This window comes from Oryctolagus cuniculus, chromosome 6, assembly GCF_964237555.1.
Source record: "Oryctolagus cuniculus chromosome 6, mOryCun1.1, whole genome shotgun sequence".
In the NCBI taxonomy this organism is placed as follows: domain Eukaryota; kingdom Metazoa; phylum Chordata; class Mammalia; order Lagomorpha; family Leporidae; genus Oryctolagus; species Oryctolagus cuniculus.
In genome coordinates this window covers 21,549,260-21,620,438 of record NC_091437.1, presented here as the reverse complement: position 1 = coordinate 21,620,438, position 71,179 = coordinate 21,549,260, and the positions used below count along the sequence as shown (strand labels likewise).

Below are 71,179 nucleotides of genomic sequence, written 5' to 3'. Positions count from 1 at the left end.
GCTCCCTGCTACCACGCCTGGGAAAGCAGCAGCAGATGACCCAAGTGCTCGGGCCCCTGCCATGTGGGAGACTCAGAGGAAGCTCCTGGCTCCTGAATTCAGCCTGGCCACACCCTGGCAACTGCAGGAATTTGGGCAGTGAATCAGGAGGTGGAAGATCTCATTCTGTGGCTCTCCTTTCCCCCAGTAACTCTTCCTTTCAAATGAACAAACATAGATTTCAAAAGGAAGAAGAAAAAGGCGTGAACACCAGCTTGGATTTGGGCAGCACGTGTGCATGGCTTAATGCACAAGTCACCTGGAGAAACTCTATCCACCTCCACTGACGCAAGCCAAACTCCAGAAAGGAGGTAGGAGAGGGAGCCACATGACATTCCGGAATGAACGTTACCAGCTGCAGGAGGGCTAACCAGAAAGGCCTGTGGCAGAAGCACGCCAGGCGACTTCAGAGAGCAGCTAAGAGGCCGCAAGATGCAGCGAGAGCCAGAGCCGTGGACCAGAGCGCTCAAGGCGCAGTCGGGCGGGGCCTTCAGAGCCCTGGGAGCCTGTGACAGGGCAGTCACAGAGGGTTTTTGAGCAGACAAGCGACCCGGCCCAACTCACAGTGTGACAGGGCCACGGACCTGCTGCACTCAGAACGGGACAGAGGAGAGGGCCAGGGCGGGGCAGGGCAGAGCAGAGCAGCTGGGGTTCCTGGCAGGAGGCTCTGACGACCACACAAACAGGACAGGGACAGCACGGGAAGAAGTGCTGAAGTGCACTCTGTAGGTGGAACCAACGAGAAAGATGGCAACTACAGGAGCAGTAACAGTGACAGAATGAGGTGCACGCATGTGCTCGGAAGGACATCTGTGTTTAGGGCTGAGCACACACACACACACACACACACCACTTACACCAAAGCAAGACACTGGCAGTGAGGCTCATTGGCTTGAACAATAAGCTGCTCACTGCCATGCTCAACGTGACCAGTCCCTGGGAGGCAGTGTCCCTCTGTAACAGACGGCGCAGCCCCGGGCAGCTGCTCTCTTCATGGCCAAGTCACACAGTGAGGCTGCAGGTGGCAGATGCCTTGTTGGACCTAAGATTCTCTCCAGCCTGTGGCTGCCTTCCTGGGCTTTAGGACAGCCCTCCTATGCCTGAGCGTCTGCCTCCTCACTGGCCACTCAGGATGACCACCCCTTCTCCCTTCTGCCCCAGAGGGCTGTAGACAGGTGCACAGTGTCCAGCACCCAGCAGAGCCTTCCTCCTCCTCCCTCCCCAACTAGGACTCCAGGGACTCCCTGGGAAGGGTACCTGCCCCCCCCGCCACCCCGAGACCCCAGGTTCCCCAGTGTCCCAGGCTCCAAGAGGCAGGAAGGGCACCAGGCTAAAACAGACCCCAGCCTGGCTGCCTGCACCAAGAAGGGGCAAGAAGCCACGCACGAGCCCGGCCCCCCACACCCAAGTCCAGGTCAGCCATCCCAGCAATGGCTGACTTTGCTCTCCTGACTCAAGCAGGCCACGGAGGAAAGGAAACACGAGCTGAACACTATTCATCTAAAATCACGGGTTTCGGAGAAGCTATAAAACGTGCATGCTCTTGCCAAACGGCTGTCGAAAGCGCTTTGCTCTCCACTTGGGCCGGAAATGATCCGTTCCCTGCCTAATGCAGACATATGGGTTCTGTGCCCCAAATCTGCGCAGTCAGACGCACCACACACTGTGAGCTACTTTGAGATGATTAAGAGTGGAGCCATGAATCTCTGCTTTGACGTGACATGGCGCTCTGACCCCCAGACATATCGTAATGGGTTCTTAACAGTGCTTTCCAAACCGATGGAAATTTTTTCTCCAAAGCCATTCGCTAATTAATAGCTGTTCACACAATGATCATTTTCGAGTACTTACGGAACTATGCCACATTATTTTGTGACGGGCACATCATTACACCCATTAAAATTATTTGTGTAGTTTTTAACCTTCTGCCAGGAACCAATGAAGCAGCTCTGAGAGCATGCAAGCTCCGTGACCACACCTGGAGGCCATCTCCTCCCCGACACTGCCTCCTTCCCCAGCCGGGAACTTGTCCAGCACAGAGGACCGCCCCAGCTCCATGCCCCTGCCCTGCAGCCTCAGGCCACTGCCCTTGGCCTGTGGTCACCTCCTGCGCTACCCAAGTGGCCACCTCACCCTGCTGTCGGTACTGCTGGCTCAGCACTCTGCCCAGCTCACACAGCCCAGCAGCCGGCCTGGCCTTCTGTGTCCCCCAAGTGACAATGACCTGATGGACAGCAAGTGCCCCTCTCACTTATCTCTGGGAAGCCAGCCAGGAGGTATGGGCAGTCAGGGGTGGGGGCACCAGCACCCTCGGTTCCCACTTCAGAGGCTGGGAGTGGGGTACAGGGAGCCACCTCTGCCTTCCCTATGAGAGGCCCATCCAGGTCCTGGGAGGCCCCTACCCCAAAGCCCACATGTTTGGCTGAGATTCTAATTCAATTGGGCATCCCGCACTTGGTCTGGGAGCTCCAGGGGAGGAGGAGGTGCAGGCAGGCACCCACCAACCCGGGGCACCAGCTGTCACAGGCCAGGGACCCTGAGCTCAAGCTCACAGCTGTGCAAGACCCGAGGGCAACCTTGCCCAGACATCCCCTTCCTCAACACCAAGGTCTGCCTGCCAGACCCCTCCCCGGCCCACGCCCCGCATCCCACAGCCTCCTCGCGTTCTGCCAGCCCCGCATTCTGCCGGCGAGAGAGGAGGGAGCTCAGAAGAGCTTGCTGCCTACGCTGCGCGCTACAAACTCCAGAGACGAATCTGCTGTGTGCTGCGGGAGGCCGCAGTGCGAGGTGGTGGCACAAGCTGAAAGCTGCAGGTGGCCGTGACCTTGACCTGTCCCTTCCTTCCCCTGCACCTCCCCCCTCCCAGTTCTGCACCAAAATAAACTTATCTTTTAATTCTATTTCCCCACTGACTTTGTAAAATATTCGCATAGCATTGCACTCCTACTATGTGCCAGGAGCTATGTCCCAGTTGCTTAGGAAACACTGGAGAGGCAAAGAACAAAAACTCGTGCCTCTCAGCATTTATTCACTGAACAACCCAGAAACACCAACACTCAGTCACAGATCACGCTGGAAGCCAAACTTTCACCACCTGGGGGGAAAAAAGAGGAGAAAACAGACCGACTTGCACTGAAAACATGAGATTATCCCAAGAAAAACAGAGGGAAGCTAAGTAAATAAATTCAAAGATAATAAACCAACATTAATACCCATGAGGTTGTTCTTTGGGGGAAACCAGATTTAATATACTCCAGTCTCTGGCAAACATCAATTTAAAAAACCTGAAGCTTTAATGATTGTGTGTGTGTGTGTAACAGGGGTTGGTATTTGGCAAAATGTTTAAAATGCCACTTGGGACCCACACACTCCGCATCAGAGGGTCTGGGTTCAAGTCTCAGGTCTGCTCCCTGCTCCAGCTTCCTGCTGGGAGACAGCAAGTCATTGGTGACTGAGCTCCCAGTGGCATCCTGGCCCCAGGCATTTTGGGAGTGAGCTAGTAGATGGAAGATCTGTGTGTGTGTGTGGGTGTGGGTGTGTTTCCCCCAAATAATAACCTTTGTTGAAGCGAGAAACAATTACAGGGGAGATCTGCAACAGTAACACACTTAGCTGTTCTTTTAAGGTCTCCCTGATGTGGATGGCCCACGGAGATGCAAATTATCAAAACTGCGCTGTCAGAGTGTGTTAAGACCAAAACCAAGAAAAGTCTCCAACATTCGCCTCCACAGAAAGTTCAGGTCCCAGCATTGGGTGCAGCTTTCCTGAGACCACTGCTGTGCATCACGCGAGCTGCTCCACTGCGAGACAAGGTGAGCCTCAGCCTAACACGCAATCGGCCGCTGCGCCCTGTGACGCCCACATCCCACAGAAGCACAAGGCTGAGGATCCTCCTCGCTCGGAAGACAGAGATCATCCCAGCAAATGCCAGGAACGGAATTCCACTCACTAGTAAAGCAACTGCACGGAATGACAAGCAGGGCTTATCCCAGGATCATACAAATGGCTAAGCACTAGGAAGTTATTCATATAAAGAACCGACCTTCTGGGGCTGGCGCCGTGGCTCACTTGGCTAATCCTTCGCCTGCGGCACCAGCACCCAGGGTTCTAGTCCCGGTTGGGGCGCTGGTTCTGTCCCAGTTGCTCCTCTTCCAGTCCATCTCTCTGCTATGTCCCTGGAAGGCAGTGGAGGATGGCCCAAGTGCTTGGGTTCTGCACCCGCATGGGAGACCAGGAGGAAGCACCTGGCTCCTGGCTTCGGATCGGTGCAGCGCTGGCCTTAGCGGCCATTTGGGGAGTAACCAACAGAAGGAAGACCTCTCTCTCTCTCTCTCTCTCTCTCTCTCTAACTCTGCCTGTCAAATATATATATAAAAAAATCAACCTTCTGTGAGGTTAGTAATTACATCTTATAATTACACGACATTAACATGAGGAGGAAAAATACATATAAACACACATAAATATATACAATTTTCTAAGGTGCTTTTCTTTTACATCCAACATCAGTGAAGGAACAGGCATGTGGTGCAGTGGTTAACTCACTGCTTGGCAAACCTACATCCCATGTAGGCCGACCTGGTTTGAGTCCTCCATTAGGTTGGTGCAACTTAAAAGCTACAGCTTAATCTGAAGAAACAAAATTTCTCAAATAAACATCTCACATCACACCTACCAGCATTAACATTCAAATTCTCACATCAAAATCAGGAACAAGACAAGCGTATGTGCTGTACCACTATTATCTAACCCTATTCGGAAAGACCTGATCAGCACAGTAACCTAAGAAGCAGTACTTAAAACCTAACTTTTAAACAGGAGCCTTTGCTTTTCAGTTCCGTGATCCTGACCCTTGCGGGAGGATAACCACTGCCCTGACGTGAGCAGGCACGCCCTTCCAGAACATTCTTTCTGCTCGCCTAAATGCCGTTCTCAGCAGCCCTTGGAGGCTCCTGTGGGGAAAAGAAGTCTCAGAGGGAGAGGAGGACAGCCTGGGGCCTCTGGGTTGGAGCTGTCTCGAGGTGGCAGGGCTGTGGAGGCGGAGGCCCTGAGGGTGTGGGGGAGCAGAGCTCTGTCGCAGCCGGGGGCCTGCGTCGCAGTGGCCTGCTGGGTTTGCCCTCTCGAGGCTCTGGGTTTTCCGCCTTAACAAGGCCTTAATCATTGTGATCAGCAGTCAGCTCATCACCCTTAATTGGATTATGTTGTAAGCAGGGTTCCTGGAGAGGGTCCACAGCAGATGGGGCGCAAGGCAGGCCGGCTGGGGCCCTCTGTGCGCCAGAGCACGCTGGGCGGCCTCAGCAAATGCATGCAGCCTCCCGGGCACCCTTCGCTCTGATTGTTAGGATGCTAGATGCCGGTCTCGTCCTCCGTACTGCTCTCCTCTCTTACTCTGTCCTCTGCCTTCTGGCCGAATATTCCTGCTGCTCTGCCACGGGAGGAAGATGGCCACGGCAGCCCCTGAGCCCCCTGGTGCTCGGTTCCCGCCACCCTAGTCGATGAATAGGTTCATTCCAGCCCCAGTTACATGGGGAGAGTCTCACTGACCCCACTGGGTCAGCTGGACTTCCCAGGAAGCAGGTGGCCAACTCTGGCCAAGGAGGGGGTCCCTGGGTACAAACATGGCTGCCAGCAGCTTACCTGCGGCTGTGAGAAGGCAGGTCTCAGGGCACAGAGGACGACTCCCAAGGTGTTCAGCATAGGAGGTGGTTACGGGACAATGACTAGGTTGTCCTCACCCAAGCGGGGAAATGCTGTGGGACCCCCGTCACTATCAACAGGGCTCTGGTCAGACTACACACGACGTCTGAGCAGTGTTCCATGTCAGGCCCAGGCTTTGACAGGAGATCATTTCAGTGGCTTCATTGCGAGTGGCTGAAGACGTCCGTCATTGCGGGACATGCTGTAAATTCTCTCACCATTACAGGTAGTGCAGGGCTGTAACACTAAGGCTGTCTCATGAGTAATTCTTTTGTTTTGTAGTACAGGGAGGTAGGATACATGGCAAACTCTCCGGCTATTAAGGGGTTGCTAAAGATGCCGGACATCCGTGAGTGACAGGTGTCAGATCTAAGTGTAGCAGAATCAGCTACTAGGTGACACAGAAAACACAGGTGCTTTTCTGTCTAATTGATAACGTATCCCTTCCCGCCCCAAAAGGGTTGCCCGGGCCAGGCTCTCGTTTGATAGAATCCCAAGGAGGAGGAAAGGAAAGGAGGTAGCAGCCTGAGGGCTTGGTTCTTTCCTGTCTGGGGATTAAATCTAGCACACTCAGCTGCACTGGCCTGGGTCAAATGCCCACTCATAGATCAGTCACTGGCGCAAGGTAACAGGCCCACCCCAGTTATCTTAGGTGGGGGCTGAGGACATTGGTCCCAGAGTTCTTGGGAGAGGCAGAGTAGCTGCCACAAAGGGTGTTCACTGCTGCTGTGGGACGAGTGTTTGAAGAATCCTGACACGCTGCCCAGTTGCCAGAACCATCCCCCAGCTTGGCTCCTGATGCGTGGCCTTTGTGCACCCCTGTCTCTGCGCTCTCGGTCAGCTTGTGTGCTTCACATATTTATTTGTAAGCATGATACTGACTTTACTGTTACTAAGATAAATTTTTTAGATAAATTTATGCTAAACTTTGTAGGAATATAATGTTATCATGAATGAATAAGTGACAACAAAGCCTCATTTTTTATTAAAGAAGTTTTTATTGGGGCCGGCATTGTGGCACAGTGGGCAAAGCCACTGCCTGCGGTGTCAACATCCCATGTGGGTACTGGCTCAAGGCCCAGCTGTTCTTTTTTTTTTTTCAAGATTTATTTATTTATTTGAAAGGCAGAGCTGCAGAGAATGGGGGGGGGGGGGGGGCAGGAGGGAGAGAGGGGTTTTCCATCCACTGGTTCACTTCCCAGATGGCTGCAATAGCAGAATCTGCACTGATCCAAAGCCAGGAGCCAGGAGCTTCTTCTGGGTCTTCCATGCAGGTGCAGAGGCCCAAGGACTTGGACCGTCTTCTACTGCTTTCCCAAGCCATGGCAGAGAGCTGGATCAGAAGTAGAGCAGCCAGCATCCATATGGGATGCCAGCACTGCAGGCAGTGGCTTTACCCGCTATGCCACAGCACTGGCTCCACAACCCAGTCATTCTATTTCCTATCCAGCTCCCTGATGCTGTGCTGGAAAAGCAGCAGAAGATGGCCCAGGTGCGTGGGCCCCTGCCATTCACATGGGAGACCTGGAAGAAGCTCCTGGCTCCTGGCTCCAGCCTGACCCAGCCCCAGCCACTAGGCTATTGAGGAAGTGCACCCATGGAGCCACTCCTCCTCCCTCTTCCTCTGTCACATTCCTAATGCCCTGATTTGGTGGGAAGTCCCATGATGTTTGTCTAAGAAGATAACCAGGGTCACTGCTGTGGTGCCGGCAGCCCCTATGGGCACCGGTTCAAGTCCAAGCTGAGCCCCTGAACCCACATGGGAGACCCAGAGGAACCTCCTGGCTCTTTTTTTTTTTTTTTTTAAGATTTATTTAGTTATTTGAAAGTCAGAGTTACAGAGAGAGAAAGAAGGAGAGGCAGAGAGAGAGAGAGAGGGATCGATCTTCCATCTGCTGATTCACTCCCTCAACTGGCCACAACAGCTAGAGCTGCACGGATGAGAAGCCAGGAGCACTTCCAGGTCTCCCATGTGGGTGCGGGGCCCAAGGACTTGGGCCGTACTCCACTGCTTTCCCAGGCCTTAGCAGAGAGCTGAATTGGAAGTGGAACAGCTGGGACTCGAACCAGCGCCCATATAGGATGCCAGTACTGCAGGTGGCAGCTTTACCCGCTATGCAATAGCATCAGCCCCCCGGCTCCTGGCTTTGGATTGACCCAGCTCCAGCCAACGAGGACAGTGAATCAGCAGAAGGAAGACTTCTGTCAGTCAGTCTCTCTCTCTCTCTCTCTCTCTCTCTCTGCCTCTCTTTAGTTCTCTGCCTTTCAAATAAATAAATCTCAAAAAAAAAAATAAATAAATAAGATAACCAACGTGCGAAGGAATTAACCCACAGTCTAGCCGTACACCATCTGTACCCCAAATGTCCCAGCCTGCCCCTGCCAGGTGACAGGGGTGGCCCACAAGGGAGCCGGCAGTTCTAAGTAGGAACATGGACTTGACTATCATAGCACAGCCATGGCGAGCTCTGGAGAAGCCGGACTAAGCCTGCAGATGCTCCAGACATGTCTGGGCCAAACACAAAGCGTTAGGGAAGAGAACCGTGCTGGCTGCTGGCCAGGAGAGGGGACGTCCTCGGCAGGCCTCGGCCAGCGCTTGCGTTGGGATGAGCCCTTCTCACTCCCCTTTGTCCACCAAGCCCCCACCCGATGCTCCACCTTTTCTCCACTCCATGCTCATGTTCATCCATCCATCCCCCCTTCTTGGATCCAACCAAGGACTCATCACCCATCTCCATCCACCTGTCATTCAACCATCTTTGCACCCAACCAAAATGTGCGCACTCTCTGAGTGCCACCAGACACCATTCATCCTGCGGCACCACCTGTGGTTCTCTGTGACCCATCCATGCACTCAAAAAACCCAGCCAGCCTGCCAACCAGCTGCTCTATGGAGGATCTACACCAGGCTACATATGGCTACAGACACATGTGGCTACACACATGAACACGAGCTGTCGCCCATGCAGAAGGATCTCTCATTCTAGTGAAGAGGGGGGCTTTATGAATTTAAGCCCCTGCAGGAACCTCCTCGGTAGCCCTCTATATGTTCTTTCTAGAACACAGAAGTAGCACTTTCTGCCTCCGGGCTGGGTTCCTCGTGCTCAGCTCAGCCTGCTTCCACTTCTCCAGAATACTACGTGCTGTGGAACCCAGCCAGCCTCCACTCCCAGCCTGGGTGCCACCTGGGCCCTCACACAGCTCAGCACACAGGGCCCCAGAAGCGGGACCCACGTCCTGTCTTTACCTCTGTTGCCCCCCAACACGCTCCTCAGCCATATCACTGGGGATGGATGGGGACTATCAAATGTTACAGGTAATTTAGCTTTCTCCAGGGCACACTGGGAGATGATCTGCGTTCGAGAAAATGAAGTCTGCAGTAGATCTCACTGATTGCATTACCCCACAGAGAGGCAGAAACAATCCCGAAGGTGGCAACTTAAATCACTACTTGGTAATTTACTAAAACAAAGCTAATACCCTAAGAAATGTTTTCTCTGCCATTTTACAGCAATTTCACCATTAAGCTATCTTTGATTGCAATTTATAACAATGAATAAAGCAAAGGAAAAAGGTTATCTTCAGCTCAGCCAAACAGTTCACTCTAAATATTAATGATTTTTTGGGGGCAGCACTGTGGCGTAGCAGGTAAAGCCACTGCCTGCAGTGCCACCATCCCATACGGGCACCAGTTCAAGTCCCAGCTACTCCACTTCTGATCCAGCTCTCTGCTGTGGCCTGGGAAAGTAGAAGATGGCCCAAGTCCTTGGGCCCCTGCACCCACATAGGAGACCCAAAAGAAGCTCCTGGCTTCAGATTGGCGCAGCTCTGGTCATTGTGGCCAACTGGGGAGTGAACCAACAGATCGAAGAACTCTCTCTGCCTCTCCTTTTCTATGTAACTCTGAGTTTCAAATAAATAAATGAATCTTGTAAAAAATTAATAAATAAATATTAACAATTTTCATCATAAGCAAAACCCTGGGCATCATGTCCAGAGTAGCCACAGCTCCCCAACACGGCGAGGTGGGGGTGGGTAGGCGGAGATGGGGCCATGAGCACAGTCATCTTCCCCCGCTTTCCCAGGCACATTAGCAGGAAGCTGGATCGGAAGTTGAGCAGCCAGAACTCGAACTGGCACCCGTACGAGACACGGGCGTCACAGGCAGCGGCTCAACCTGCTACACGACAGTGCCAGCCCCAGGCTTCAGGGTTGGGACTGATCCGTGCTGCTGGCCTTCCTAGTTCTCCAGCCTCCAGACGCTGCCATGAGACTTCTCAAGATAAAGACCCTCTCACCCCCACCCACCCACCCACCCATCCAGGAAAGGGCAGAGGCCCCTTCCTCCTACTCCGCACCTTGAGTTCAGGTTCCCGTGGGTGAACCTGAAGCACCCTAACAGCTGCTCCTGGGAGAGATGACAGGGCCCAGCCCAGCCAGAAGGGTGCCTCCCTGGACAGCAGGGCCCCAGGCACCCCCCAAGGCCTGGCAGACCCAGAGCAAGGAGACAGGACATGGCCACAGACCTCGGCACAAGGAAATCATGGAACAACCTGGATGACATGCTGGGACCTGACTGGGGACACGTGTGGCTGTGAGCTGGGCAGCGGGGAGCTCAGGGCCCTGGTCACTTTAAAAAATGTGTAAAATCCAAATGGTCCCCTGAGACGCAGACCTTCCAAATCTAGATCCGGGGAGACAGGTTTATGGATCATTATTAAATTGCTGAGAAAAGGAATAAACCTGGAGAATATTCAACATCAATCAGACAAACGAGGCTGCGGCCCCATTACTCACGGGGAGACTTGGGTGCGGGCCAGCAGCACGGTGGCCTCCGGGCAGCGCAGTGTGGGGGCCGAGCTCCAGGGCTCCGGGCCACCTCACAGCCTCTGTCCTTGGATGTGGAACTCAGGCAGACACCAAGAGAGACCCGTTCGTGGCGGGATCTGAGTAACGCTTTGTGAAGTCAGCGATAGGAAGCCCGGTCAGCCTGGGAGACAGAGACAGACAGACATCATCTCTCCACGCATTTCACACACACGACACTGAGGCTCTCAGACGTTCTGTGCAAGCTAAGGGGGCCAAGGTGGGCTCAGCCACCTGTCTCACCTCCTGCTTGGGAGGCAGGTACCAATACCTGCTAGTGCCCTCCCATGGGGACCAGGCACTACCGGTCACCTTCTTCTCTCTTTGCCCCTCAGGAAAGTGACACCTGGGACCACTCCCCAAAGACCCTCCCCGACTCCTACCCTCCCAACTCATCTGCCCGCCAGGCCAGGCTGCGGTGGACACCGGGACAAAGCCCAGGCCCCCAGGGGAATCTAGGCACCAGAGGGGACGGGGAGGGCACAGTGACCTGAAGGTGCCCAGTCAGCATCGCTGTGAGGACCAGGATATGAAGGCCAAGGCCACCAGCCAGCCCCGCCCCGTCACCTCCACCACTGCCCAACAGCCCCCAGCTCCGACACTTCCGGCTCCATGCACTCAGGCTGATGGGGCCTGAGGGGCGCAGGACAAAAGGGAGCCAGTTACCCAGCCCTGCCTGCTGTGACCTCACAGAGATCCGTGCCTAGGCTGGCGACCTGCACACGCCATCCGGCCTTTCCCTGTCACAGCCACTCACACACGCAACAAGATCGACATCTGAATTCGGCTGTTGCCACTCCGACCTGCCTCTTGAAGCCAAGGCCACATTTCAGTCCTGTCACCTGCACCTCCAGGGAGCAGCGTGCAGACAAGGACCAAATCCATTGTCCCCGGCACAAGAGGTAGCAGAGGACAGGCCCCGAGGGCCCCCCAGGGACCCTGTCCTGGAGGTAGGGGGGAGTCAAGGTTAGCACTCTCCCATGGCCCCCCAGGGCAGTTTGCCTGGCCCTGCTCCGCACACCACCTGCACCTCCCCGCCAGCCTCTCCCCTCCAGCAGGCTCTTCTCCTACAAACCCGGGCCAGGTGCCGCAGCAGGCGAGGCTGGGAAGGCATTTCCCAAACTGAGATCCGCGGTGGCTCATGGGAACCCCCTCAGAACCCGCCCCTGCCTTTTCCAGCGTGGAGACTGTGTCCTGGGGAGCAGGTCCCCCCAGCTTGCACTCACAGCACGTGGGCACCCCCACTGAGCCCCCTCCTCCACCACGGAGCTCCCTGGCCCCAGGCTCAGCCCCAGCCTCAAGCAGACACCCCTCTCGACAGGGTGGAGCCGACCGCACTGCTGAGTGCCAGCTCTCACACTTGCCATGGCTGCCCCAGACCCTCAGGAGGAGAGCAAGACCCCTGGTGTCCCTAACACCAACTCCCTGCCCAGGCCAATGCTTGCATGGACGGCTCACCTCTGTCCTGCAAGGGGTGAGGCCAGGCCTTGTACCGCAGGCGCTCCCAAGACGGGCCTGGCCTACCGAGCCACCCGGCCTTTCTCCCACCCAATCAAGCAAGCCACATGAGCCCCGGCAGCCCTGCAAAGGTGCCTGGGGCCGACTGTGCCCAGGGACACACACAGGTGCCAGACTAGGGGAGCCTCCTCCACTCACAGACCCCCCGGGGCCTGTGCTATCCCCGACCCCAGCCCCCCATGCCCCACCTGTCTCTGCTGAGGGCGCTCACCTCCGCACTTTGCCCACAGGAACGTCCTCTCCTCCCCCACAGCAGCAAAACACAGCAGCACATCTACCAGGCGACTCCACAGCCAGCAGCATCCACGCCCCAGGCCACGCTTCCCTGCCCTGAGCTTGGCACCTGGCACCCTCTGTCACCCCCTGCCGGCCTGTGGTCAAGCTGTTGCCTGGCTCCCCAGCTCCTGCTCCAACCCCCTCTTTGCCGGCCGACACCACCCACACCGGCAGCCCCGGGCTCACCTGTGCGCTCTCGAACGCTGCTTCCTGCACGGCCCGTGGCCCTGATGACTGATTACCTGCCAATGTGGAGGCCCCAGCGCATGAGCCAAGGTGCCATGAAGACGGCGGTGGGCACTTTCACTGCCTGCACTCCGGGCTGGGCCAGGGCCGTGGCTGCAGCTGCCTGGGTACTTGTGGCCGCTAAGCTCCGTCTCCTGGGTGAGGGCCTCCCTGCGGCAGATTCTTCCGCGCCAGCTCCCACTTGGGGCTGATTTTGAAAGCATCCATGGCCGGCGCCGCGGCTCACTAGGCTAATCCTCCACCTTACGGCGCCGGCACACGGGGTTCTAGTCCCGGTCGGGGCGCCGGATTCTGTCCCGGTTGCCCCTCTTTCAGGCCAGCTCTCTGCTGTGGCCCGGGAGTGCAGTGGAGGATGGCCCAAGTGCTTGATGAGCCGGCCGTGGCGGCCATTGGAGGGTGAACCAACGGCAAAAGGAACACGTTTCTTTCTGTCTCTCTCTCACTGTCCACTCTGCCTGTTAAAAAAAAAAAAAAAAAAAAAGGCATCCATGGAGCAGGCGAAAGAGCTTACTCTGCCTCACCAGAAGTGCCTGGAGCAGACGTCTCCCCCTGACCAGGAGGGCCCAGCCGGCCCCATGGCCACTGCCCTCCAGCTGTGCGTGGGCAGGCACTGGGGGCTGCTGGCTCAGTGTGAGAAGGGAACTGGGCCAGTGCTTCTCCACGGGGGGCAGCTCACAGCCGGCCAGGAGACAGGCTGCAGGCCGAAGCCACGGACTCACCTGCTGCACGAGGCTAGGGCCAGGGCAGAGAAGCTCCCATGGTGACACGGGGCAGGGGCTTCACAGAGCCCACATCCCCTCGGCCAGCAGGGCCTGCGGCTGAGCAGCCACAAAGAAATCCCTGGCTTTCCTTGGCGCTGCTTAAGGCACATCACAGCCTCCTCACCCCTGTTACCCAGGCTCCCTGTCCCCGAACACAGGTGGCGCCCAGAGCTGGTCAGACACACGGTCTGCCCCCCACAGAGCTGAGCCGAGGCCCTCAGAACTTGCGGAGAGTGCCAAGGCGGCGTCCTTGAAGAGGTCAGCAGGGGAACACCTGGGCACCCGCGCAGTCGGGTCTCTGTCGTGCCCCTCCCAGGGTGGCTCTGCTGCAGCTGCCCCTCGCTCCCGCACAGCGCTGTCCCCGCACAGAGTCCGTGTCTCGTCCCTGCCCCCTTTCCGAGGCTGCTCACGGGGTCATGCGTGACTCAAGAGGAAGGGAGGGGGGATTGCTGCCCCCCTCCAGGGGTTGGGGCCTCACACACAGGGCCAGTGCCTCTCCGCTCCTGGGGCTGCGGTCAACACCATCCTCCAGAGCCCGGCTGCTGGAGGGCTCAGGACAAGAAAGCAGGCTCCTCTGCACCCGCAGGCCGTGGCAGCTGCTCCTGGGACTTGAGCACAGTTCACTGTTGGTGTTCACCAGGCCTCTGGCCTTGCTGGTGGAAGATAGCTCGCTTGCTCGCCCTCAGTACTTATTTTTCTATATATTTATTTAAAAGCCCAGAGATTTTCCATGAGCTCGTTCACTCCCCAAATGGCCACAACACACCCAGGGCTAGGCCACACTGAATCCAACAGCCTGGAGTCCCAACCGGGTCTCCCCCGTGGATGGCAGGGATCCAAGCACTCGGGCCATCTTCTGCGGCCGTCTCAGGGACATTAGTTGACTCGGAAGCAGAGCAGCCAGGACGGAACTGGCACTCAGAGCGGGGATGCAGCTGCCTAACGTGCTACACCACCACACCAGCCCCTGACCTTGATCGTCTTCAAGCTGTCATCACAGGCATGATGGACAGGTGAGGGACAGGCCCGGCGCAATCCCAGGTTCACAGGGGAAGCAGCTGCGGCCCCTAAAGGCTGCTTCCACGGTCCCTGAGAAGCACCACCGGGGAGCTTGCTAGAACTCAGTGCCGGGAGGCTGCTGTCCTGCTGAGCAAAAATGGCATGTTTCAAATTTTTTGTATTTTATTTGAAAGAGTTAGAACTTCCAGCTGCTGGTTCACTCCCTAAATGGCCACAATGGCTGCGGCTGAGCCAGGCCAAAGCTAGGAGCCAGGAGCTTCTCCCATGTGTGGTGCGGGGGCCCAAGCACTTGGACTATCCTCTGCTGCTTTCCCAGGAGCATGTGTGTGGAGCTGGATCAGAAGTGGAGCAGCCAGGGCTGGAGCCAGCGCCCCTAAGGAACCCGCTAGGCCACAACGCCGGCCCCCCAGAATTTGCATTTTAACAAGATCCCCACACACACTTCTGGCTCGCTGGCTCATCAGGCTCCTGACGCTGTTTACTAACAAACCGCTAAGAGTTTACACTCAAGCTGTTGGGGCCTGATGGGCCCGGGACAAAAGGGAGCCAGCTATCCAGTCCTGCCTGGCGTGATCTCAAGCCCTCTGTTAAACTACACCCAGTGCGCGCTTAGCTCCCCCAAAGGACAGAGAACTGTGTTCGCAAACTTCTGGGGTTCCTTGTGAAGCCTGAAACGTGCGCTGACGCTGACCTGCAGACCAGCGACCAGAGTAAAGGGTGATGGCGCCCCCTCGTGGCAGCATCGACACTGCAGCCCACACGAGGCTAAATCTGAACGGGCTGTAGTCAGGGTGTGCCAGGCGGCTAGGGAGGGAAAATACTCCAAATACAGTAGATGCCTTTATCCACTGTTTTGTGATTTCAGTTACCTGTGGTCAACCACAGTCCAAAAATATCAAACAGGAAATTCCAGAAACAAACAGCTGCTTAAAATTCCATGCCCAGGATGTAACAGCCCTTTGTCCACCTTGTCTGTGCTGGCAGTTCTGAGCAACTGTTGCAGGAATCCCTTACTGCACCTACTTTATAAAGCAAGCTTTATCTTAGGTGCATACCGATATATAAAAAAATACTATATGTAGGGGGTGGTGCCATCTACGGCTCCAGGCATCCACTGGGCGTCTCCGAATCTATCTCCCACAGGCAGGGAGCGACTGCTGCACGAACCCTTCCTCATCCAGCAGGGGGAGGGGAGGCCTCCAGGAAGAGTTCCAGGCTCGGTTCTCCCTGCACTGTAACCACTGCCTCTCAGCGCTCACTGGGCACCTGCCCCACGCATCACGTGGGCTGCAATCAAGGCACAGTCCGTTCTTCAGTTGTGGGGTGTAGAGCAGGCAGGGAGAGGCCCAGGGGCTGCCCTTGCCACTGCACGGGCTCCCCATTTCCCAGTCTGACCCCTGTCCAGCCCACCTGGTCCTCATGGCAGTGCGGGAAGGGACCGATCCCTGCCGCTGGTCTCTGCTTTACCTGCTGATCCGGCTCCTCCTCGGAAATGCCTTCCAGGGACTGAATCCTGGAAGCTGAGCCACGCACAAACTCTGCCCAGAATTTGCAGCGCTGTGTTCCCCAAACCCAGCAGGCCAGTTTAGATGCACATAAAGCTAAGCCACTGGTGTGAAGCCGCCAGCACGTGCTGGGCAGGCAGCCACGTGCTCTCTCCCTCCACTTGCCCAGGACTGCTAGTCTGACCGTCCACTTGGCCCTCGGAGGGTGGGAGCCGCTAGTGGTGAAAAAGGCCCAAATACAGGTACAAGTGTTCTCTGTGTGTTGCATTTGAACCTGGCAAATCCCACCTGGGAACTGGCACTCAACACTCCGCCACACACCAAAACCAGGGTGCCGGGGCCAGCGTTAGCCTGGTACTTGCATATTGGGCAAATCTGGAAAGCACTCTGTGTGTGCCAAACAGCCTCTGGGGTCTTAGCTTCCCCGATACCCCAGCAGCCTCTGCCCCAGTTACCTTCCCAGATGTGTTGCTCGTAGCTTGGCCAGTTTTTCGCCTCCCAGACTGATGCTTATTGTGGTCACTTCATTTCTACACTTTGTGCGGCCTTTGCTCCCCACAGTAGCGTTCAGCTCAAGGATAGCAACACGCCAGGCTTGGGAGTCAGCTCCCAGGGCCGCCCTGGCCTGGACCTCTGCAGGAGGCACCAGCAAGTCCCGAACCCCTGTGGGCTCCAGATGGACGAGGGGACACATGAGGCCAGGTGCAGGCCACCACCCAACCTGCCTCCCGACTGACCCCTCATTGCTACCAGGCCGAGCTTCTTGACCGGTGCTGGGCCCAATGTGGCCTCACCTCAAGGCCCTCAAACCACAGCCTCTGACCCTGCTGGCCACCGCCACTCCCCAGGCCGGCCGCCAGCTCCGCTCCTCCCCAGGTCCCCTGCATCCACGTTCCGGAAGCGCCTTTCCAGCACTCCACGCCCTCTTCCTGACACAGCTGAACCAAGCAGCCCCCTGGGGCCCCTCTCGGAGTCTCCAGCCCACCCCGTCTTCCCACCACTGCGGCCAGCACCGCCATGACTCCTACACACCACAGGCTCCAACCGCATCTTCCACTCCCGTGCTGAGACCTTGGAGCCAGGCTTTTAACGAGTACTTCTATTTTTTAACATCAGAAAACCCCGAAAGGCTTATTACTGAAGTCTTAGAAAAACAAAGAAATCCCCACGACCCTACCCTGAAGAGGAAGGCACCTCCCCTGGAGGCATCACTCAGCTTTCTAGGCCCACACACCATCTTCCCAAACACGGAGACTGTGCACTTTGCAACTTGCTTTTCTCATGTAGAACTTTAAGGCAGTGTTGTGTGAAAACCATTTAGCTGGCCGGCGCCGCGGCTCAATAGGCTAATCCTCCGCCTTGCAGCGCCGGCACACCGGGTTCTAGTCCCGGTCGGGGTGCCGGATTCTGTCCCGGTTGCTCCTCTTCCAGGCCAGCTCTCTGCTGTGGCCCGCGAGTGCAGTGGAGGATGGCCCAAGTGCTTGGGCCCTGCACCCCATGGGAGACCAGAAGCTGATCCTGGCTTCGGATCAGCGCGGTACGCCGGCCACAGTGGCCATTGGATGGTGAACCAATGGAAAAGGAAGACCTTTCTCTCTCTCTCTCTCTCACTGTCTAACTCTGCCTGTCAAAAAAAAAGTACAGTTGAGTGCACTGACAAAAGCCGGGCCAGTAGAAAAGCCAAGGTAGCTGAGGCCTGCCTTCCGCTGCCTTCTCATCACCCTGCAAAGGATCACCACAGCCCAACATGGCGGGCGGGAGCCACGCCCCTCCTTCCCTCTTGCTCCAACCACCACAGCCACACCCCTCCTTCCCTCTTGCTCCAACCACCACAGCCCATGGGCCCCTTCCTTGGGCTCCTGCTTCACCATGGAGTCTTGTATGTCCCACGGCCTCCAACAATTCCAGGCTCAATGCCTCGGGCACCATCAAGGAGCCTTCCCAAAATATCCTTTCAGGTTGAGATTTATTAAGGGAGCAGGCCTTCAGTCTAAAGGTTAAGACACCACATCCCCATATTGGAGTGCAAAGGCTTTTTTAAATTGTTTATTTGAAAAAGTTACAGAGAGAAGGAAAGGCAGAGAGAGAGAGAGAGAGAGAGAGAGAGAGAGGTCTTCCACCCACTGGTTCACTCCCTAAATGGCTGCAATGGCTGGAGCTGTGCCAATCCAAAGCCAGGAGCTTCCTCTGGATCTCCCACACGGGTGCAAGGGACCAAGGACCTGGGCCTTCTTCTACTGCTTTCCCAGGCAGCAGAGCTGGATCGGAAGTGGAGCAGCTGGGACTCGAAACGGTGCCCATATGGGACGTCTGCACTGCAGGCGGTGGCTTTACCCGCTACCAAGGTTTTTTTTTTTTTTTTTTTTTTTTTGGACAGGCAGAGTGGACAGTGAGAGACAAAGAGAAAGGTCTTCCCTCGCCGTTGGTTCACCCTCCAATGGCCGCCACGCTGATCCGATGGCAGGAGCCAGGTACTTATCCTGGTCCCCCATGGGGTGCAGGGCCCAAGCACTTGGGCCATCCTCCACTGCACTCCCTGGCCACAGCAGAGAGCTGGCCTGGAAGAGGGGCAACCGGGACAGAATCCGGCGCCCCAACCGGGACTAGAACCCGGTGTGCCGGCGCCGCAAGGTGGAGGATTAGCCTAGTGAGCCACGGCGCCGGCCGTGAGTTTCACTTCCAACTCCAGCTTCCCTGACGAGATTAAGTTCCAGACTCAGATGTGGCCAGGCCCAGACTCCGCTGCTGAAGGCATTTGAGGAGTGAACGAACCAATGGAAGCACTTGTAAACCGACAAAAAAAAAAAAAAAAAAAAAAAAAACTAAAATTTTTAAACTGCCAGTGCCCCACAGAACTTAGCCACTACTGCGAGACCCTCTACAGAAACATCTGCGCTTGAAAAGCAGCCCAGTGCCACCAACCCAAGCGCCTCTGCTGACTGCTCATCCACGGCTCACGCACTGTGAACTCTGAGCTGCATCCGTGCCCCTGGAGAGCCCGTACACTCTCCTAGGCAGCATCATGCAGGGACGCTGGCACCCCTACCGGTAACCCAGGGGACCCCAATATTCCCATCAAAGGATGCTCGGCTCCTCACTTCACCTTATCAAACGCCCACTTCTCTCCCTCCAACAGAGGCTGACGGACTAAACTCACTGCAGATTTGGGGCTGGAGCAGGCCTGCTGGGTAGGCTGTGGCAGGTAAGCTGCTCCCACCAGAACAGACTCCCACCCTCCCCACCCAGGCCCCACATGTTGTGCAGCTAAGTCTCTCCCAGTGGCTTCCTGCTTCCACACCCATCACCTCCCCACATAACACCAGCAAACAGCCTATGCACACTCACACCACACATCACTCTAGGTCATGCCCCAGCACTGAACTTCAAGATTCCACAGGATCTACCCACCCGAGGGCAGGGCTTCACACTGTTCCTAGTAGAGATGGTGTTTTGTTTTTTTTTTTTTTTTTTGGGGGGGGGGTAAAATATTTATTTAAAAGGCAGAGTGGCGGGGTGAGGGGTGGGGATGGTATTCCACGCGCTGGTTCACTCCCTAAGTGGCTGCAACAGCTGGAGCTGTGCCAAGCTGAACCCAGGAGCTTCCCACATGGGTTCAAGGGGTCTCCCACATGGGTGCAAGGCCCAAGGACTTGGGCCATCTTCTACTGCTTTCCCAGGCCATAGCAGAGAGCTGGATCGGAAGTGGAGCAGCCCGAACTTGAACTGATGCCCACATAGGATGCTGGCGCTGTAGGTGGCGGCCCCACTCGCTATGCCACAGCGCCAGCCCGAGCTGAGCAGCTTTCACTGCACACACTCACACACACTCACACACATTCACACACACTCACCCTCACACCCAGCAGCCTTCATCACAAAATGAAGGAAACCACTCCTCTGAGTGTAAGACAGGTTTCTTTTATTAGTTTTTCCTAAACTTGTCTCATGTTTACTGCCATGTTCTCCTTAGTGTAAGAACGTGACCTGGAGTTTGCACAAACCAATTTGGATAACGCGATCTGGACAGATGCTCTTCTGCACACCAGTCAGTTACCACCCAGCGGCCCGCACCCCTGCAAATCCAGCTGCTCTGAAAGCCTGTCTAAACAGACAGCAAGCAGACCGTAGCATCTTATTTCTCGTCTTAAACTTCAAAGTCACCCCATCCCAACACCCAAGCCCTCCCCCACACGCGCACACAAATTCATTTAGAAGAAATGGCCATTAAGGACTGAGTCAGTAGCCTAAGAGTTGGCTTAATCCTGCAGCCAGCATGTCAAAGCAGCGCCACCCGCCTCGGCAACCAGGCCAACGGCGCTACTGAAGCCTGACAGGTGGAGTGGGCCCAGGCCCGGCCGCGGGGCTCCCACGCACGCCTGCACACCACGGCGAGAGCACTCCTGCCTTCCTCCTAGGCGGCCGTTCAGAACTTGAGGGCTTCTAACACTCAGAAACATTTCTATGTGGACAGAGACAGAAACTGTAACTATGCAAGATACAATCTTATTTCTAACAGAGGCCAAAATCAACAGAGACATGCTCTGTTATATGGAATAGCCGTTATTACAAAGATCCAAAGCAAAACCAACACAGCTTGTGACAAGTCTGTAAGGCAGGTACCAGCTCTGGCCTTTAACTCAGGCTTCCCTGGAGTTTCCAAAACGCCTCATTCTACGAATACTGCCCCCAAGGGCAGGCAGACTGCTGGGGTGCACGGACTGGCTGCAGACGGACGTGTTCTACCGCGCGGGCAGCACACTGCTTTAACACTAACTTCAGACTCATCCGGTACAATGCAGTGCAGATGTCTGCATGATCTGTTAGCTGCTTACGAACACTTAACAAGTTAAGCGATTGTTGAGTGAGCTGAAAACATATTCAACTCTCGTCCTAGGAGTTCAAGATGTGCCTCAGATACACACAGAACCTCTCCCACCTGAACCAACAGGCCACGATGAGAAACAATCAACCGCATGGCACTGTGCTGTGCCGACAGCACGCACACCTACACGTGCCGAACCTTAAAGGAGGGCCCCTTGCCGCTGGGGCACAGGGGCACAGTGAACACTCAGGCAGAGGCTCCAGGTCTCGGAGCATCAGTCAACCAACTGCTCCGGAGGAGGGGGTCGACTTTCCCAAGAGCACCACAAGGCATTGCGAATGGGAGCTCTTGCTTTGGGTGGGGGTGGGGGGGTGGGAGTGGGAGCGGGGTTGGAGGTGAGCTGTGACGGTGAGAGCACACCTCTGCCGCTCTGCTCCAGCCCTCAGAGGCAGGGGGAGACCCCACCCCCACCCCCACCCAGGCGGGGAGCCTTTGTGGCGGCCTCCACAACTACTCTGAAAGCACAATCCGGCTCTGCAGGCGGGCTGTCACGACAGGCTGCTCAACAGCTAGGCACAGCCTCCGCCGCAGCTCCACTTCCCGAATTCGCGCCCGAGAAGCAGGATTCAACACAGAATGAATAAAGCGTAAGCGCAGGTAGACTCACTGGGCTTCTAAATATGAAGAAGATACAATGCACTCACGGTCTGTATCTAACTATTTAGAAGTCAACTGCTCCATACATTACCTCTACCCCCTCCCCCGGAATCCCCTAAGAACTAAGAAATCTCCAGTATTCACTTGCTCTAGTTGATGTTCAGAACAAAGTTGACAACTTAAAGCTTTATAACAGTCTGTTTTAATATAAACAAGTGTTGCAATCAATCAATGTCCATCTCGGGAAGCTTCTTGTCTGAATCGGAAGGCACGGCTCCGTCTGTGCCCGGCTCAGCAGCCTGAGGGCCGGGGTTGTCTCCTTGTCCATCCACTGGTCCATTCTGCTCCGCATTTTTTTGTTCCTCTTTCGGAGGTTCCACTTTGGGTTTAGGCTTTGAAATTATAGGGCTACAGAAACTCGTCAGCTCCTACAAATGGTAAGAGAAAATTGTAGTTTCTTAAAAATTAACAAATGTTAAACAGTATGCTAAGTCCAGCTTCAGCATCTCCCACCCAACCCCAAACCAGAAGCTATGTTCCAACACTGAAGCTCCTCCTAAACGTCACTTGGAAACTACTGATGCTAAGAAGGAAAGACCAGGACATATTTCCCGTCCTAATCACCTTGATTTTAGCTTCGATCTCTCTGGCCTTCACAACCGGGTCCAGGGTCAGGCTCTGCTTGTTCTGCAGGTTCAGCTTGTTATTCATCCACTCCACGGCCTCGTTGGTGCTCTTCTCCACCTTCCCCATGTCGGCAGCGTCCAGGTGCTCATACTGGTCCTCCTGCAGCACGAGACAGCGTCCAGGGAGAGCCAACCCCCTCAGCACCAACTGTCACTGTCCCCCAGGACACGGGGCACACTCACCTTTACGTTATGCAGATTAACTACACGCTCAAGAGAGAAAACCACCCCAACTCAGAAAACACCCAGAAAAATCTGAAAACTAAGACTACATAATGGGGCATTTAAAGTTTCAAAAGTATAAACAAGTGCATGTTTTATATGAACTCTTATGAAGACAATTTCACAATGAAAAACACCTACACCTCATTAGATATGAAAGCTAAAGTGCAGGGACGCTAGATCCGAGCAAAAACAGTAATGACAACATTTCTAAGAGGAGGACTTTTAAGATTAAAAAGTTTCATGAAAAATCAAGTTTTCTTTATCACTCTCAGTTTCTTGGGTGACAATGTGTCAAGAACCTGGAGTCCAGCACACAGTGGAGTGGTTAAAACCCAAGCTTTGGAGTGGACTTAAGGCTGAATCACAGCTCTCCCACGTTAGCAACTTTGTTGCACGAAGAAGGTGAAGCTTAAAGTGCTGAGAAGTTACCTATCAGTGCTGACAATCCCACCTACTTCATATGCGATGTGTGGAGTCCATGAAACCACACCTATCTGGACTACTTCTCCCACAATGCTCAAAAACGAGTTTACTCTCTCAGAGTCCTACATCTGTGTAACAACCGAATCACATGCCTAAAATGTTCTAAGACTAGGACAGAGCATGTTAGGATGAACACAGATGGCATTTCCTAGCAAGGGAAGAAGACTGAGCAATACTGCTCACTTCCAGACTGTCTGCTGAAGATGAACAGCAGATTGTATGGCTCTTCGTAAGTCTACAAAACTGCTACATAAATCCCTCAAAATTCAACTCTACCAACGGGAGGAAAATAAAAAAACAGATACCTTGTTTTTGAAAGAGCTGATTACTTTCATATACTGTTGAATCTGTTTCCCTAGTTCTTCAAATAATTTTGGTCTTTCTTCAGATTCCTGGAACCGTATCTTAATAGGTTGACCTAGATTCTTAACAGAAGAGAAAACGGAAATTCTTCATGCGTCTTACACTATCAGAGGCACAGTGTCTCTACTAAGGCTGAGCATGGATTACGGCACATCCCCTTTCCATGTGCTGTATGTACAAAGCCAAGCATGTTTCTCCAGCCCATGATTCATGTGGAACCATTTCAGTTTGTCACCTAAGCCTTAACCCCCAACACGCAGTGGGGAAAAACCATAAACTAGGTGCCTACTAACAGATCACCACCAAACACCAAGTATACCGGCCAAAATGATATTTTTTAATATTTCACTTAAAAACAATTTAAATTCTGAATGTGATGAAGCTTCTAGAGGTACCCATCAATCAACCAGATAATGTTGGATACCACCATGGACATGAAAACAGCACTGCTCAGAGAATACCTGTTCTGCCTAACTGAGCCAGGTTCTTCAATGGGAAAACTATGGACACAGATCACAGATTGAAGAGACTGACTGACAAAAATGTGTGGATCTTATCTGGGCCCAGAGTCAATCAACTAAGAAAAATAATCACCTGTGAAACAAACAGCTGAAAACTGTACACTATGGGGACAGCAGGCGTGCCCTCATGTGATGTGGTACGCATGGGGTTCTCTCTTCCTGGAAATGCGCACTGTGAACATGAGGGACCTGCTTCTACCGACTGGGACAGGAAGGACAGAAGTCAAACACCAGACGACAGCTGAAGCCATCAGTCCCTCTACTTGCACGGATGATGTCTCACACAGTGCGCTGGACCTCGGGGGGATGCCCAGGAGTGATGTGAACCCGCACGCTGTCCCAGAGCAATCCCACCTAAGCAGGTGGTCAGAGAGGCCTTGGTGCACAGGCACCAAGGAACCCAGAGTGAATCTACAGGACTGTGTGACAGCTTCACCCTGTGCATTTGTATCTGCTTCTAAACACAGGTCCCACCTTGACAGGACTCTATTTTTAACTCTACGTTTAACCACCATATTCTTTAACTACAAAAGCAGGTGCTCTGTTTTTACTGAGGATCCAAACTACACACACAGTACCTGCTGTCGCTCCCCCTCTTCGTGGAGGAACGACACTAAGCCCTGCCTAGGCTTCATATCCGAGTCACGGCACCATTATGTCGCTCCCCCTCTTCGTGGAGGAACGACACAGGACCCTGCACTGTTCTTTCGTCTGCTCGGCCCTTCCCGGGTTTGCTGCTGGTTCTTCCCGGGTTGGCTACCGTCCCTTCCACCTCCGTGGAAGGGCGGTTCCCCCTGGCCACTTTCCCCACTTCCGCAGGGGAGCGGCACACCGCCGGCCGGCTCTTCTCGGGGGCTGCACAGGTGTTCCCCTTAGATGTTCCTGGTGCATGCCGTCTCTCTCCTCCTATATAGTCCTCTTCCACCAATCCCAACTCGGCTGCCCACACGCCGAGCACGCTGCTCTCCTCCAATCAGGAGCAAGTCCTACAGTTTATTGGCTGAACTGGAGGCAGCTGTGTAGAAGCTGTTTTCTCCTCTCCCAGCGCCATATTGTGGGAGAGCAGATGCATAGAATAAGTCTTAATTCCAGTAACTTAGTCTAGTCCGAGTTGCTCCCCACACCTGCATCTTGCTGCCAGTCTTTCTAGTCCTTGATATCACAAACACTGCAAGTCTAAATTTTCACAATTCTTTTTTTATTTATTTTTTTTACTGATATTGAGAATAATAACAAGCTTTTCAAGTCATCAAGGGTATCTAAGTTTTCAAACACCATTCTTAACACGAGACTTCTTTCCTATTTCAAGGTACTCTCTTCGGAAGCTCTAACCGCAGTTACAGTGGTCACACAGCACCCTCTCCACAAAGGTCACTTACTTTTAATTCAGCCAGTTTATCAACATAGACTTGCTTTGGCTGGTCTTCACCATCCTCATACAACCAATTTTCAGTATCTTCTAGTTTCAAGGTAAAACTGTTACGATCCTAAATAAAGAATTGTAATCAGGTCATTAAAAGATGGGTGACAAGACCAGTGTAGTCACAGGTACAGTGATGTACCTCAGATTTGACCTAAAATAGTGGCGGGGGGGGATGGAGGGGAGGACACAGCAGACAGACCAGCAGATGTCTCCTGGTATGGTAGGCACAGGGGATTATACTGTTTTTCTCTCTGCTGTAGGGGACTTTACATATGCCTGAAAATTTCATCAAAAATTGCACTGAGGAGGCCACCGCTGTGTCGTAGCTGATTAAAGCCCTAGCCTACAGCACTGGCATCCCATATGGGCATCAGTTCGAGTCCCAGCTGCTCCATACTTCCAAATCCACCTCCCCGCTAATGCGCCTGGGAAAGGAGGGGAGGATGTCTCAAATCTTTGAGCCCCTGCACCCATGTGGGAGACATGAAGCTCCTGGCTCTTGGCTTCAGATAAGCTCAGCTCCAGCTGTTGCAGCCATTTGGGGAGTGAACCAGCAGATGGAAGACCTCTCTCTTTGTCTCTCTGTCTCTACGTCTCTCTCTGTAACTCTTTCAAACAAAATAAATCTTTAAAAAAAAAAAAAAAAAAAAAAACCTGCACTGAAGCCTCCACCTGTGGCGCTGGCATCCCATATGGGTGCTGGCTGAGTCCCAGCTACTCCTCCTCCAGTCCAGCTCCCTGCTAACACACCCCAATAAGCAGTGACAGCCAGCCCATGTGGGAGACCTAAAAGAGGCCCCTTGCTTTGGATCACTGCAGCCCTCGCAGTTGAAGCCATCTGAGGACTGAATCAGCAGACAGAAGATCTAACCCTGTCTTTCAAATACATAAGTAAATCTTAAAAAAAAAAATAACCTGCACTTATATGCAATTGTGATAAACATAAAAAAAAGATGAGTGGACTTGAAGAAAAACTCCAGGTAAATAACAGCATTCAAATGTGTCAAAAGCTAGGACATGAAATTGATGCAGACACTGACTAGCCTCTGGCCAGCACACACCACACAAGGAATTCAAGATAAAATTACACACAGGCTGAGTGTCCCTTATCCAAAATGCCTGGGACCAGAAGTTTCAGATTCTGAAGCTTTTCGGATTTTGAAATATCTGCATGTACACCGCCAGTTAAACGTCCCCAAATGTAGAAATCCAAAATGCGCCCCCAATCTGCAACCTTCGAGCATCGTTGTCAAGGGGCTCCAGGTTTCAGATTCCAGGGTTAGGGATTCGGCCTGTACCCCGTGCCCCTCCCCTCTGGGAAAGCTGACCCTGCGACTCTACGCAGACGCGCACTCCCCTTCTAGCACCTGCACCGACGCGCCAGGAAGACACACGGAAGCAAGGCCCTCGGGGACACTTACATCTTCACTCACAAACTTCTCATATTCACCACTGAGTTTGTCCCTCATTTCATAGACGTACTCTTCCACGGCATTCTTGGCATCATTCCTCTCCTTCTCCAGCTTATCCTGCATGATCATCTTGCCCTGAGAGCAGAACAAGGATAACGATGATGTCCTCTTAAATACTAGTAACTCTCAAGCAGAGAATCTCTCTTTCAGGGTCTCCTTCAGTTCTCCAAGTTACTCAACCAAGGGGACCTGATGACTGTCCTCAGCCAATTCTGAAGCTCAACAAATTAATTTTATGGGCAGGCTCAGATACTAAAGCAAAAATAAGAAAAACAGTTTAGCACAGGTACATGAAGAGACTGTTTTTCTCTCTGCTGTAGGGGACTTTACATATGCCTGAAAATTTCATCAAATACACTGTGCTCTATTATTATTAAGGAATACCAAGAAACATCGTTTATTCATACTATGTAGACGTAAATGATCCTGCAGAGCCAAACTACTCTAAGGTCCAGGGTCCCCGACCTCGCAGCGTGCACTGTAACAAAATTATCTTTTCATACCATGACTGGCAACAGGCAAACACCCCAGTAAGCAAGCATTGCCATTCATGCTGTGATTTCTCCTACCGATCGACTTCTGTGACGTAACACCCATCTCCAGCAAGCGGACACACACACTAAAAGGAACACCAGCTCCCCCGAACGAGGGTGCTCACGAGAGAGCTTTTACCATGCCAGCCATCCTAGCAGCACCACCCACGAGAACTCAGACTGTGGGCACTATTACTTGAACTTCACCTCAGCAGCACCCACAAACCTGAACACTTTCTCAAAGTCTAAACAACCAAAAACGCGTAAAGGTCAACAGACACTGTCTGAACCTGGGGGTCACATCAGTTAGCTCACAGAAGAGACTTTCAATAGCAACCTCGTTTTCAATGTACAGGTTGAGCATCTCTCTGTCTATCTGCCACAACAGCTGGTTCTCGATAGGCAGGTCCACGGTACTCGTCTTCACTTTCGCCTTCTTGGCTTGAGGTGGTTGGTCCATCTTTTTGTCTTTTGATCCAGCTTGAGAAGTCTGAAGAGAAGTCATTAAAAACACATACATTCAGAGGTCTGAAGTCAGACAAACAGAGTAAATTCATCAGACTTAAGGAAAACAAGTAATTTCCTCTTACATACTAATCTATCAAGACAGAGAATCTTTCTTCCCTAATTCCTTTCCGTTCTCAAAGTTATCCAACCAAGGTGAATCTGAAGACTGTCCTCAGCTAATTCTGAAGTTCAACAAACTGATTTTGTGGACAGGCCCACACCACACACATACAGAGACCTTCTTAAATTTCAAAACGGTCACACCTCAAAAGCTACTTTGCGTTACTAGTTTGTTCTTTGACAGTCTAAATAACTTAGGGCTATCATAGTACCTGGAAAATAAAGGAATATGTATACTTGAGGTATATCTCAAGAATTCAAATTCAGAGATGGACACAGATGGTGGTTGACAAGAGACAAAGGGAAACAGGGAATGGAGTCTGATTAGTGGGTATGGCTTCAACTTCACAAAATCAAACAGCTCTGAACATCAGCTGCACCACAAGATGTATTTACTTAGTATTACTGTATACTTACAATCATGACAGCAATTTTTATGTTAGGTGCATTTTACCACAATTTAAAATAAATTAAAAGATACACACACACACACACATAAGTAACAACCCCACAATCAACATATAATCACTACTTAAAATTTTCCTTCTGCTTTTACCTAAAGATACAGACATGCATAGAAACTGACGGAGAGAAGGTTACAAACAGAGTACAGATAAATCAGTAATGTATTCTCAATGTGAATTCTAGGATGTCTGTATTTACTTACACTCTCACAAAGAGTGAGAATCCACTGCCTTGCACATTGTCCACGAACAGGAATTCAATTAACTTCATCACACTGTTTTTGGATCAACCCCGTTTCTCTCACACTTACAAACCATACTTACTACCTCTTCAAATTAATTACCCAGTCATATTTTACCCATTGTTTTCTTAGGATTTTAGAGACTTCTTTCCATAAACGCTTGATTCGTCTAGATTTTTTCTTATTTTTTATTACTTGTTCATACAAATACATATCATCAAATGTAACTAATTTCTTCTTAGTGATTACTTTTATTGCTTTTGCTCTTTCAAACTTTTCCCATCCACAGATTAGAAAGGCATTCAAGGGCTGGCACTGTGGCGCAGCAGGTTAAAACCCTGGCCTGAAGTGCCGGCATCCCATATGGGCACTATTTCGAGACCTGGCTGCTCCACTTTCGATCCAGCTCTGCTATGGCCTGGGAAAGCAGTGAATAATGTTCCAAGTCCTTGGGCCCCTGCACCTGCATGGGAGACTCGGAAGAAGCTCCTGGCTCCTGGCTTTGGATCAGCTCAGCTCTGGCCGTTGTAGGTCATTTGAGGAGTGAACCACAGGATGGAGGACCTCCCTCTCTCTCTTTCTCTCTGCCTCTCCTCTAACTCTGACTTTCAAATAAATAAATAAATCTTTAAAAAAAAAAAAAAACCTGGCCTGAAGTGCCGGCATCCCATATGGGTGCCACTTCTAGTCCTGGCTGCTCCTCTTCCAATCCAGCTCTCTGCTATGGCCTGGGAAAGCAGTAGAGGATGGCCCAACTCCTTGGGCCCCTGCACCCACATGGGAGACCTGGAGGAAGCTCCTGACTCCTGGCTTCAGATCGGCTCAGCTCCAGCTGTTGCGGCCATCTGGGGAGTGAACCAGCGGATGGAAGACCACTCTCTCTGTCTCTACCTCTCTCCGTAATTCTTTCAAATAAATAAAATAAATCTTTAAAACAGAAAGAAAGAAAAGAAAAGCATTCAAAGGGCCAGTGTTCTGGCATAGCAGGCAGAGCTACTACCTGTGACGCTGGCAACCCATGTAGGTACCAGTCCTGGCTGCTCCACTTCCAATCCAGTTCCCTGCTAATGTGCCTGGAAGGCAGTGGAAGACGGCAAAAGTGCTTGGGCCCCTGCTACCACGTGGGAGACCCAGATGAAGTTCCTGGCTCCTGGCTCCTGGCTTCAGCCTGGCTCAGGGCCACGGCCAGCCACTGCGATCATCTAGGGAGCAACCAGTGGATGGAAGATCCCTGTCTCTGCCCCTCTCTCTCTTTCAAATAAATAAATCATTTTTTAAAAATTTCACTTCAAGCTTTCGGCTTTTGTAACTTCTAACTATTAAGTCTTTTGGAATTCAGTTCCCTCTAAGATATGATGCAAGCCTATAATGTCATTTCCCTACTTCCCATCCAAATAACTCAGCTACTGAAATTTATGTGTCATTTGTATTTCATTTCCCTTAAAAACAATACTGTGAAAAGAACTATGGCTCCTGAACCATGTATGCCATGGAAGCCCAGGCAACAACCCCTGAGAAACTTCCCACGGCACACTCCTCCCTCACCACTGTCAACACACACAGGACAACAACTGCTACTCCTGCTGCTGCTCCCATCCTGCCCAACCACACACAGGGTCTCCCAGCTTGGAAAACACCTCAGCCACCTGAACCATCTAGGAGTATCATTTCCTCTGTCTTTTTTATTCTTCACTATTGCTTATGTATCTAAAGGAATTTAAGTGATATGAAAATGGCTGACAGACTTAAGCCACCTTAAGGCTCAAACTTTCTTTAAAAATCACAATTAGAAATTCTAAAGAGTCCAGAGGGTAAGACTGCACATCACAATTTCATAACTTGAAAGGAAAGGTGTTCTTCTCAATGTTAAGAGCCAATTAAACATGAAAACTTGAAATTAAAGAGTAAGTTGTTGGGGCCAGTACAGAGGCACAGCGGTTTAAGCTGTGGGCTGTGGTGCCAGCATCCCATATCACAGCCAGTTCGAGTACTTGGTACTCCACTTCCCATCCAGCTCCCTGATAATGTGCCTGGTAAAGCAGTGGAGGATGGCCCAAGTACTTGGGCCCCTACACTCACATAGGCTACCTGCAAGAAGCTCTTGGCTCCTGGTTTTGGTTTGGCCCAGCCCCAGCCATTGTGGCCATCTGGGGAGTGAACCAGGAGATGGAAGAGATCTCTCTTTCTCTTGAAGATTCCCGCCACCCACTTCTGTGTAACTCCACCTTTCAAATAAATAAATCTTAAAAAAAAAAAAAATATTCAAACATGTTACATATCCATTCTGAAATACACTACTCACAATGTATTTAAACACATTATTTAAAATAATGTTTCACTAAAAAGACATGGGTCACAAAGTTGAAAAATGAGCACAAAAGTTTTAAGTCTCGTTATTTTACCAGTAAAGAATAAATCCTAAATACACTGATCACTACTAATAGCCATTCAGAAAGAAATCAGCATGAACCGATCAAAGGCCTAGTTAAACTCGGGTTTGGAAGGCAGTGTAAAGCACTTTCCAAACGTACTATAAAATCTGCCAAAAATTTTTCCAAAAAATCAAGAATCCCTAATTCAAAAACACAGCCCCCCAGCCAGCACCACACTGAACCCCCACCTACCACGCCGCGTACCTCCATTTCTTCAGACTCTGCCTTATTTTCTGCTGGTGTCTGCTGCTGCTGCTCCTCAACATGTGGTTCCTCCTGGTCCACTTGCATCTTCTGGAAAACAGGTCAAAGTAAATCCCGAAACCAGGAAACACTACTGAAAGGCTAAGCAGACTTCACAGCACACGGAGAGCTACAGGGCGTGGAACTCCCGCCGAATCACTCCGTATCAGGAGACCTAGCCGCTGTCTGGAACACGGGAGTTTCCCTCTGTGCCCTGACCGGTCAGTCTGTACAGTGGGATTGTGGAACTGTATTCATAGTATACAGGTGACATCATTCAACACCTTCTAGCAAACACAACTACCAGGGCAAGTGTGAGTTTCTCCAAGCTTCCTCGTGATTGGATGTCTTACGTGTTTTCAAGCAGCTGCTTTTCAACCTCAACAATGGGTCAGGGAGGTGAACACACGGAGGCCTCTGGACAGCACAAAGCCTGACACTGATAATGAGGCGTGTGGAGAGCCTCGGCTCCTGCAACACACTACAACGACCTGGGAAGCTTTCACCACCGCTGACTCCAGCGCCTGGGCCCCAGCTCGAACCATCGCAACAGAATCTCAGCACTAAGACCCAAACACTGGTAGCGCCCAAAGCACCGCCGCTGAAGCTCAGTGACAACAGCACCCAGGGCCCATTCCAACACAGAGTGTACAACCTACTCCACTTGTGAAAACAAACAACCGAGACTCGGGGCATTCTCCTCCAGAACGACAAAGAATCAAGTTAACTCAAGCGAAGGCAGCAGCCAACCAAGTTCCATTTCTACACGAATTCTGTGTAAAACTCTTCTGTTCATTTACTGACATGGGGGAAGGGAGCCACACACCAACCCACCCTCACAGGTCTGTCACAACGTACCCCCCTCGTCACCAGTCCACTTGCTAGGATTTCTAGAGAGGTCACCCGTGGCCATTACCACTCAGCCCCGAACACCCAGATTACCTCCTCCTCCTTTGCATTCTGATCCGTTTCCATCGGCTCTTCATTCTCCTCAGACTTGTGAACTTCCACTAGAGAGGCACTGGACACACTGAAAATGCCATGGACATTTACTCGAACCTTCACTTTCACTTTCGAACTGGAGCCATCAGATTGAGGAGTGACTTTCTGAACTGAAAACTGGGCTAGGGACATGAGAGACGAGAGAGAAGAACACACAACCTAAGAGCATGACTTCAAACATGAACACATGGCCACAGGGCCAGGTGATGTCCATAACTAACACAACACTTCAAATAAGCAAACACGCACAGAACCTCACCACATCATCACATTTCTTCTTTCTCTTTCACATGCAGCCAAATTCTTAATATTCTGTCCCAACTAAGGACTAAAGTATTCCTAATTTATTCCTTTGTTCCAGTCCCTTGTTTCATTTTTATGTTACTAACAGTTAAATTCCTGAGACACGGAGCCGGCGCTGTGGCGCAGTGTGGTGCCGGCATCCCATATGGGCGCCGGTTCGAATCCCAGCTGCTTCACTGTCAATCCAGCTCTCTGCTGTGGCCTGGGAAAGCAGCAGAAGATGGCCCAAGTCCTTGGGCCCCTGCACCCATGTGGGAGACCTGGAAGAAGCTCCTGGTTCTTGGCTTCGGTCAGGCTCAGCTCCAGCTATTGCGGCCATTTGAGGAGTGAACCAGCAGGTTGGAAGACCTCCCTCTGTGTCTACCTCTCTCTAACTCTGCACTTCAAATAAGTAAAATAAATATTAAAAAAAAAAATTCCTAAGGCACAGATTTGTCGTATTCTCTGCTACAAACACTACTATCATTTATCAAGAGACTGCCTTTTCTAGTAAATTGTTCCTGTCACTAGGGTTGCTTTTTATTTATTTTATTCTCACAATTCTGCAAAGTATCATCATCCTAATTCCTGTATTAGAAATGAGAGAAAAGACTGGGTAACTTTCCATAGCTTCTAAATGTGATTCAGCATATTTAAAAAAAAAAAAAACAAAAAAACTTTATTTGAAAGTCAGAGTCGCAGATAAAGAGCAACAGACAGAGATCAGTCTTCCATCCACTGGCTCACTCGAAGGTGGCCACAACGCTCAGGACTGGGCCAGGCCCAAGTTAGGACTCAGAAGTTCTCCCACATGGGTAGCAGGGGCCTACACACTTGGGTCATTCCCCTATCCCCTTCCCAGGCCATTAGCAGGGAGCTGGATCAGAAGTGGAGCAGCCGGTACTTGAACTGGTAACCACATGGGAAGCCAGCATCATAGGCAGCAGCCATGCCAGCCCAGCATATTCTTAGGACTTTACCCATGTATTCTAAGTCTTGATATTGTAATTTTTCTCTCAGAAAATTTTCAGACTGCACTATCCCCCCAGAGTCTAATAAAGACTCTAAGCCAAGACGTTTCCAAAACCTAGTGTGCATTAATACTGTCTCACGAATGACGCTCTGTGTCTATCTTGTTACAGCACCTGAGCATCAGAACTAAACGCCTCTAACTCCTTACAGTACCCAGCATCACCTTACACAAAGGCCTGAACTCCAGCATGCATCACCCGAAAAACACTGCCCAGAGAACTGGGCCAAGGAAATAATAAGCTGGTTCTGGGCCTGACAACAAGCTCGAAGATTTTGTTCTGTGTCTCAAGTATCCATATTTCAGAATACTGCACTTGTTCTTTCTGCCACTTTTATTCTTCAAGTTGATGTTAGCCTCCGGTTTCATTTTTAAATGCCCCACTCCTTACTCACCTATCGCAGGATCTGGGTAGGGCAGCTCCTGAGGAGAGCTGTAATAGGCCTCGAGAGTGAAAGGCTCCTTTCTATAAAAAGTGAGGACTTTCGAGAAAGGAGCAGCATGATTTTTTGGAAAGACTTCACAGTCACTGCATGGTAGAAAAATACAAAAACACAAAATCAGGGTATTCCCCTTTCTCTCTCTTCTGTACAGCATTATTTCTAGATGCTAAGAGTTCCTAAGAACTGTCTTTATAGTCATTAAAAAAGGAATGCATTCAGTCAGCACACAAGAGGTGCCCCTGACGGCATCAGGATCAAAGGTACGAATAAATGAGAACACATATTGCCTTACATGCTGCAACAAAATGTTACAGCTTTATCTAAAGAGGAACCAAGGACACTGTGTTATTTAGGCTTAACAATAAATTACCTTCAAGTCTAAAAATGATCAATGAACACATTACCTTGACCCCTCTTCAGCTGGAGAATTCCATCTCAGTGAGATGGGGTACGGTACTACGTCAGTGATGGCAATCTCTTTGACTTTGAAAGCAGGCGACAAGATGGCACACTAAAACAGTAATTTTTAAAAATTCTACTTGACAAGTACAGACAATATAAAGTAACCACAAATACTGATAAACACTGATCCACAAATACTGATTTCAACAAGGATCATCAATGGTTTTCTTTATAAACATTTACTTCAATAATTTAATGCTGTCCAAACAAGCATTTCATAAACTTTTATCACTTGTCAAATTACCTATATAATCTAGTATCTCTTATCATGTTTCCATTAACCTTCAGCCCTTAGCTGACTGATGTACAACGCTACTTCATGTATGCCAAATTCCGGCATTTAAAGCCTAAAGATAGCTATGTTCTAGTGAATTAATTAAAAGAGTATGATTACTTTTATTAACATTATCTCTGCTACCCTTTTTTTTTTTTAAAGTTTCAGAATCTTACACCTTGAAATTACCTTGTGCTAACCTCGGGGTATCAGTGAGACACATGAACCACTGCCTTTTTTTTTTTTTTGGTTGCAATGAGCTAGGAAGAAAGACGACTCACCTGCAATGCACAGCCTCGAGTGACCGCTTCATCAGCATTTAGCGTGGTACTAAGTTCTTTACCAAAAAACTTACTGATCTTCTCTTTCACTGCAGGGATTCGTGTAGCACCGCCAACTATCTCCACTGCGTAAATATCTTCTTTCTTTAACTCTGTTGGAAAACAATTACACATCTGTTGTTAAAGAACCTTGAAATTGGTATTTTACTTTAATTAGGAAATAAAAGAGTAGTATCATAAGAAGCTGCTCAGACATGGAACTTGTCCACAACACACACACACTCACATGAACACACTCACACAAGCATAAGCATATGGAAACAAGCCACTGTTCTCATCCTCAAAATAATGGGGAGAGGGTGGCCCAACAACCATAGGATTTGGGAGGAGCAGGCCAGCAATATTCAACATCCTGCACTGTCTGTACAGTCTTGGAACACCTGATGGAGTTCCGCAGAAAGAGCTGTTCACACCAACAGACCAAACATCTGAGAAGGCCAACCCGAGGGAAATAAGAGGGCCTTGAAATACTAGACTGTCCCTGAAATGGCGTGCCTCAGAGGAAGGAAAAGAGGGATTCTGAATCCCCCTAGCCATTCCATCACCACATCCAGAGCATAAGCACAGTCCAGATTAAAATACAGTCTCCACAAGAGGATGGGGAGCAAAGAAGGTACACCCCAAACTCTGCTGCTACCCACAGCATGTCTCTGCTACCACCGGTTTCCTGATCACAGTTATCTAGCACACACTGACAACTTCCTGAGTAGGCTATTTAAAGATCTGGGCTGTCCCAGTGTGGAAAGAACATGCCCACCTCCCATCACCATTCTGATTTAAGAGCTAAGCCTGTGCCAAACTGGCAGAACAGCTCAACACTCTAAAAGACTTAGCAACCAACAAAACAGTGAGCTCTAAGGAAATGTTTTGTTAACAAAGGCTTTAGGAAAATTAGTAATAATATATTACTAAATCAAACTACCACACTTCAGCCTAAGACAAAATTCACGTGTTCTATTACGTCAGTACATGCTGTACTTTTCATGCAGCTAAGGATGGATGCACTGACAGAAAGGCTTAAGACTACTCTGTCAGCGCAGCAAAGACAACTTTTACCACCATGGAATCATTAAGCAGCTTGCATCCATCTCTGAGTGAAAACTGGGTTTCTGAGAGAAACTGACTCAATCTCCCTGACATTTAGTAACAAACTAAATGGGGTGGGGTGGGGGAGGGGTCCTCCAAAGGAAGGGAGAGACAGAAGCAGCCTAACTCAGCACTTGAGTAGATCCCACAGAACTGCCCTAACTGCTTGGGGGAAAAAAGATCGTCACATTTTCCAAAGAACTGATACGCACACAATTCAATTGCAAAAATACTTACTGGCTTGTTCCAAAACACTACGAAGTGGTGGTTCCACTCTAGCTAAGAGATCATCACACATCTCTAGAAATTTGCTTCTATTAAAAAAAAGAAAGAAAGAAACAGGTTAAATCACACCCCACTTTTATGTGGAATTGATGGCTACAATTAAAAAACAAATATTAAGAAGTGTTGAAAGGATACAGAGAACATCACTGGGTAATGTACAACGAGACCGACAGATCCACTTTGGAGAAGAGTTTAGCAATCTCTCAAAATGTTCCAGAGTTACCCGTGTGCTCCAATTCCAGAGTAGGTATATATCCAAAGAAATAAACAGCTCACAATGTTCACAGAAAAATGTGTCCATGAATGTTCACAAGCAGCAGCTTTGTTCTAACAGTCACCAAGTGCAAACAACCCAAAAGCAGTAAAAATGAAGGCTACAATCAAGAAAGTGACACATGTTACAACACAGAAGAACCCAGAAAAGATCATGCAAGGGTCAAAGAAGCCAGTCAAGAAAGAATACACGAAATGTTCACAACAGGTAAACCTAGAGACAGAAAGACCAGCAGCTGCCTAGGGCTAGGAGTAGGAAGGCAAACACGGGGAGAAAGAAGAGCTAATGGGTACATGGTTTCTTTTTTCTTTTTTAATAGGTCAATGTTAGCCTCACTGGGATATAAACATAAAGAAAATTCCCATGTGTGCTGCCCCTTACACCCAGCCCAGTTCTCCCTAGTAAAGTCCTGAGCACAGGTGGGCTAAGCCACTAGCAGCATTGGCATTCCATACTGCAGGCCTGTTCGAGCCCCAGTTGCTCTGTTTCCAAATTGGGCTCCCTGATAACGCTCCTGGGAAGACCATGGAAGATGGCCCAAGTGCCTGACTGGGCTCCCACCACACATGTGGAAAGCCAGGGTGGAGTCCTGGCTCCTGGCTTTGGCCTGGCCCTAACCTGGCTGTTGTGGCTATTTGGGGAGTGAACTAGCAAATGAAATGTCTCTATGTCTCTCTCCTCTTTGTTCTGCCTTCTCTGTCACTCTGGTTTTCATATAAACACATAATTTTTAATATTTATTTTATTCAAAAGGCAGAGTTAGAAAGAGGCAGAAGCAGAGAGAGAGAGAGAGAGAGAGATCTTTCCTCCTCTGCTTCACTCCCCAAATGGCCGCAATGCCTGGAGGTAGGCCGATCCGGAACCACGAGCCAGGAGATTCTTCCTGGTCTCCCACATGGGTGCAAGGGCCCAGGAACCGGGGCCATCACCCACTGCCTTCCCAGGCCATCAGCAGGGAGCTAGAAAGGAAGTGGAGCAGCCAGGAACTTCACCTGTGATGCTACAGCACCAAACTCAACACACACGTAAATGTTCAAACAAATAAATGTTTAGTGTGGTACATGTTACAAATTAATGAACCAATATGGGTAAAGTTTCTAAGGGTTTTGACAAATTCATAAGGATCCACCATATCAGTATCCAACAGGGTAGTTTCACTGCCCTAAAACTCCCTTGTTCCAGCCATTCATCCCTACCTCTCTATAAACCCTTGGCAACCTCTGGTCCTTTTTCCATTTCCAAAGTTTTGCCTGTCCAGAATATTATAGCTACAATCACACGGTATGTGCACATTTCACAGTCTTCTTTCACTAAGCAACATTGATTTAGAGGTCTACTTTACCTTTTAAAAAAAAAAAAAAGATTTTTAAAATTTATTTGAAAGGCCAAGTTGGGGGTCAGGAAGTAGGCGGCAAAGAACTTCCATGCACTGGTTCACTACCCAAACGGTCCCAACTTGAACCAGGTCCCAACTTGAATACAGGATGGCGGCATTGCAGGCAGCAGCTTAACTTGCTATGCCACAAAACTTGCTCCCTATCTCTTACCTTTGAAAAACTTGATAGTTCATTGAGTACTTTAATATGGGGTAAGGAAAATGTTGTAATGGTTACACAGTTTTGTGACTATACTAAAAATCACTGGATTATATTCGTCAAAAGAACTAGGGGAAGGGGGTGCCCAGCACCGTGGCGTAGTAGATAAAGCCGCTGCCTGCTGTGCCGGCAACCCATACAGGTGACGGTTACAGTCCGGGCTGTTCCATTGCCAATCCAGCTCTTTACTATGGCCTGAGAAAGCAGCACAAGATGCCCCAAGTCCTTGGGGCCCTGCACCCATGTGGGAGACCTGGAAGAAGCTCCTGGCTTCGGATCGGCCCAGCTCCAGCCATTGCGGCCAATTGGGGAATAAAAAGCAGATGGAAGACCTCTGTCTCTGCCTCTCCTTCCCTGTGAAACTCTGACTTTAAAATAAATAAATCTTTTTTAAAAAATAGAAAAGGAAAAGGAACTGGTGCGAGTGTTCAGAGCAGGAGATAACAAGCTTGGGACACTCACATTCTGTATCTAAGCGCCCAGGTTTGAGTTCTACTTCTGCTCCTGATTACAGGCTCCTGCTAATGCACATCATGAAAGGCAGCGAGTGATGATCCACATACTCGGGTCCTTAGAATTCAAGGAGACCTAGGCTGCGTTCTGGCATCCTGGATCTGAATGAGCTGAGCCCAGCTGCTGGGTACTTTGGGAGTAAGGAGTAAACCAGCAGATGAGGTACTTCTCTATGCCTTTCAAATAAGTAATATTTCAAATAAAAAAGAAAAAACTAAGTGATTTTTACAAATGAAACCTAAAAAATAGTACAAGTATAAAATATACACACTAGAATGACAAAAATTACAGATTACTGATATGAATACTGATGAGAATGTGTAACAACTTGAACTCTTTCATGTTTGAAGATTACAATGGCAACTTATGCTCAACAGCAAATCACTAAAGCAAGCGAGTATTCTTCAAGGGTGAGCTTGCAATGGTACCGAGTCAGCAAAACAAAGAAGGAATGCAGGAGGATGCACACAACTACTTAACAAAAGTTTGGGCTGAGTAAAAGAAATCTCTCATAAAAGGTTCTGATTCTATTTCTAAGTAGTTGTAGAATCGGCAAATTTAATCTACGGCCAGAAAGTACAAAATTATATCAGTGGTTAACCCTGGAAAGGAAGGCTGCGGGAAACTCTCCCAGATAATGATGTTTCAAACTAAGGAGGCTGGCTGTTGTGAGGCAGCAGGTTAAGCCACCACTTGGGACTCCAGGCACTCCATGCCAGAATGCCTGGTCTGAACCCAGGCTACTCTGAGCTTCCAACCTAGTTTCCTGCTAATAAATCTGCAAGACAAGCACTGATGGTCCAAGTGTTTGGGCCCTGCCATCTGGAGACCTGGATGGAGTGCCTCGCTCCTTGATCCAGCGTGGTCTAGCTCTGGTTTGGGCAAGCATTCAGAGGAGTGAAGCAGCCAGTCAAAGGTCTCTCCATCTCCTCCCTCTGTTACTCTTTCACGAAAATAAGTCTTTAAAAAACAAAGATATGTTTACCTAAACTCCACAAATGAAACACTTTAAAATTCAACTAACTGAGGGGCCAACACTGTGGCGGAGCAGGTTAACGTCCTGGCCTGAAGCACGACATCCCATATGGGTGCAGGTTCAAGACCTGGCTGCTCCACTTCTGATCCTGCTCTCTGCTATGGCCTGGGGTAGCAGCAGAAGATGGTCCAAGTCTTTGGGTCCCTGCACCCATGTGGGAGACCCAGAAGAAGCTCCTGGCATCAGATAGGCGCAGCTCCGGCCGTTGCAGCCATCTGGGGAGTGAACCAGTGGATGAAAGACTCCTCTCTCTCTCTCTGCCTCTCCTATCGCTGTGTAACCAGAGCCTGTGCTGTGGCACAGCAGGTAAAGCCACTGCCTGCAGTGCTGCTATTCCATATGGGTGTTGGTTCTAGTCCTGTCTGTTCCACTTCCGATCCAGCTCCCTGCTATGGCCTGGGAAAGCAGTGGAGGATGGCCCAAGTCCTTGGGCCCCTGTAACCTCATGGGAAGATCTAGAGGAAACTACTGGCTCCTTGCTTTGGATCATCCCAACTCCTGCCGTTGTGGCCAGCTGGGGAGTGAACCAGCAGATGGAAGACCGACCTCTCTCTCTCTCTCTCTCTCTCTCTCTCTCTTTCCCCTTCTCTCTCTGTATAACTCTGACTTTCAAATAAATAAATAAATCTTTAAAAAAATTCAACTAGCCGGCGCCACGGCTCACTAGGCTAATCCTCCACCTTGCGGCGCCGGCACACCAGGTTCTAGTCCCGGTCGGGGTGCCGGATTCTGTCCTGGTTGCCCCTCTTCCAGGCCAGCTCTCTGCTGTGGCCAGGGAGTGCAGTGGAGGATGACCCAAGTACTTGGGCCCTGCACCCGCATGGGAGACCAGGAGAAGTACCTGGCTCCCACCTTCGGATCAGCGCAGCGCGCCGGCCACAGCGCACCGGCCGCAGTGCGCCGGCCGCAGCGGCCATTGGAGGGTGAACCAACGGCAAAGGAAGACCTTTCTCTCTGTCTCTCTTTCTCACTGTCCACTCTGTCAAAACAAAATTTTTTTTTCAAATAACCATTATGTAAAAATAACACAAAAGTAACCATAAGACATTGAATTCTTGGGGTCAGCACTATGGTAAAGCCGTCATCTGCCACAACAGCATCCCATATGAGAACCACTTCAAGCCCAGGCTGCTCCAATTCCAATCCAGCTCACTGCTAATGTGCTCGGAAAAGCAGCGGAAAACATAGCAAGTGCTTGGGCCCCTGCACCCACTTGGGAGACCAGGAAGCTCTCCTGGCTTCCGGCTTCCCTGTGGCCCAGCCTTGGCCACTGCAGCCATTTGGGGAGTGAACCAGTGTGCTCTCTTTCCCCATAACTCTATTATTCAAATAAACAAACCTTAAAAAAAAAAAAAAAAAACTGAATTCTGATTAATACGTAAAACAGTATTTTGAAAGAGGTAAGTACATAGACATCTGCAATTTACTTTGAATTACGTCAAAAAACATATAACTGATGGGTATGTAGGACAGATAGAGAAGCAGAGATGTGATACAAACAAGCAAAGAAACCGCCAGACTTCCCCTAGATGGCTGCCCTAGTCCATATTCCCTCTAATGTGTATTCTCTCTCTCCAACAAGCACAACCCTAGTAGGTGTAAAGTAGTATCTCATATTGTTTGTGTTTTTTTTATTCGAAAGGAAGTTACAGAGAGGCAGACAGAGAGCGAGGTCTTCCACCTGCAGGTTCACTCCCTAAATGGCCACAATGGCCAGAGCTGATCCGAAGCCAGGAGCCACGAGCTTCCTCTAGATTTTCCCATGCGGGTGCAGGGGCCCAAGGACTTGGGCCATCTTCTATTGCTTTCCCAGGCCATAGCAGAGAGCTGAATCAGAAGTGAAGCAGCCAGGACTCGAACTGGCACCTATAACTTTACTCACTAAGCCACAGCACTGGCCCCTCACATTGGTTTTCATTTGTACATCTTTAATGGCTAATAGCATTTGAACATCTCCTTGTATATACTAGCAATTTTCACATCTACTTTAGAGAAATGTCAACTCAGATCTTTGCCCATTTTTTAATTAGGTTGGCTTATTACTAAGTTGTAATAGTTCTTTATATATTCTAGTTACAAGTCAGTACAAGGAAAAAAAAAAGATTGTTTTATTTAGTTATTTAAAAGGCAGAGTAACTGAGAGACCTGAAGAGACAAAGATCTACCATCTATTGGTTCACCTCCCAAAAGGCCACAAGCAGCCAATGCAGATCTGGCCCTGCCTAAAGCCAGGAACATGGAGCTTTATCTGGGTCATCCACATGGGTGGCAGGGACCTAAGCACATGGGCCATCCTCCACTGCTTTCCCACGTGCATTAGCAGGGAACTGGGACAGAAGTAGAGCAGCTGGGACTCAGACTCGGACCAGTGCCCAAACCGGAAGCTGGCATCGCAGGAAGCAGCTCACCTACCTACACCACTATGCTAGTCATTTCTTCTTTTTTTCTGAAATCTACTGTCTGAACCCGGAGCCAGGAACTTCATCCAGGTCTCCCACATAGGGAGCAGAGATCCAAGTATCTGGGCCATCATCTGCTCCCTTCCCAAGCCCATTAGCAGGGAGCTGAGATCAGAAACCAAACAGCTGGGACTCAAATCAGCACTGCAATGCCAGCATTGCAATCAGTGGCTTACCCCACTGTGCCACAGCGCCCAGCCTGGTCAAGTTTTTCAATCTCTTTAAAGCCCATCGAATACACACACAGAGCAACTAAGAAAGCAAAACCAAAGCACATCAACAAAACAAAACAAAACAAAACAAAACAAAAACTAGGTAACAAAGTATCCCCATAAACCCTAAAACAAATGAGTAGACAAGCCACCAATAGCTTTAATTCCTGCTTCAAATGAGCTGTGCCAAAGGAAATAGAAAGAAACAATCAGACATCAAAAAGACCTGAAAACTTCAGAATAACTGAAATTTAAGTCAAGCTGAACACAGGAACTACAATGAGAGGAGTTTGCACAGTCCAGAACCAGAGTCCAAAAGGCCTTCATGGCACGGCACGGCAGCACAATGAGTAAAGCTGTCGTCTGCAGCGCTGGCATCCCAGTTGGTGCTTCCAACCCAGGTCCCTGCATATAATGCCCTGGGAAAGCAGCTGAAGATGGCCCAAGTGCCTGGGCCCCTGCACCTCCACGGGAGACCCAGCTAAAGCTCCTGGCTTTGGCCTGGCCTAGCCCTGGCCGTTGTGGAGTGGCCCAGCGAATGGAAGATCTGCCTCTGCCTCTCCCTCTCTCTAACTCCGCCTTTCAAATAATTCCAAACAGGGCACAATCCAAGTTTCCCTCAAGGGAAAAAGGATTATGTTGAAAAAACTACTGGTAAGAAATTCCAAACTGAGCTAGACAGCAACAATAAAGAAAGGAGGCTATGAGGCGGCAAAAACAGACCTCAGAGAGCAATGCAACCTCACTGTGAACAGGGCCCTGTGCTGCCTAAAGATGTTCCAGTCAACAACAGACCACAAGCAGGGCACCTGACAGCCTAGGTGGGTAGTTGGCTCCAATTCTTGGGTCTGTGTAAGAACACAACTACAACTCTCCCAACACGTCTTAGAAGGCTGCAAGAGCATACTTCACAGAAACAAAAGAAGGTGTTCTGGAACAGTGAAGTGTAAGAAAAATTCTTAAATCACAATTTCCATCTAAAGATTCATTGAGGGGACCAGCACTATGGCCTGGTGGGTGAGCCGCTGTCTGCGACGCTGGCATTCCAGACTGGCACCAGCCGGAGTCCCTCCCGCTCCATTTATGATCCAGCTCCTGCTGGGAAAGCAGTGCAAGATCCCCAAGTGCTTGGACTGCTGCACCCACGAGGGAGACCTGGAAGAAACCTCTGGTTCCTTGCTTTGGCCCGTCCCAGCTCTGGCCGCTGCCATCTGGGGAGAGAACCAGCAGATGAAGATCTGTCTCTCTAATTCTGACTTATAAATCTTTAAAAAGAAAAAAGATTCATGGAGTATGTATTGCACTTAAGAATAAGTAAAAGGACAGGCCAACCCATAAGACAGTAAGTGCACTGACAGCAGTCTAGGTTCTGAGGGAAATGGAGAGTGCCTGCTAGCAGGTACCGGGCTATATTTTGGGTGATAAGAACACATTATTAGAATTACATAGTGGTTTTTTACCTTGAAAATATATTAAAAATCACAGAAATGTATGTACACCTTAACATGGTTTGCTTTGGGAATAAAAAATGACAAAGGAAATGAACAAAAATTCAGAACTAGAAAAAACGGAGAATTAGAAATAAAAGAACAAACATCAGAAATGAAAATTAAACACAAAGTATGCAATAGTTTGTTACCATGATAATGTCAGGAGAGGTAAGAAAAAAATGACAAATGCAGCAGACAACTTTAAGAAAAATCCAGTAACAAAGTAAAAGAATTACCAAAGAAAACCAAAGCACAGAAACAAATACTAAACCAACTAAGTTCAAGAAAACTTCATTAATTCAAGAAGTTATTTAGATTTTAAAAATCATTAAACTATAATAGGCACACTATATAAACTGAGAAAAATCGAATCAAAATAACAAGTATCAAACTACTGTAATATTATTGAATTTTCACAAAAAAATAAAAAGTATGCCAAAGACACCTGAACAGGAAGTCAAAGGAACAAACAATGCACAACCGGATCTGCACTGACACACCTGCTAGCAGCATTACAGAGGGCACAACAGCCTGGCTCACTGAAGGTGCTCAAAAAACATGAACCACGCATTTCTATCCAGCAACTTAAAAGTCACTTTCAAGTACACACATAGCAAACAAGCTGTTAGCAACACACAGGAAGTGAAGGAACACAGGCCACCAGCACTGTTCCTTAGGAATCCAACGATCAGAATGGTGAAGACAGAAAACCATAAAGCCAATGGTAACCCACTGGGATCACAAACAAAAAACTGAACAATAACTGTCACTCTGCTGGTGGGGTGCTAAGATGGTGCAATCACTGAGAAAAACAGACGTTGCTCCACAAGTTAACCTGTCGTCACTGGCCAGCAACTACCCTACTACATAAGTGCCCTGACAGAACTGAAAACAGACACTCCAAATACTCATTAGTTCACAAATGCACCTGTGAGAAGCAGAAGATGGCCCAAGCATGGGCCTCTGCAACCAGTGTGGGAGACCTGGATGAAACTCTTGGCTCCTGGCTTTAGCCTGGCCTAGCCCTGACCAGTGCAGTCATGTGAGGAGTAAACCAGCAGATGGAAGAGCCTTCTAACTCTGATTATCAAAATAAACATATATATGTGTGTATACACACACACACACATAAAGCACTTCACTCTTATTTTATAAAAACTGACAACATATATAATACATGCATATGTATGAAGAACTAGCAATCTGCTGGAATATTCAATTAATCAGAACAAAAACTAGTCTACATTCTAGAATAACCAAACTCAAGCTTTTAAAAAAAAAAAAAAAAAAAAGTAGGATCCTGGACAGTCTCTAACATATTTACCCTTAGAACTGAAATTATCACATAACAATGATTTCAACAAAAAACTAATTAAGGTAATGTGGAGAAAAAAACACAATTCAGCTTAACAGCAAAATACTGATATGGTTACCTATTCATTATTCCAGATACATCAACATCATTCATAAAACATTCAATGTTCAAAGGGAGGTCTGAAGCATTTGCACTCATCAATTTCTTGAGTTTCTCACACTCCTGGGAGAGTCGTAACAATGCACGGATTTTGGACTTTATGTCTAGCTTGTATTTCTTTCCAAATTCTTCACAGAAGTGATTTACCAACACCTCATCAAATTTTCTGCCTCCCAGTGTTGTGTCAAATGCAGTGGCCAGGACCTTTAGAAAAAAGCATAATTAATCCAACAATTAATTACTCAATTACTCAATTTTAAAACTTACGATGATTCGTATCTAACTGGCAAGTTGTTTAGAAAGTGAGGAAGGAGTACTTCAAGATTGAAATAGGTAGGGCTGGAGTTGTGACATGGTAGATCAAGCCTCTGTCTACAGTGCTGGCATCCCATATGGGTGCCAGTTCATGTCCTGCCTGCTCCTTTTCCAAGCCAGCTCTCTGTTTATGGCCTGAGAAAGCAGTGGACGATGGCCCCAGGGCTTGTGCCCCTGAAACCATATAGCAGACCCGGAAGGAGCTCCTGGCTCCTGATCACCCCAGCTCTGCCATTGTGGCCACTGGGGAGTGAACCAGTAGATGGGAGATCTCTCTCTGTCTCTGTTTCTCTCTAACTCTGCCTCTGAAGTAAATAAATAATCTTAAAAAAAAAAAAAAAAATGTCCGGCGCCGTGGCTCACTAGGCTAATCCTCCACCTGCAGCGCCGGCACACCGGGTTCTAGTCCCGGTCGGGGCACCGGATTCTGGCCCAGTTGCCCCTCTTCCAGGCCAGCTTTCTGCTGTGGCCCGGGAGTGCAGTGGAGGATGGCCCAAGTCCTTGGGCCCTGCACCCGCATGGGAGACCAGGAGGAAGCACCTGGTTCCTGGCTTCGGATAGGCACAGCATGCCGGCCATAGCAGCCATTTGGGGGGTGACCCAACAGAAGGAAGATCTTTCTCTCTAACTCTGCCTGTAAAAAAAAAAAAAAAAAAAAAAAAAAAACCACACCTGAAACAGGAAATCTCATTTTAATTCTTGTTACAATTATACTGTGAAGAAGACACTGTAACCCTCAACTCAGAGATAATACCACAACCTACACAAATGAGACAGCCAACATGTCACAAAGTTACTAATGGTATATGTGGAATTCAAAATCAAATCTTCATTCCAAAATCCACACCAATGTCACTTCCAAAAGCAACTGCATGCCAAAGACCAACATATCTTGGGTATACTTCTCATCTTGTTACCATACAAAATCTTTAAATGCCCAAAGTCTAGCTCAATGCAGTATACTACCTGAAAGATGGTAAATCCCTTAACATGCAAATCTAATTAATTTAGATTACCTATTTTCCAAATATCTAGCAGAATGGAACAAGATCTAATTGGATTAAACAGAATACTGGCTAAACAAGTGACGATACCCTAAAGAAGGAATAAAGCCAGTAATTACAATTTCTTTGAAGAATGCAAAGTGTCATGGGGAAATTTTCTTGACATGTTAGCTGGAAAAAGAAGGGGGGAAAAAATAGGACACAGAACCAAGTGTGATTCCAATTTGTTTTATTAAAAATTAGAAAACATGGGGGCCGGCACTGTGGCGTAGCAGGTAAAGCCGCCACCTGCAATACCAGCATCCCATATGGGCGCTGGTTCGAGTCCCGGCTACTCCACTTCTGATCCAGCTCTTTGCTATGGCCTGGGAAAGCAGTACAAGACAGCTCCTGCGGCCACACAGGAGACCTGGAAGAAGCTCCTGGCTCCTGGCTTTGGACTGGAACAGCTCCAGCCACTGTGGCTAATTGGGGAGTGAACCAGCAGATGAAAGACCCCTCTCTCTCTGCCTCTCCTTCTTCCTCTGTGTAAATCTTTCAAATAAAATAAATAAATCTTAAAAAAAAAAAAAAAAACTAGAAAAAAGAAAATATATACAAAAATACAAAATGTTTAAAGAGTGTCAAGATTATAAATGCTTTATTCACACGAGTGTTTTCAAAGCAGGTGTACAATAACACTCATTCTTTTCTTTTTTGCATTTGTGACTCCAGACAGGATCCAAAGAAGAAACGACCATCTCTTCTCTGGGTTTTATGGAGACTTACTTTCCCCTTCTGTGTTAGCCTCTCAGAGCACTCTGTCAGCTCTGAAAGGGCACAGGAAAGGGTGTAACAGCACTCTAACACAAAGCAGACTAAATTCTCCCATATGGGAGCTGGTTCGTATCCTGACTGCTCTACTTCCAATCCAGCACCCTGCTAATGGCCTGGGAAAGCAGTGGAAGATGGCCCAAGTGCTTGGGCCCTTGAACCCACATGGGAGACCAGAAGATGCTCCTGGGTTCAGATCGGCCCAGCACTGGCAGCTGCAGCTATTTGGGGAATGAACCAGGGGATGTAACACTTCTGTCTCTCCTTCTAACTATGCATCTAAAGAAAATGAATAAATCTTAAAAAAAAAAAAAAAAGAAAGAAAGAAAGAAAGAAAAGAAAAGAAAAGAAAAGAAAAGAAAAGAAAAGAAAAGAAAAGAAAAGAAAAGAAAAGAAAAGAAAAAGGAAAGAAAGAATTCTATTCATAATTAAAGTATAAACTCTGAAAATTTACAACCGGCCCATGATTATAGCTGTAAAAATCACAAACCTATTTCCTAATCATCTAAAAGTTTTGCTTTCTTTTAAAAAGAAAAAATAAGGGGCCAACATTCTGGTGAAGCAGGTTAAGCCGCCTGCTGCAATGCTGGCATCCCATATGGGCACTGGTTTGCGCCCCAGCTGCTCCACTTCTAATCCAGCCCCTAGCTAATGTTTAGGAAATCACTGGAGGATGGCACCCCTGTCGTCCACATGGGAAACCCAGAAGCAGCTCCATGGTGCTGGATTAGGCTGGCACAGCTCTGGCATTGAGTCCATTTGGGGAGTAAAACAGCACACTGAAGATCTTTCCTTCTGTCTAACTCTGCCTTTCAAATAAACAAACAATAAATCTTTAAAAAAAATAAACCCTAGAAATTACACAAAGTAGGATAAAAACTAGAACCAAGTACATTTTCAAAGAAATAGAATCAGAACAAATCTAATCTCAAAATGCCCTCCAAAACGATCCGCATGTATTTGGTGATAAATTCCCAATCTTGGGGCAGGGCAACCCAATTTAGACCTTGGCACCAAGAACCTGGATATACAACTCAAGTAATTAAACCAAACATGAGTTAAAATCATCCAGAGTGGGAGGGAGAACTGGAGGACCGAGCACCAGCCAGCAAACTCAACTGTGATCACCCTCTGGCCCCTGCTTGCCTTCTACACTGCCTACACCCCAGAACTTCGAGATTTTAGAACGCAGTCTCGTTTCTCTTGCATCCAAGTTCCAGCCCCTCTAGCCTTCTTCCAGGACACTCAAATTTAAATTTCAAATTCTCCCTCTAACCCCACCCCACCGCCCCGTGTGAAAACACTTAAGAGACTACATGTTTAAACACTCCTCACTAATAAGCCTCCAAGTTAAGCATTATTTTCCCCATCAGATTAAAACTAAGACTCAGGAATCTCAGCATTTTCTTTTAAGGTCTGTGCACTTTGCTTCACAGCCTACCAACATTTAATGAATTATTCTAGGCCAACAAGCTCAATCCCCACCCCTACAATATCAACTCCCCGGGTTAAATGGCTACAAAATTCTTCAACCAAATTAAGCTTTCTCTCAAACACCTGTCACTATACTTTTAATACAGTTAAGAGTCTTTGGGGAAAAAACAAAACAAACCATACTTACTTTCAGTTTTGCTCTATTAAATGCACACACAGAAACTTGATAAGCAGAATGTCCCATATCTACAAAAACTACATTTCTTGGTTTCTCTTCTAAGGCAGGAAGATCTTGTTTATAGATTCCATATGCCAGAGCAACTACACAAGAGGAAAAAAAATTCAATGTAATAGTATCACCTAAGTAATAAACAAAATTCAGGAAGTATAAAATATTCTATATATAGTGAACAATACTACATCATGGGTTCTGTTTTAGACAGAATCCAAGTCTTTATAAGCCTTGTACAATTTATTCAAGACTGACTAACTTCGAAGAGTTAAAAGCTGAGATTTACTTCGGCTTTTATGAGGAACCAATTTCCCCATTTTCCAAGCACTTCTTCCTGGGTTTTTTCTCCCCTTGCACATCAACATTCGCGCACAACCTGCCCTAGGATGCTGCTTTACACCCCATTCCTCCGCCAGTCAGTCAGAAGGCCCACTTGTAAACCAAAGCACCGTCCCACATGCGGCGCATTCCTTTCCAAACAAGCATGTGATTAATGAGCAACGTCTGTGCCATGACGGTCTAGAAGAAGTTCAGTCAGATTAATTCCTCATATATGACATAATATCCAAAAAACCACGACACGCAAGTGGTAAGCAAGGATGGTAGGATTCCAAGTAAAATAAAAAGGAAGAAGCCCTAGAGATTTTGCAACCTCAAGATTAAACAAGTCAGGCCTGTGCTGTGGCGTAGCAGGCTAAGCTCCTGCCCATGACAGTGGCGTCCCATATGGGCACCAATTTGTGTCCAGGCTGCTGCTCTTGAGATCCAGTTCTCTGCTTATGGCCTGGGAAAGCAGCAGAAGATGGTCTAAGTGCTTGGGCCCCTAAACCTGCATGGGAGACCTGGAAGAAACTCCTGGCTCCCAAATGGCTCACTTCATTTGTTGAGTGAACCAGCAAATGGAAGACCCCTCTCTCTCTAACTCCCTATCTCTATCTCTCAAACAAATAAATAAAATCTTAAAAAAAAAAAAAAAAAAGGATTAAACAAGTCAGAAAAGTAATCAACAGTCCCCCTCACCTGCTGTGGTTTCATTCATTAATCGCAGACAATTGAGACCAGCAATCTGTGTTGCATCCATCACTGATCGACGTTCTGCATCAGTATAGAAACAAGGAACCTACAAAAAAATTGTCCAAGTTTATTTTTATGAAATCCTCCTTTTAGTTGATAAAAATCCAGGTACACTTTCAAATATCTCTGAATGAAAGCAGTATTTGCTAACAGTAGAGAAGAATTAGACTACTGAGTTAGCAGCATTTGGGCGAGTGCACAGCCACACATCACGTCACACATGGACATCAGACACCATGTAACAGGCAGTAGCAACCACACAGAACAGTACACACCAAGGCAGAGAATGCTACCTTCACAAGGGCCAACCTGCAATGTCGGCCCTCGCCTGTCACCTGCAAGTTCTCTAAACAGTTCTTGACAGTTCTCCAAACTGACAGGCAGATTTCCCCATATGTTCAAGTGTGGCTTGCTATGCCCAACGTTGTCCTTCCGTGAGTCTGAGATCTTGGTACCACACTGGGTACATGACGGACCTCCCAATAAAAACCTGACTTTCAGGCTCAGGATGGAGGACACATCTCGTATTGTTATAACGTGTCTTTGAAGCTTGTGCCTGGTTTCCTCAGAGGCCATTTTCTGTTTTTTATCCTCCCACTGTAAGAAATTCTAATGCAAGTACACCTATATGATAAGTCCTCGGAGTGTTCCTAGCCAATCTCCAAAGCTCAATGTGGTCTCAAGACCCTCCAAACATGACCTAACTCATCATCATTTAATTAGATGCCAAAACTGGAAAAGCCATTCAGGCATTCTTCTATTCTCATGTTAGCTTTACTTCAACACCGAGTGTAATTCAGAAGTAAAATGAAGGGTATCAGATAAGGAAATAGGGAGGAGCCTAGGGGACAGATGGAGAGCTGAGAAAAGGTAGAAAGCATCTAACAAACACGACGCCTCCCGCATGGGAGACCCACACAGAGCTCCTGGCCATGGCCGGGCCCAGCCCTGCCTGCTGCAGCTATCCAGGGAGTCAATCAGTGCATGGAAGATCTTTCTCTCTCTCTCTCTCTCTCTCCTTCCTTCCTTCCTTCCTTCCTTCCTTCCTTCCTTCCTTCCTTCCCTCCCTCCCTCCCTCCCTCTCATTCTTTCTTTGTAACTCTTTCAAATAAGCAAATCTTTAAACGAAGAAAAAAAAAAAAAGAAACATGGTGCCTGCTACTGAACCACTGAGGACTCAAGGTCATGGAATCTGAGATCTTTCCATAGCCACATTAGGAGGAGAAAGGCCACAGACCTCAGTATCAGGTAACAAAGAGGGCATTTGGTGGCAAAGCCAACACAGCCACCCTAAGACTCCACCACACCCCAAGCACACAGCTACAAGCGGCCAGGCCGCAAGCTGGTAGGTGTCTTCAAAGAGTCCATGTAAAGTGAGTACTGTAAAAAAAAAAAAAAAAAAAAAAAAACCTATGCATGAAACTTCAAAACTTTCTGCACCAAAACAAACACTTTTTAATTCCAGTTTTTCCACAAACTGCTTGAAATACTCTTGTAAGCAAGAATATGTGAAAGCCAAGATAAAGTCTAATGCTACCCTGACTTTAGTACTGGACACAGCAAACAGAGACAAAGCCATTTATACTTGGATACATTTAACTCATTCAACTAATGCTTGGCTACCCTGTGCCACACCAAGAAACCAAGAGCAAGCAGGCTTTGAGGCGGGCCTTGAAGAACAGACAAGATTTAAGTGGCAGAATAATGGAGGAGGCCTGAGTAAGTGAGGAGGCAGAAACAATATTTAAGAAAATGAAGGCTTGTGTGTTAAGTTCTTAACCATTTAACAGGACAAAAAGTAATTCTACTGGCACGCAACAGGAAGTCCCCTTCTCTTTCCCCACTATCAGTACCGTGTGAGATGAAACGCACCGAAACAACACAGTCAACAACAGGCTTCTTAAGAACACTTTCTGCTGTCTCCTTTAGTTTAGACAAAAGCATGGCTGTCACTTGCTCAGTGGTAAAATGTCGCTCTTCTTCCATATATGTCACCTGCGAGAAAACAAGAAAAGGATCTAGATTTACCGTATTTCTTCTTTTCCTAGTTCTGGAAGCCTACAACGAGAGCACCGCACATCAACAATGCAACATTATTTTAACATGGAGCTGAAGAAAGCTAGTTTTAGAAGCAATAACTTGAAGGCCACTTTCAGCTTTTTGACTTTTTTTTTTTTTTTTTTTTTTGGACAGGCAGAGTGGACAGAGAGAAAGGTCTTTCTTTGCCGCTGGTTCACCTCCCAATGGCCGCTGCAGCCAGCACACTGCGCCAATCCGAAGCCAGGAGCCAGGTGCTTCTCCTGGCCGCCCATGCCGGGTGCAGGGCCCAAGGACTTGGGCCATCCTCCACTGCACTCCCGGGCCACAGCAGAGAGCTGGACAGGAAGAGGAGCGACCAGGACAGAATCCAGCGCCCTGACCGGGACTAGAACCTGGTGTGCCGGCGCCGCAGGCGGAGGATCAGCCTACTGAGCCGCAGCGCCGGCCTTTACGTGCTTTCCACACACAGTATTTCAAGATGTAGGACCACAATGTAAAATAACAAAACCTGGGGTAGCTGTTTGGCCTAAGATGGCGGTGAAGACACGCACAGCCTATACTGGGAGTGCCGGAGTTTGATTCCTGACTCCAGCTTCTTGATAACACAGACCGTGGGAAGCAACAGTCTCTCGTGACAGGGTTCCTTGCACCAATGTGAGACACTCCCAATACACAGTTAGGCTGCCCCCTGCAGTACCGCCATCCCATCTGGGCACCGGTTTGTGTCCCAGCTGCTCCACTTCCAATCCAGCTCCCTGCTAATAATGTGCCTGGGAAAGCAATGGCAGTATTAACTTCAAGCCATCATTCCCAAAGCCCTCAACTCATACCAACAGCCTCAACAATGACTAGCAAATAAAAATCTAAATCACTTTTTAAAATGTCAAATGGTATGTACCAGTGAAAGCATTTCCTAAGAATTTGGAAGGCTTTTCATTATAACTTGACATCAGAAAAGTACTAATAAAATTATGAGCACACTCAACAAGTAAAAATACATTTTAATCCTAAGTTATATTATCAAGAGAACCTTACCTTTATGCCCGTTAAGCCAGTGGGCAACTGCACGATATCATAAGCAAGGTTAGATTTTTCTGCCTCCACAAATGGATCAGAGAAAGCGCGGCCATGGAATCTTTTAAATCCTTGGACTGTGTTTTTTGCATTGGAGATTACCTAAGGGAAAGCAAATCAAAGAATGGAAACACTATTAGTTTTCTTCTTCAATAGCCTCAGATTAAATGGCATCATCTTACCTTTACAAAGCTGCCTTCTTGGTTTCGGTTGTCATCAGACACTAAGCCTTTCTGAACACTGTCCACCAGCACGCAAAATGAGGGCTGAGCATGGGGCCCCACAGCAGTGCTGCGGCCAGGGCCAGTTCTTCCCACTTCTTCATGAACTCTGGACATAAACAGTGAGAGAAGCACTTTCTGTTCTTGGACTTCTAACAAGCATTCACATAAAATTCATGTAACATCACCAAGATGTTACAGCTGACCTGAACCCGGGGACCTGCTCTCCCCACAGTGAAACACGAAGCAGATGAGCAAACCGAGAAGGCAATTTTCAGCAGAGGAGTTTTATGGAAAAGAAGAGAGGAATTCAAGCAGCAGATGGAAAGCTCCTGGGAAAGAGCCGGGAGGGGCTTCTTCAGCAGGAAAAGGCTGGTTCCTGGTCTACAAGGAAAACTCAGGGCAAGTACTTCACTGTGTTTCTAGAGAAATTACATCAACACTGACCTCCAAGAAAAAGCTTTTGAAAATTGCTCAAACTTTCCAGGAACCAATTTGTCAATGCATATCAATTTCACCAAGGACAAAAGACCAGACTAAGTACACAAAGACAAATGCAAAGAGCATTATTTATCATTATAGCAGAAGACTGAAAACAGCCTGGACAGTTAATGACAAGGGAACACTGAAGTAAATTATGAGATACCCAAACAAGGAAAAAACCAAGCAACTGAAAAACATTTTTAGAAAATAAGAACTGTGTAATATGGTATGATCTCACATTGTTACAGGAAATAATTTCTGGATAATTGTTGAACAAGTGACCCACAATTTCTAATTCCTCTAGGATGAACTAGTCTAACATTTTGTTGGGGGAGGGATGAAGGTTCTGGCAAAGATATTAAAAAATATTCCAAACGAACTTCTCCTTAAGATTTACAGGACTAGCCGGCGCCGCGGCTCACTAGGCTAATCCTCCGCCTTGCGGCGCCGGCACACCAGGTTCTAGTCCCGGTCAGGGCACCAGATTCCGTCCCGGTTGCCCCTCTTCCAGGCCAGCCCTCTGCTGTGGCCAGGGAGTGCAGTGGAGGATGGCCCAAGTGCTTGGGCCCTGCACCCCATGGGAGACCAGGAGAAGCACCTGGCTCCTGCCATAGGATCAGCGCTGTGTGCCGGCCGCGGCGGCCATTGGAGGGTGAACCAACGGCAAAGGAAGACCTTTCTCTCTGTCTCTCTCTCACTGTCCACTCTGCCTGTTAAAAAAAAAAAAAAAAAAAAAAGATTTACAGGACCTTCCTGCCACGGCAGAGGTGTAACAGACCGTCACAAGAGAAATCAGAGCTTCTCTGTTTCAGCTGTGCCCAAAGGCAGACACCTCAGTTCTCTTATAAAACAAAGGCTCCAAATGAGGCGCTGCTTGAGCAAGATGCCAAAAAGAAACTGTATCACAGAAACTATGTCAACCCAGAACTCAGGAGGCAGTTCAGTACAATAACTGCTCTCAGTAAGAAAGCAAGTTCAGAAACAGAGAACCCACTAGAGTTTTAAAAGACATTTCAAATTGAACTGTATTTGCTATCTATCGCTTCCTAAAATATCTTAGACATACATGGGGCCGGCGCAGTGACAAAGCTGGTACAGCCACGGCCTGCAGAGCTGCCATGCCATATGGGCACTGGTTCAAGACCCAGCTGCTCCACTTCCAATCCAGCTCCCTGTTAATGCACCTGGGAAAGCAGCGGAAGACGGTACAAGTCCTTGGGCTCCTGCACCTACGAGGCAGACCAGGAAGAAGCTCCTGGCTCCCTGGCTTCAATTCAGCTGAGCTCCAGCTTTTGAGGCCATCTGGGGAGTGAACCAGCGGATGGAAGCTCTCTCTCTGCAACTCTACCTTTCAAATAAATAAATCTTTAAAAAAAAAAAAAAAATCTTAAGGCTGGCGCCGTGGCTCACTTGGCTAATCCTCTACCTGCGGCGCTGGCACCCCGGGTTCTAGTCCCGGTTGGTCCCAGTTGCTCCTCATCCAGTCCAACTCTCTGCCGTGGCCCGGGAGGGCAGCGGAGGATGGCCCAAGTGCTTGGGTCCCTGCACCCGCATGGGAGACCAGGAGGAAGTACCTGGCTCCTGGCTTCGGATCGGCACAGCGCCGGCCATAGCGGCCATTAGGGGAGTGAACTAACAGAAGGAAGACCTTTCTCTCTGTCTCTCACTGTCTATAACTCTCTGTCTCTCGAACTCTGTCAAAAAAAAAAAAATCTTAGACATTTTTAAAGACTATAAATAACCAATTTAATTTAAAAAAAAATCAATCAAGCATCATTTTTTTAGGTTCATAAATTGTAAGTTTTGCTCAGTTCATAACGCGAAACCTACTCACTCTGTACAGTGCTCCAGAACGGACCACAAATAGCCCAACACCCACCTCTCTCATTCTACAGATAGCTCAAACGTTCTGAGAAAGGACTGTTAAGGTTCTGCTGTTCTGGTTATTCAAAAACACAACAGTATTTCAAAAAGTCCATTGAAAATAGAAACAAAAGATTAAGTTTACTCTAATACTAACATTTTTAAAATTCAGACCTAATTTTTACATAATATACATTTTCCATTAATTTTTGAGCATGCTTCATATAGGATTTCAACAATTCTTTACACCAAAATGAACTTCTCTTTTAATTTCATTTTTAATACCAACTTTCTGAAGCACCCTCGCATGTCAGGTTCCTGGTTTACAAAACTACCAGCAAGTCCTTTAGTGTGTTTCTAGAGGGATGCTTTTCTTCTTCAGAAACTTAGATCAACACTGACCTTAAAAACCAGTAAGACAAAAGGCCCAACAAGACAGATTTCAAAGAGCACTTCAAGTATCAAAAAACAAGCAAGCTTTGCTTCAACAAGATTAGGGCCAAATACATCCTAGCAGTCTGCATTAAACAATGTGCAAGGCTACTGCTATTTTATAAAGCTAACTGCTTCTCACTCAAGTACTCGAAAACAGGGATCAGGTCTGTGTGGGGTTGTACACACAGGATCTAGCTCTGTTAAGCACACAATGGACACTCAACCAGTTGCTGAACAGAAGGCTGCACACACCAGAGCAGACAGACATTTTAGGAGAAAACAAAACTCTACCTGGCTTTTAGCTGCTGCTCCAATTGAACGATTCTTAGGACCAAAAGAAATGCAAGCCCTAGAAGATAAAACAAACATTTAAGAATCAAACTGTATTGCAATATCACACAAAACCATAGCCGGCAAGATGCCTGAAGTCAGAGACTCAGCAGTACATGCTGGTGTACGACGTGGGCCCTGCCGCTGTAACGCTCCCGGAACGGTCTGCCTCGCTGCAAGTGAAGCCGCAGCGGACAGCAGGACCGCCCGTGTGAGATGTGGACGAGGGGGGACACCAGCGCCCCCACCACGTTCTAACTCTCCAGGTCATGTGTTCAAATCCCAATAAAAATCACGTCCACTCACACCAATACCATGTAAACGTTTTTCTTGTTTTTAAGACTGCTCATTACATCACCAAGAATACAGTCCACAAACCCTGAAAAACAACTGCATGGAAGAATTTTTCTAGAATGAGCTTCCAAGGACTTGGAATTTCTGACAGGGAACTTCACTCCCACTTCTACACATTCTTCTAAATCATCAGTTCTCACGCCACGTGCTGGTTTTGTCCACCAGAAGGGCGCGACACTCCCTTTCGTCTTGAAAGGTCAGCTCTACTGGAGCGGATGCTTTTCTTGTCATGGCCCCTCAGCTTCCCTCCACGCTCTTCATTCCAGGCCCTCCAGAATCTCGCCCTGTGTTCTTTTACTCTTAGCGCGTCACGTCCCTTTCTAGCATCTGCTCTCTCTCAACCTAGAATAACATCAAACTTATCCACATCACCCAAAAACTGCTGAAAGAAAAGACTCTTCCCAGAGTCTACTGCCCTACAGCTGCAAGCCTTCTCTCCCGCACACTTTAATAATGGCTACACCAACTGCTTCTATGAATTGTGCCATTGAACCCTCAGAAGCATCGTGTCTGAACACTTTACAAGAGATCAAAGTCCAAAGGCATTAATAGGTACACTTACCCAAGGTCCTGCAATCTGGAAGTGATGGCGTGAGGACTCTAGATCATGTCTCTATGTGCTCCACTCCAGTTCTGACCCTCTCAGCCCCTCTGAACTCAGTTCTTACAATTCTGCTGAGTAAGAAGGGTTCTAGGGCCAGCACTGTGCTCTAACAAGTAAAGCCACCGCCTGTGATGCCAGTATCCCATATGGGTGCCAGCTGAGTCCCAGCTGTTCTACTTTTTTTTTTTTTTTTTTTTTTTTTTTGACAGGCAGAGTGGACAGTGAGAGAGAGAGAGAGACAGAGAGAAAGGTCTTCCTTTGCCGTTGGTTCACCCTCCAATGGCTGCCGCGGCCGGTGCACTGTGGCCGGCGCACCGCGCTGATCCGAAGCCAGGAGCCAGGTGCTTCTCCTGGTCTTCCATGGGGTGCAGGGCCCAAGCACTTGGGCCATCCTCCACTGCACTCCCGGGCCACAGCAGAGAGCTGGCCTGGAAGAGGGGCAACCAGGACAGAATCCGGAGCCCCGACCGGGACTAGAACCCGGTGTGCCGGCACCGCCGGCCACCAGCTATACTTCTGATCCAGCTCCCAGCCAATGAGCCTGGGAAAACAGCAGAAGATGGCCCAAGTGCTTCAGTTGCTGCACCCACGTGAAATATGGAAGAAGCTCCTTGGTTCAGACCAGACCAGCCCCTGCTGCTGCAGCCATCTGAAGACTGAATCAGCAGATCGAAGACCTCTCTCTCTCTCTCCTTTCTCTGTAACTCTGTCTTTCAAATACAAAAATAAGTCTAAAAAAAGAATTTTTTTTAAAAGGGTAAGGATTCTGCCTTGGTCCAAATCTTAGCTACAGAAACACTAGATAATCTTTATCAACTTAATAGCTTTCTCCAAATTGGGAGAAGGCTAGAACTCTCTGGACCTTAGCCACCCTTTCTAGCAACTGACTAAGAGTTCCTGTGAACCAATTTTCCCAAACAGCAGTAGCAAAAATGCTCTGAACTAACTGATGGGAAGAACATGACACAGCCTGAGACTTCATTAGGCTTTCTCTGCATCCTAAGTTCTTTGGGTCTACCAATTGCAAGAGAACAGGAGGGACAAGTATTGTAGCACAGGTTAACCAATGCCTGGGATACCCACATCTGGGAGGCAGCAGGTTGGGTTCCTGCCGTCCACGTGGGAGATTACAGAAGGAGTTCCTGACTCCTGCTGCAGGCAGTGAGGGAGGAAGTCAGCTGCTGGAAAATCTCTCCCTAGCTGCGATTTTAAAATAAACTTACAAAACAAAACAAAACAAATGGGCACAGGTGTCAACTTCTTCCTTTACACAAATATGCTACCAATCACTAAAATAAATAAAACCTCCTGCTATCACTTCTAAGTCTCTCTTATCACAGTCCATACCACCCTTCAGGAAAGTGCCCATTCCATTCACTCCTTCCACTCCAAAGTTCTACCTAATAACTGGCACACCGCTATCTTTCCACAAATCCATCAGATCGGAATCTCTAAGGTGCATCCCAACGTCAACCCCTACACAACTGAATCACAAAGTTATCTATCTTCCATTATCTCCTGTAGCCTTGCTTTAATCTGCATCTCCTCAAAACAACCACCAGCTCTCAGAATAAACAACACTAATGTTGCCCGCCTGTAAACTCCACTGGGCGGCTAATTTCTTACCCTATCTCTGTAACTCTCAAGTTGTCTTGCTTTAATTACTTTCCACACAACACCCAACAAATTAAAGGCTCAGACTCCTGGACACAGAACCTCAGGCCTCTCGCAGCCCAACTCAACCCCGTTTTCGAGCTGCACCTCACCCATCAGCATCACAGTCCCCAGTGTCCGCTTCGCCATGCCACGCTCTGTCACCTGGAACGCCTGGGTCTTCTCTCAGTCTCCAGGAACATCACCTCTTCCGGCTTTAAAGCCTTCCCAATGCACTCCCTGAAACTAATCACTTCTTCCTCTTTACGCTTACTAACTGAGGCTTTATTTCTACTGAGCCCCGACAACAAACTGAACTATGACTGCTAACATCTCTGTTCCCTCTTCTAAAATTTTTTTTAAGATTTATTTTATTTGAAAAAACACAGTTACAGAGAGAGGTAGAGCCAGAGAGAGAGAGAAAGGTCTTGCATCTGCTGGTTCACTCCCCAGATGGCTGCAACTGCCGAAGCTGAGCCAATCCAAAGCTAGAAGCCAGAAGCTTTTTCCAGGTCCCCCCATGTGGGCACAGGGGCCCAAGGACTTGGGCCATCTTCTACTGCTTTCCTAGGCCATAGCAGAGAGCTGGATAGGAAGTAGAAGAGCCGGGGCTCAAACCAGCGTCTATATGGGATGCCGGCACTGCAGGCCAGGGTTTTAACCCGCTGCACCACAGCGTAACCACCCTAAGATAGTTTTTTACAAATCATACACGACAATCTATGTTTGGGGACTAACAGTCAATGGAAAGGTTAGAAGAGAAAGGTCAGGAAGGATGAGTCTTTAGTAGTGACTAAAACACCACTTGGCACACCAGCATTCTGGATCAGAGTGCTCTGGTTCCAGTCGGAGTCAAATTTCAGACAACCATCTTCCTGCTCATGCGCACCTTGGGAGGCTGCAGCTAACTGAGGCCCATGGCATCCATGTAGCAAGTTGTATTTTGTTCTTGGCTCCCCGCATAAGCCTGCCTCGGCTCTGGCTATGTGGACATTTGTGGAGAGAATCAGTGAATAGGAAACCTCTTTCTCTATTTCTACCTCTCTCTCCCTTTCCAAGAAAAAAAAAAAAAATGAAATCAACACACACAAATGTACATGTGCATACCAGATCTGAACATAAAATGCATTAATTAATAAAACCTGAAGTCTTAGGTTATAGATATGTGCTATCCAAGAAAGTAGCCATTAGCCACATGTGGCTATTTCTTCAAACTTTAACAGAATTTAAAACTCAATGCTTCAGTCTCACTAATCCCATTTAAACCACAAAAGACCCAAAAGTGGCTTCTGGCTACTGTTTTGGACAATGAAGCTATATTCTGTTATTAGAGAATGTTTTAATGGACAGAACATTAATTTCTAATGTGCTCTAGACAATATTCTCCTCGAAGTCAGTTAATATGTTTGCCTTCTTTTAAAAGCTACATCTGCATTCCAAATAGCAATGCAAAGTGGCACATCGATTCATAGTCAAAAAGAATGCTTGGCTCAGTTCAAATTATTTATCCTCTTTTTTGTTGTTGGTCTAGGTATACACTGCAAATAGTTCCCAACTTGTTACAAAGCAATGAAAATTCACTATTAGAACTTCCAATTTTTGCTACACAACAACAATTAAAGTTCAACTGAGGATGGGACCAGCGATGTGGCACAGCGAGTTAAATCCCCAGCCTGCAGCACCAGTATCCAACAGGGGTGCCAGTTCACGTCCCAGTTGCTCCACTTCTGGTCCAGCTCCATGCTAGGTCCAGCTCCTTGCTAATGCACCTGAGAAAGCAGCAGAGGATAGCTCAAGTCCTTGGGCCCCTGCACCCATGTGGGAGACCAGGAAGAAGCTCCTGGCTCCTGGCTTCGGATCAGCTCAGCTCCAGCCGTTGCAGCCATTTGGGAGTGATCCAGCCAATGGAAGGCCTCTCCTTCGCCCTCTGCCTCTACAAATCTGCCTTTCAAATAAATAAAACAAAATCTTTAATTTAAAAAAAAAGTATTCATAGGCCGGCGCCGCGGCTCACTGGGCTAATCCTCCGCCTAGCGGCGCTGGCACACCGGGTTCTAGTCCCGGTCGGGGCGCCGGATTCTGTCCCGGTTGCCCCTCTTCCAGGCCAGCTCTCTGCTGTGGCCAGGGAGTACAGTGGAGGATGGCCCAGGTGCTTGGGCCCTGCACCCCATGGGAGACCAGGAAAAGCACCTGGCTCCTGGCTCCTGCCATCGGATCAGCGCGGTGCGCCGGCCGCAGCGCGCCGGCCGCAGCGGCCATTGGAGGGTGAACCAACGGCAAAGGAAGACCTTTCTCTCTGTCTCTCTCTCTCACTGTCCACTCTGCCTGTCAAAAAAAAAAAGTATTCATATTCAAAAAAAGAAAAAGACTAATGGCAGAGACAAGCACATCATAAGTAATAAAAATTAGGTGTCATTATAGCTGCAATGCAGCCACGGTCTATATTTTATACAAAATACACCAACTAGTTCGCTACAAAAGCTGTTTCATTTTGTTTTAAAGATTTATTTATTTGAAAGGCAGAGTTACAGAGAGAGGCAGAGAAAGATCTTCTATCCACTGGTTCTGCCCCCAAATGGCCAAACAGCTGGGTCTGAACTCCATTTAGGTCCCCAATATGGGCTGTAGGGGCAAAAGTACTAAAGCCACCTCCTGCTACTTTCCCAGGCACAGTAGCAGGGAGCTGGATCAGAGGCAGCCAGGACTTGAACAGGTACATTCTTGGATGCCAGTGCTGCCAGCACTGACCCCCAGAAGCTGTTTTACCTTCTCAAACTGTCCACTGAAAGCCAATCATCTTTAAAATTATTTAATGATGCAGTTTTTTTTAATTCTGCTTCCATTCATAAAAGTCAACCAGAAAGCACTATGTGATAATTTTGCTTAACTGGATCAAAACGTAAAACACAAACTGAACAGTTTCAGAAACTAAGAAACTTAGTATTTAGTTGAGAAGGAAAGCCAAAAAGATAAAAATGACTATCAGGTCCAGCTCTAGAACTTAGTTTACTGCTTTCTGGTACAAGATCATCACAGAGAATTAGAGACAAGTATGAGCATGAAAAAAGATAAAGATGATTAATTCCACAGTGTCCCTGCTGCCATAGATGGTCACTGAGAGCACACAGGTAAATACACCTGTGCCATCCTAATAAATGTTACTGAACCCTGGAAAAACACAAGTGAAATGCCCCACTCAGGTTTCGCTTCTCCTCAATAAATCTCTGCAAAATCTTCCTTCTGGGGCTGAATTATTCCCTCAGGACCCCAACATGAAAATTTCAAAGAAACAAGGAGCTTGCAAATAGCTGAACACAAGGAGGTCTGTGGAGGTTGGTGATCTCAGAGCAGGCATGGAAGCTCCAATCCTGTCCCCCATTCCAGACACAACAAGGATAAAAGAAAAAACAAGCAACGCTGTGGTCGCTGGTTCTGAACTACAGAGCTCCGCTGGATACAATGCGTGTGATCAGACAGTGATCGGAGAAGGTGGCGGTGGCCCTGTGTGGGGTCCTCTTCTTCCCATCCTTGAAGCTTTGAACCTCTCCTCCCAATCCCTTTTCTCTGAGCTTCACGATCAGCAGTGAGGTCATCCACCATTTGTATACGGGTTTGTAGAGAACAAGCAGAGTTCACAGGCCTTAGAGTGGAAACACTCGGCGCTTCCCTCTTGGGCCTACATGAAACCAAGAACTAGACTTGAGACTGTTTCCTTACAACGATCAGCCCGTGTGACCTAACACAGGAAAAACAGTACTCTGCAGATACAAAGTCATGCTACTAAGGAAGCAATTACAGGTGCCGGTGTTGTGGCGAGGCAGGTTAAGCCACCTGTGACACTGGCATTCCACTTGGGCGCCGGTTCATGTCCTGTCCGCTCCACTTCCGATCCTGCTCCCTGATAATAGCCTGGAAAAAGCAGGGGAAGACATCCCAACTACCTGGACTCCTGCCACACAGGTGGGAAACACAAAGTTCCTGGCTTCAGCCTGGCCCTGTGCCATGCTGCTGTAGCCATCTGGGGAGTGAACCAGTGGACAAAAGTTCTCTCTGTCTCTCCCTCACTCCAACTCTGCCTTCCAGACAAATAAATAAACCTTTAACAACAAAAAGTGAGCAATTAAGATTTAAATCAACGGGAACACTGAGAGGCCAGCTTTGGGCAAGTGCTAGAGCCTTCTGCAGTGTCCTCAGCCCAGCTGCACATGGGGGAAGATAATACAGGAACAAGTTTTCAGGGACCTGAGTCAACATGAGATGGTGTCCTAGTGGCAAAGCAGCTGTGCTGAAGCTAGAGCGCTTTGTTGTAGTGAATTACTTTGTGCTCCTTCCCCAGTGCACGCACACCTTTCACACCTTAGATGTCCGTAGCACACCCACCTGATCTCAGAATCAAAAAAAAGAGGCAGGGCTCACGCTGTGCACAGCAGGCTGAGCAGTGGGCTGCAGTGCCAGCATCCGTATGGGCATCAGCTCGAGTTCCTGCTGTTCCACTTCCGATCCAACTCCCTGCTAACGCACCTGGGAGAGCAGTGGAAGATGGCCCACTGCGGTCAAAGGCCAGCCCTAGGCCCCTGCACCCAGGCTGGAGACCTGGATGAAGCTCCTGGCTCCCGCCTGGCCCAGCCCTGGCCATTCAGCCATTTGGAAAGGTTGACATCAAAAGGAGCAAAACTTAGTTTTATCTTAGTACTTTAGTGTTGTTGAGGCACACAACTATTTGTTATATAAGAACATAATGAAATAAAGTTCCTAGAGAATACACCCATCAGTTTGGACATAAGGTATTTTAATTCTTAAATGATTCAAAGACACTGCTTTCATAATCTCTACATTAGACTTAGCAGTCTGAAGCTTAGTTAACAAATCAACTTTTCTTGGCCGGGGCCACAGCTCAACAGGCTAATCCTCCGCCTGCGGCACCCGCACCCCGGGTTCTAGTCCCAGTCGGGGCGCCAGATTCTGTCCCGGTTGCCCCTCTTCCAGGCCAGCTCTCTGCTGTGGCCCGGGAGTGCAGTGGAGGATGGCCCAAGTACTTGGGCCCTGCACCCCATGGAAGACCAGGAGAAGCACCTGGCTCCTGGCTTCGGATCAGCGCGGTGCGCCAGCCGCAGCGTACCAGCCACGGCGGCCATTGGAAGGTGACCCAACGGCAAAGGAAGACCTTTCTCTCTGTCTCTCTCTCTCACTGTCCACTCTGCCTGTTATAAAAAAAAAAAAAAAAAAAAAAACAACAACAACAACAACTTTTCTTTGCATCCAAAAGATCCAAGTCATCCTGCTGTTTCACCGTGAGCTATACAATGTGTTACAGAGGAATACTTTTGCTCAACAACTAAGGGACCACAGGTTAATGGACCAATTGACTAGCAACTGTACACACTTTTCAGCTTTTACTCAAGAGTAGTTATTAATAGACCATTTCACAGCTTCGAATTCCTAATATGTGAGTATTGTTTTATTTCATGTCCATAAAAATGATAATATAAACAATTCACCCACAGGTTCCTAAGGAACTCACTTCTAGCCTATAAATTGTTCATACAAAGTATGGCCCAATCAACTCTGGTTATGCTTGGCAGTCCAGTAACATTTTTTCTCCAAAGAAGCTTTAAGGTTATAACTTTCCTATTGAAATAACTCAACTAAAAAGAAGAGGCAGTTCCCATCTTATTCTAAAGGCCAGAATCAAAAAAAGTGTCAGCACAAACACTCATCATTTAAAACCCACCGAATTTACCTCCCAAGCCACTGGTGTTTCTGCCAAGCCCCTACACAGTGGAGAACTCCCACAGGAAACCAACAAGGCCATAGTCTCCCCCAGCATCCTCCTCCCCCTCGTGCATCTCAGAATACCCACCCTGCTGGTACGGTCTAATCACACTTGAAACACCTAAGTGCCGCCACGCCCTCCTGTACTACACACTACTCTGTAACAGGATTGACAGGGCCCTGCCACCTAGTGTGCCCTGCCAAACTCCTCAGATTTATCTCACACCACTCTCTCCAGCAGCTCAAGAGCAGCCTGGTCCTCTCGACCCGGCAAGTGTGGCCTTCCCCCTTGAGCCTACAGCAGCTCTCCCTCAAAGCCACCAGGATCTCCCCAGGCACTGAATTCCTACACAGTCCCCAGAAGCCAACGGCCCTTCTCCACACAGTCCCTCTCCATCCCAAGCCCAATTTAAACCAGGTCTCCTTGTGAGATTCTCACAGTATTCTGTACTTTTCCACCTTGCCCTTCCCCAGGAATTGTACACTTCTGTTTCGCGTCTGGCTTTTCCCGCCACAGACCCTTCAATACTTAACATGGACGGCTGCTAGATCCCAGGCAAACAAAAGGTGCTTAAATGAGGCCAAAATTCAGTGGGAAGACAAACACCTCTTCTGGGTTACGACTCTACTGGCTCCTCAAAAACTGGATGCAGACTGCCGCAGTCCCAGTCCAAAATGAGGCAATTCCACCACAGGCAACCCTCCCGGACCTGCATCTCAGCTCCACCTCCTGTGTGTGAGCCTAGAGACATTCTTCAGGACTAGCACACCAGCAACCTCTCCACTCTCAACTTTCACTGAGCTCAAGATTCCAGTAAAGAAAGTTAATCAGTAATTCAGAAATTACTTGGGCATCTGACATTCCTGTAATTGAGAATATACAAGAAAAAACAGGGCAAATGTAGAAAATTACTTTAAAACCTGACAGTATTTCCTGCAATCGCATGCTCTACCTTGTCACCTATCACTTATTCTTTGAAGCAAAATTAATTGCAGTGGAAATTATATTCTTTGATTTGTAACAAGCCTTTCAGTTTCAAATGGAATTCATGGTAAAACTGTTGTAGCTGTTTGTCTAAAATAAAAAAAAAAAAAGAGAGAGAGAGAGAGAGAGCTTGATAACTACCAAAAAGACAAAACAGGAACGATTTGATTTCTTCCCAAGATTTGGGATGTTTTTTCTGAGTCCCCTTTGGAGATAAATTCAAAACTAGGCAAGACGGGACTAAGCAGCTTCACGCGTAACTCAGGCCTCTAGGTTTTTAATTCCTTGAGACTTTTTTTTTTGTTTACAGAAAAAGAACATCTAGAATCCAGACAAGACGGCATCAAACAGGCCATTAACGCTAAAATGATTAAAAACCACCGGCAAGCTTGGGAAATACAAGTCTGGAAATAAAAAATAGAATACCCCATTGTTAAAAACTGTGAACAATGAAGAAAGAGGTCTGACTGGTAGGGGTGGGAGTGGATAAAAATGTCCTCAAACGGGACAGCTCCGTGTGTTCTGACTCCACTGAAAACCATCGAATCGCACTCTTCCAACGGGTTAACCGCAGGACAAGTGACTGGGATCTCAATAAAGTTATTAAGCAAAGTGTAAAGTGGACAGACATCAAACTACAGTTGGCGGCTGCAGGGCGGGTTTTCAGGGGAAGCACCCGGTGAATCTAAAATGGGAGGGCTACGAACTTTCCCAGCGAAAGGGAAACCTGAGCCTTCGGAGTAGTGAAGATAAAGCGAGGACACAGTCCAACCTAGTGAGACAAAAAAAAAAAAAAATCAAGGTAAAAATGCACCGAGACCTGGTGAGCACTACAGCGCCTTTGTAAGACCTGGTCCGAGAGGAAGCCGACGGATGCGCGGGTGTCCGTGTGCATTCTCTGCAACCAGCGCAAGCCCTGCATGAGTCACCATTTTTCAGGGCTGTGTCTACACTGGCCCCGTAACTTGGGTTCTAGGAGCCAAAGCGAGCCCCTGAGTCACTGCTTAGCCACCGGCAAGCACGCATGGCCGCGAAGAGCGGGGAGCTGCGCACACAATGACTGCACACCCTGCCGCATCCTGCAACAAAACCCCACGCAGAGAGCCCCTTCCCCACACGTACCCGCGCTGCGGCGACCCTCGGACCCGGGTCCCTCCGCAGCCCGGACCCCCGCCGCTCCGACTCCCTCCTCCGGGCGCCGCCCCGCCCCCACTCACGTGGGCCTTGCGGCCGGCGAGCGCCCGAACCCCTTCAACTTTACTTCCATTAAGCGCCTGCTGTGTGCAAAGCTCCGAGCTCCGGGCTGGCCTCAAAAAACGTACCGACTCTCTGAGACCAGCCTGTGCCCGCTTAAAAAAATCAGGGAGGGGGGACCCCATCCCACGTCCCAGGCCGGCCTCCCCTCCCAGTGCCCACCGCGCCCCACGCTGTCCAGCCCCGCTCAAAGCCTTCGTCCGGCCCGCGGGCCGCGGGGAAAGGCCTCGCGATCAGCGCACACCCACGCGCATGGCGGCGGCGGCCACGCGTGAGCGGGGTCCCTCACGCACCGGACCCTCGGAACGCGGGCGACCCCGCGGCCGGCGCTTCCCAAGCCGCGAGGGTCGCAAACGGCAGCGGGCGCTCCCTCGCCGGCCCCCGCGCACGCGGCCGGCCCGGCCCACACTTACGGCGTGCAGCGGTCGCTGTACTCGTTAGCGATCGTCTCGATGCCGCCGGCGCGGGCCACAGCGACGTAGCAGCTCTGGAAGCCCAGGTCTATGCCCACCACCGACATGGCGCCGGCTACTGCTCGGACTCGGGCCCGGGTCCGGCCGCCGACACAGGACACGGACCCCGGCGGGGCTGGCGCGCGGAGGGCGGGCCGCGAGGGCCAGGAGACCGGGGCTGCGGGAGGGCGCGAGTACCCACGCGAGCGCCTCGGTCCTTGCAAAGCGGACCGCAGCCAAGGGTGCTGCTCAGGCCGGCTCCGGCTCAGCGGCCGCAGAAGGGGCACCGGTAGCGGGGGCGGAGAAGATCTCGAAGGATCTCGTTGCGACGGGAGCAGGGCTGCAGCGCGAGAGCTGCGAGGGGGACAGAATGTTCTCGCGAGATCCCGGCTCAGACGCTTTTCCTCCCGAGGGCCCGCCCCCAGCTGCGTAAGCGCAGGACGTCACATCCTGGCAGGCGCGCCTGGGGCGGGCCGGAGCCGCGGAGAGCCGGCTGGGCCGCGGAGGTGGAGGGGTGAGCCTGCGCACAGCGCTTGCCGCAGCGACGCTGCGCCGCGCCGGAGAGCTGCGGGCCGCCTCCCCCTCCGGAGGAGGCCATTGAGCCGGCTCGAGGCGGAGGACGAAGGAAGCGCTGTCGGCCTACTTCCGCTGTTTATCTCAAAGGGACTTCCGGTGGTGGCATCACCCGCACGCCACCTGTTGGGCCCCAAAATGAGAACGCTAATCCATGCGTTGGATTTCGTCCCTGCACTGAGCCCACGCCCAGTCACACCGTCTGGGTTTCTTTTCGTTCAGCCTTGTCGCCCCGTGTGTGTCCCTAGGTCAGACTGAGGGGACGGCAGCACCCGCGCACAGCTGGGTGCAGGGCCGCCGAGGTGGGTGACGGCCACCCGGCCCGGCCAGGCGACGGCAGGCTTCCGCGCGGCTAACGCAGCCCCCGCTTCAGGGCCAGTGTGAGTGGTGGAGGGCCTGGGCACGGTTAGAGGAGGTCGGATTTCAGAGGGAAAAGGCGGTTGCTTTTGTTTTTTAAGGTGTACTTATTTCAGAGTTACAGAGAAAGAGGTCTTGCATCCACTGGTTCACTCCCCACATGGCCGCAAAGGCAGGGGCTTCTCTGAGGTCTCCCTCGGTGAGTGCAGGGCCCGAGCACTTGGGCTCTTCCGCTGCTTTCCCTGGCGTATTAGCAGGGAGCCAGATAGGAAGTGGAGCAGCCGCTAGGCCACAGCGTCCGTACCAGGGTTTTCTTTATTTATTTGTTTGACAGAGAGAGAAAGGTCTTCCTTCTGTTGGTTCACCCGCCAAATGGCCGCTATGGCTGGAGCTAGGTGCTTCCTCCCAGTCTCGCATGTGGGTGCAGGGCCCAAGCACCTGGGCCATCCTCCACTGCACTCCTGGGCCACAGCAGAGAGCTGGACTGGAAGAGGAGCACCTGGGACTAGAACCCGGCACCCATATAGGATGCCGGCGCCGCAGACGGAGGATTAACCAAGTGAGCCACGGTGCCGGCCCCCCATGGTTTTCATTTACTTGAACTGGTTACAGTTATCAAAACCTGTGCCCTAAAAGCTTCGCTTTAATCTCAGAACTGGTGAGTTGCCAAGCCAAGAATACAGGAAGTCGAACTGGGGTCTGTGTCCTGCAGCGTGGCACTGGAAGCATTTTGAATATTGCCCTTGGTTCTCCAGATCTGAGGCAGTGGCTCAGCAAATCAAATTTTCTGGAGTCCTGGGGAGGCTGACAACCCACTGAGTCCACCTGCCCTCCTGGCTAAGCTCTCAACAGCCAGCCCACACTCGCCACAGTGCTCTTGCCTTCTTCACCCACACCCACACACGAAGGGTCGCTATGAAATCAACGAGCAAGTGTCCTACACTTGGATTCAAGGACTGGCCTCTCCATCCTCAAATCCAGGGACTGGGATCACTCACAGCACTGTGATGAATTGTGTTGAGTGAGGTGACTTTCTTAACTGACCAAATACTGCCTGCTGGACTCGTAAGTCAATAAAGTATATGAAAAATTAGTAGGAAAAAAAACAGGGCAGCCGGCTTGAGCTCAGGAAGCAGTTGTACGTAAGCATTTCTGATAAATGACCTCGGATCTGGATCCCCAAGTGTCCAGAGATACCTTGTGACTTCTAAATATTTGTGACTTTTAGGGACTGGCGCCAGTGAGAAAAGCCACCACTTAATAACACTGGCATCCCATGTGGGTGCCAGTTTTGTGTCCCTGCTGCTCTACTTCCAATCCAACTTCCTGCTAATGGCCAGGGAAAAGCATAGAAAGTAGCCCAAGAGTTAGTGTCCCTGCTCCCACCTGGGAAACCTGGAAGAGGTTCCTGCCCCCTGATTGATGCAGCCTTCTGGGGAGTGAACCAGTGGATAGAAGGGGTATGTGTGTGTGTGTGTGTGGACTCTTTTAAATAAAATCTTTTAAAAGTAAATATTTGTGATTTTTTAAAAGGCCTTTAACAGGGTAGCAGCTTCAACTCCATAAAACCTGGTTCACCCCATCAGAAGGGTAGCTAGAAAGTAAGGGGAATCCTGGTACTAGGTGGCAAGTGCTATACGTATACAGTGGTGGAGACAGGAGGGGTTTCCTAGAAAGGAAAGGGTTGTGTTCAACATGGAAAATCCAACCCAGAACTAAAGTGGCTTGAGGAGGACACTTCTCTGTATTGCTGTTGGGTAGAATGAAGCTCTGAAGGCTGCGGTAATTGCCCTTGGGCCATTTAAGAAGTGAACAAGCAAAGAAAGTGGAGGCCAGCGCTGTGGCTCAGTAGGTTAGTCCTCCATGAGGTGCAGGCATCCCATATGGCTTCTGGTTTTAGTCCTGGCTGCTCCTCTTCCGATCCAGCTCTCTGCTTTGGCCTGGGAAAGCGGTAGAAGATGGCCCAGACATTTGGCCCTTGCACCCATGTGGGAGACCAGGAGGAAGCTTCTGGCCCCTGGCTTTGGATCAGCTCAGCTCTGGCCATTGTGGCCATTTGGGGAGTAAACCAGCAAATGGAAGACCTTTCTGTCTCTCCCTCTCAGTGTCTCTAACTCTGTCTCTCAAATAAATAAATAAAATCTTTAAAAAAAAATAAAGTACATTTCACCTTTAACAGAGGTCCATCTCTACATTTCCTGCTACCTTTGGAGGCAGTACAGTCTCTAGGAGCAATTCTAGAGCCCAGGTTGTTTGCCTTTAAACTTGCAAATTACAAACAGTTCTCATATTTAGGAAAATGAAAATCTGTTCTGGTAATTAAACACAAGCATCAGGTGCTGCCTGTAAATGGATAATTGGCATGAAAGGCGCTGAGGCAGCAAGGAGAATTTTTTTTTGAAAGAGAAGAAACAAGCTTATTTGTACACCCATGTTCATAGCTTATTCACACTTCTCAAAAGAAGGAAACAACCCATG

General features: G+C 49.0%; 1 protein-coding gene and 1 non-coding gene across 9 annotated transcripts; both read right to left on the bottom strand.

The window, feature by feature from the left end:
* Positions 1-21,593: 21,593 nt before the first annotated feature.
* Positions 21,594-68,182, bottom strand: HSPA4 (heat shock protein family A (Hsp70) member 4). 8 transcript variants are annotated; one of them, XM_070076094.1, is made up of 20 exons: positions 67,733-68,135; positions 56,659-56,716; positions 53,548-53,695; positions 53,327-53,467; positions 52,124-52,246; positions 50,198-50,297; positions 49,133-49,266; positions 45,339-45,583; positions 36,279-36,355; positions 34,896-35,047; positions 34,283-34,389; positions 33,831-33,964; positions 32,064-32,245; positions 31,071-31,172; positions 27,451-27,603; positions 26,530-26,655; positions 25,065-25,172; positions 23,107-23,226; positions 22,032-22,193; positions 21,594-21,835 (listed from the first exon to the last, which is right to left on the bottom strand). In XM_070076094.1, exons 5-20 carry the CDS (start codon positions 52,235-52,237, stop codon positions 21,632-21,634), a joined length of 2,220 nt encoding a protein of 739 aa, XP_069932195.1. In that variant the 5' UTR covers positions 52,238-52,246; positions 53,327-53,467; positions 53,548-53,695; positions 56,659-56,716; positions 67,733-68,135; the 3' UTR covers positions 21,594-21,631. The 8 variants fall into 8 exon arrangements, 7 of the variants coding, with proteins under 7 accessions (XP_069932195.1, XP_051700156.1, XP_051700158.1 ...); XR_011389726.1 differs by lacking the exon at positions 53,548-53,695 and having other exon boundaries at positions 23,107-24,263; positions 24,810-25,172; positions 67,733-68,182; XM_051844196.2 differs by lacking the exon at positions 53,548-53,695 and having other exon boundaries at positions 67,733-68,182.
* On the bottom strand, positions 47,399-47,519 carry LOC127490874 (small nucleolar RNA SNORA26). The gene has a single exon (XR_007919264.1). It is a non-coding gene; the product is annotated as a small nucleolar RNA SNORA26 (small nucleolar RNA).
* Positions 68,183-71,179: the final 2,997 nt, after the last annotated feature.

What these genes read in the sequence shown, in the direction of transcription:
- HSPA4 (XM_051844196.2), bottom strand. Translation starts at nt 67,839, where the DNA reads ATGTCGGTGGTGGGCATAGACCTGGGCTTCCAGAGCTGCTACGTCGCT. An exon ending in CTGGCTTAACGGGCATAAAG is followed by an intron (nt 52,247 to 53,326) that starts GTAAGGTTCTCT and finishes GTTTTCTCGCAG; the next exon opens with GTGACATATATGGAAGAAGA. An exon ending in ACCTGTACATTGAAAACGAG is followed by an intron (nt 26,656 to 27,450) that starts GTTGCTATTGAA and finishes TTCTGCTCTCAG; the next exon opens with GGCAAGATGATCATGCAGGA.